This window comes from Glycine max, chromosome 19 (assembly GCF_000004515.6).
Source record: "Glycine max cultivar Williams 82 chromosome 19, Glycine_max_v4.0, whole genome shotgun sequence".
NCBI lineage: Eukaryota > Viridiplantae > Streptophyta > Magnoliopsida > Fabales > Fabaceae > Glycine > Glycine max.
The window spans coordinates 42,868,229-42,935,529 of NC_038255.2; the positions used below are offsets into that span (position 1 = coordinate 42,868,229).

General features: G+C 29.8%; 4 protein-coding genes, 1 long non-coding RNA gene and 2 pseudogenes across 5 annotated transcripts; 4 read left to right on the forward strand and 3 right to left on the reverse strand.

Moving 5' to 3' along the window:
* The first annotated feature begins 10,395 nt into the window (after positions 1-10,395).
* On the forward strand, positions 10,396-17,746 carry LOC732654 (autophagy-related protein 9). The gene is made up of 11 exons (XM_006604425.4): positions 10,396-10,784; positions 12,056-12,121; positions 12,331-12,978; positions 13,063-13,383; positions 13,823-14,045; positions 14,757-14,936; positions 15,023-15,229; positions 15,356-15,433; positions 15,515-15,585; positions 15,757-15,867; positions 16,631-17,746. The coding sequence occupies exons 3-11, from the start codon at positions 12,404-12,406 to the stop codon at positions 17,472-17,474; spliced, it is 2,610 nt and encodes an 869-aa protein (XP_006604488.1). The 5' UTR covers positions 10,396-10,784; positions 12,056-12,121; positions 12,331-12,403; the 3' UTR covers positions 17,475-17,746.
* A 1,009-nt stretch (positions 17,747-18,755) lies between these two features.
* On the reverse strand, positions 18,756-20,237 carry LOC100802567 (RING-H2 finger protein ATL1). The gene is given in 2 exon segments (XM_014771506.3): positions 18,756-19,267; positions 19,269-20,237. Coding segments are annotated over 2 exon segments (876 nt in total). The 5' UTR covers positions 20,007-20,237; the 3' UTR covers positions 18,756-19,129.
* Positions 20,238-24,841: 4,604 nt separating this feature from the next.
* Positions 24,842-25,747, forward strand: LOC100800069 (ethylene-responsive transcription factor ERF095). Its single transcript, XM_003553444.5, has one exon. It carries the CDS (start codon positions 25,136-25,138, stop codon positions 25,508-25,510), a length of 375 nt encoding a protein of 124 aa, XP_003553492.1. The 5' UTR covers positions 24,842-25,135; the 3' UTR covers positions 25,511-25,747.
* Positions 25,748-31,594: 5,847 nt separating this feature from the next.
* On the forward strand, positions 31,595-32,478 carry LOC100803091 (ethylene-response factor C3-like; annotated as a pseudogene).
* A 5,241-nt stretch (positions 32,479-37,719) lies between these two features.
* Positions 37,720-40,855, forward strand: LOC100800600 (ethylene-response factor C3). The gene has a single exon (XM_014771455.3). The coding sequence runs from the start codon at positions 38,006-38,008 to the stop codon at positions 38,642-38,644; it is 639 nt and encodes a 212-aa protein (XP_014626941.1). The 5' UTR covers positions 37,720-38,005; the 3' UTR covers positions 38,645-40,855.
* Positions 40,856-42,275: 1,420 nt separating this feature from the next.
* Positions 42,276-45,182, reverse strand: LOC121174112 (uncharacterized). Its single transcript, XR_005889915.1, has 4 exons — positions 44,979-45,182; positions 43,456-43,564; positions 43,004-43,109; positions 42,276-42,509 (listed from the first exon to the last, which is right to left on the reverse strand). It is a non-coding gene; the product is annotated as an uncharacterized lncRNA (long non-coding RNA).
* A 14,661-nt stretch (positions 45,183-59,843) lies between these two features.
* LOC121174113 (ethylene-responsive transcription factor ERF098-like) lies at positions 59,844-60,723 on the reverse strand (annotated as a pseudogene).
* Between the last annotated feature and the right edge of the window lie 6,578 nt (positions 60,724-67,301).

Sequence of the window (67,301 nt, forward strand, 5' to 3'; positions counted from 1 at the left end):
ATCTGCTCCATCTCACAACGTCGTCAATGTGTTTGTGTTCACTCTCCCTCAACATGTTGTTGCTTCATCTCCAATTGTTTTTTTTGGCACATCCAACAAAAGATAATAAATATAACAGGCATGCATTTGTCATAAGAAGTGCCAAATGACAGACAAAGAAGTTTACATGAAATATGATAATGAGAGAGCAAACTATTGCCAATAAAAAATGACAACTCTACCACCGAAAACAAATGAAGAACTAGCTAAAGTCACCCCTGTATGAAGCTCCCCTAACCAAACATAAATCAATAAACAAGATAAACCAAACTTGCACATAACAAGGCATAACCAAGATAAAGAAAACGACTTTGTTCCTATACCCTGCTAATTGTGGATCTAGTTTCCTTGTTGTTTGCGGTGAGTTTCACGGAGGTTTTGGGGCGGTTCGGGGTGCGTTCGCGATGGTGGGTTCACGCTGGTGGCTTGTGTTTGTTTGGGGTGGGCTTGTAGTGGTGGGTTTCGTGGTGGCTCACAGAGATTTTACGGATCGGAGTGGGCCTTGAAGTCTGAGGCTAGTTGAGAAGCAATCGCGGAGTGATACATGGTACCTTAAAAGGACTCAATTCCTATAGAGTTTAGAGAAATTAGGTTTTCCAATCTATTGCAATGTGTACGTAGCTTCCTAATATATACAAGTGATGAATGCTAGAATTAAGGATGTTGTTGCAAAAACTACTGTACAACCAATATATTTCCTATTATAGCTGAGAAGATAATGGTAAATCAATTATCAATATAAACAGATTAATTATATTTGAATTAGTGATAAAGTGCACTTGTCATGTGCTAATACGCCCCCTCAAGATCAAGTTGCCATCCACAACTTGCATCTTAGTTGTGAGATCATGGAACCGAGCGGTGGCAAGTGGCTTTGTGAGAGCACCAACTAGTTGATCCTTAGTGGAGACATGAGAGACATTGAGGTGGCTAGCTTGAACTTGCTCGTGAACAAAGTGATAGTCCAAGAAGATGTGCTACATCCTAGAGTGAAGAACAAGGTTCAAGCATAAGTATGTGGCACCAATGTTGTCACATAGGAGTGTTGGAGGTGTAGGCAGGCAAACTCGAAGTTCTGTAAGGAGATTCATGATCCACCTAAGCTCTGAGGTGGCCATGGCTACTGCACGATATTTAGCCTCATTGGAGGATCTTGCGACAGTACGTTGTTTCTTGGAAAACCAGGATATCGGGTTGCTGCCAAAGAAGATGATGAACGTGAAGGTGGAGGTTCTGTCGTAAACATTCCCTCCTCAATCTGCATCCGTGTAAGCTAGTAGAGTAAAGGAGGTGGTTTTCTGTAACTGAATGCCATGGTTGAGAGTGAACTTGAGGTATCGATCGAAGTAGGCATTTGAGGTGTTGGAGGTGAAGGGTGGTGGGTTGTGCATTAATTGGGAAATTTTATTGATGGAAAAGGATAGGTCAGGTCTAGTGATGGTGAAAGTGAGGTATTGTAAGGCACCAATGATGCTCCAATATAGGGTTGCACCAACGGTGGGTGTGCCATCATTTAAAATGAAGGTAGCAATTGGAGATAAAGGTGTGGGTGATGGTTTCGCTTCGGCCATATCAGATTTGTGGAGGACATCACATATGAATTTATGTTATCAAAAAGGAATAGGCCCGAGGTGTTGGGTATGAGTTAAATACCCAAGAAATAATGAGGGGTGCCCATATTTTTTTAGGGAGAACTGGTGGGATAGGGTAGCTATGAAGGTGTTCATGAGGTTAATGTTGATGCCGATGAGGAAAAGGTCATCAACATAGACTAGAAAGTATATAATGGTGTTGGCTTTGATGTAGATGAATAAGGAGGGGTCCCTTTTGTTGGTGGTGAAGCCAAAGGACATGATGAAAAATTTTAGGCCATCATGCCAAGCCTATGGCACCTGACGAAGGCCATAGATAGACTTATACAACTTACATTATGTAATCTGTTGTGAATCCTTGAGACACATCTTCCTTGAGGGAGCCTTGAAGGAAGGCATTGTTGACGTCAAGCTGATGCATGGGCTAGTTATGGTCAAAAGCAATGGTGAGGACAATTTTGATGGTATGGGGATGAACTAACAAAACAAATTTTTTCTAAAAATCAACACCAGGGCACTGCTTGCAGCCTTACGCTACTAGTCAGGCTTTGTAGCAAGCAACAGAGCCGTTGAGATGTCTTTTGATACGGAAGAGCCACTTGCAACCCGCAATGTTATGATTTTAGGGTGCAAGAACAAGTGATCAGGTACCATTTTTTATGAGAGCATCAAACTCACCTAAGATGGCCTGACGCCAATGAGCATGTTGCATTGCTTTCCTTACAGTGGATGGTTCAAGGTTCTCGTGTAGGGGGTATTTGGAGATATTGAGTTCTTCCTTGGGCTTGAAGATGTTTTTTTAGGAGCGAGTGGGCATGGGATGAGTGTGGATGGGGGGTGGGTTTGTTGCAATTGTGTTAGTGACACTAGAAGTAGTAAGAGGCAAAAGTGAGGGCGGATAATCATTACCTGGTGTCGAGTCTGTTGACAAGGGTGCCTCATTCGTGTCTAGTGAGTGACAATGGTGCATACAAAATGTGGTTGGGGTTGTGTTTGTAAGGGTAGTGAGAGGAATTATTGTGTGAGGTGGGGGACTTGGTGTGGTCGGGATGGCTAAATCAAGTTGTGGTTTGGGAAGTAGGGTGTGATATGGGAAGATGTTGTCATGGAAGGTAACATGGCGAGATGTGTATATTTTGTTGGTAACAGGGTTAAGACAACGATATGCATATTGAGTAGGTGAGTAACAAAGGAAGATGCTTGGTGTGGATCTTGGTTAGAGTTTGTTGTTGGTGTATGGGCGAATAAGCCATGGGAAATAAAGGCAACCAAAGGAGTGTAAGTGGTTGGGGTTGGGATTGGTTTTGTTAAGCTTTTGATATGGGGAGTGCATGTCAAGTATGGGTGTGGGTAGGCAATTTATAAGATAAGTGGTTGTTTGGAAAGCAAAGGACCAGAAACATAGGGATAAGTGTGCATGGTGTAGAAGGCCTCAACCAATTTCAATTATGTGGCGATGACATAGCTCAACTATTGCATTTAGTTCAGGTATGTGTGGTGGGGTGGTGAAGTGGGATATCCATAGGTCATGAGATATGTTTTGAGTTTAAGGAATTCATCTCCATTATCAAAGTACAATGAGATTACAAGGAGATTAAAGTATTTTTCAGCAATGTTTTTGAATTGAGGGGAAATAATGAAGACATCAGACTTATTTTTTTATTGGGTACAACCAAGTGTACTTTGAAAAATGATCAACTAACACTCAGTAATAAAGAAAATTATCTAATGATTTAATTGGAGTTAGTCCCCATACATCTGCATAGATCAGTTTTAATGGTTTGGTGGTGGTTATGCTTGAGGTGTTGAAAAGCTATTTGTGGCTTTTGGCTGTGCTACATGAAATGCATGGTTGGGTTGAGCTCGACCTTATTTGATAGGAAGACATGGTGGGTGAGATGATGATGAAGTGTGAAAGACATATGAATTGTTTCGCACTTTATTAAAATAACTCATGTTAAAAAGAATATAAAATCTTAAAATTATATTAGTATAAAAATATCTCATATAATAAATAAAATTAAATAAATAAGTCTTTACATAAATAAAAATATTATTTTTAAATATGGACATCTAAAAATAACTGATACTAAAAGTATCAAGTAATCAGCCACATATGACATATTGTTCTGAATATTAACAAAGTTAAAAATATATTTAAAGGTAATTAAGTTTTTAAGTCTCCTCAATTCCAATAATTATGCTTTGAAAATAAAATTTTTAATGAGATGATAATCTCAATGAATAAAACAAACTTAGAGTGTTTATAAATAGTGTTGTTCTCAGGCCGACGTACTAATCTGGAAAATCAAGCATGATATAAATGAGATTATATATATATATATATATATATATATATATATATATATATATATATATATTCCAATAAAAAATCAAATTAAAACACTCACAATTCATGACACTCTAAATAAATAAAATATTTAAATAAATAACAACAACTCAACGCACTCAAATAAATATAACAGATACAACTTAATGCAGATCTCAGATTCTTCAAAAGACCTATAAACTCATATTTTATGTAATGACGTTCTACTAATTTCTTTATCATAAATGAAAGTATTTAAAATTTTTCTCCATGGGAATATTTATAAATAAGTATTATCCACATTCCAGCTAGAATTATCTAACATTATATTATCATAATAAAATGTATATCATCATTCCTTTCTAAGAGGTGATGACCAACTCACAAAATTATAAAAATATCATTTTAAAAAACTACCAAATAAACTCCTTAATTTTATGCATCCATTGATAATTCACAAGATCATACCACAATAATATTGTACATCACAAAAATCATTTAATAATCAAAATTCTTAAAACCTTGTCATATCAGTTCCGTGTTCTTATACCCCTCACTCAAATCATGCATTATACATATACATAATTAAATAATTAAATAATATAAACAAATGCAAGGCACATACATGTAGAAGAAAATTCCCCAAGTAAATCAAATTTACAATCAATAGAATGTATATATTTTAACAAGTATATGCCAATCGAATGCGATTATTTCTTTAATTAGTGCCATATAAATTTGCCTTAACAGTAATACCACTACAACGATTTGTTATTTTTCCACTAGGATTTATAAAACACCGCCACTGAAATTTGTCATATGCCTTGAGAGAGAGTATTATCGCTAACATGTAGTGTTATATATACATTAAAAACTTCAACTAATTTTAAATTATATCCGATCACACTCGCGAATGTCCAATTATATATTCCTACGATTAGAACATCTAAAACATTATTAATTATGATTTCTTTACATCGAGAACACAGTAAAAGAAAAATACTCCTAAATGAATTATACCATAATGAATTATACCATAGAAGTTTTTAAAAGATGTGTTTTACTTACTTTTAAAACAAGTAATTTAAGTTTTTTGTTATTTTTAGTTCAACATAATTTCTTTGCTTTCTCCCTTTTTCTCAATTCTTGATCAACCTACTAATTTCAAGATATATTGTTTATTTGTGTGATTTTAAGAAAAAAACCGTTTATCCTTATATAATACTTAATTTAAAATTATATATTTTGAATTTTGTTTAACTAATCTTTTTTTATCTTTTATTTTTATTATCTTTATCCAATCTAATATATTATTATACTAATATATTTTCAAAAAATAATAATATAATATATTAAAATAATTTAATCAATTTATTTTTATAGTAAAAGATATATTTAGATAACTTTTATTTAAATAATTATTGGGTTATTTTTGGAATGTTGTTGGAGAGGTGTAACATATGGTAGAGGCCTTCCCTATATTCCCCCTTGACTACAGGCAATGTTGTTTTCAGATCCTTCACCAAAAAAGTGATAAAAAAAATTCAGCAGAGATAGGGTTAGTTTGGCATAAAGAAGAAACAAATAAAAGATTTTTAGATATAATAGGAACATGTAGAACTTTGGGAAGTGAAAGTTTGTGAGATGGTGTGTGAATGAAAGTTTTACTATTGTGGTTGATTGGGAGGGCAGTGCCATCACCTACAATGGGTTAATTAGTGTCTTGGTAGGGGTGAGTGAGATGCAGGCGATCTAGGTCATGGGTGATGTGGTGTGTGGCTCTTAAGTCCATAATCCAGTCAGTTGTGTCCTGCATGGGGGGTGGTGTTGCTGGCATGATGAGAAGATAGACCAGTGCATGTGACACCTAGGTGGATAGGGGTAACCATGAAGTTTGTAGCAGACCGTAGTAGCTTGCCCATGTTTCTCATAGTACTTGCATATGACCTTCTTGGTGGCACTGGGGGATGTGGGACGAGCATTGGACGTGGAGGAGTTGTACTTGGGTTTGAAGCCCCGATGTTTGTACTAGGTTGATCCTTTGTGGGCGGCGTGTGCAATGGTGACTGATGTAGATTCTTGATGATGTTCATCCTATTTGAGGTATGTCTCAAAGTCAGTGAGAAGGTCATGGAGTTCAGTAAAACCAATAGGGTTTTCGCGGGAGCAAAGCGCAACGGTGACCTCTTTGTATTTGGTGACAAGGCCATCACATCTAGGGAGAGGAAAGGAGAAAGAGCTCATCAGAGAGGGACTTGATGCCATGAAGGTACGCCGAGACTGATTGGGTACCCTTGGTTTAGCGTGAAAACGCTCCTTGAGATACATGGTGCGAGCTCTTGTTTTGCTCGCAAACATCTTTTTTAGGATATCCCATGCTTGCTTCAAGGTAGTCCACAAAGGAGATAATGGTGTGTCGGAGGAGTTGATCTTGATGACGCCAATAGTGATAGTTCGCATGGCTTGTGGTGGGGCACGTGGTGGTGCCATCAACGAACCTGAGAAGGTTATGGCCGGCGAAGAGAGCATTGAGTTGGACCTTCCACGCGGGGTAATTAGAACACTTGTCAAACTGGTGGCATATAAGCGATTGTCTTTCTCGTGATAAAAGAAAAATCCCTTAGGCCTGGACGATGCAAGAATTTTTTAGAATGATTCATCAAATTGCTACAACCATTTATACAAATAAAATAAAGAGTAAAATTAAATTCCATTAGGATAGATATTTAATTAAATGATATTCTGTTTCATTTTATTTCAAAACAAATTATGCTATTCTTTTTATTAAAAAACAAATTATGATATTGTTTCCTGAGGACTTAATATGTATTACATAGTTCATTAAAATCTTATTGTCATTTTTTCTCTTTCAACCATTCTCGGCATCACCATTAATAAGTTAGTTTTAAATGTTGATTATCGAGTTTTGTAACTTCTTAAGATGAAATAATGATTTTGAGCGAAATTCTAAAGTTGATAATACGTGTATATATTTAAAATATTATCCATCTTCTAAAATCAATAAAATTTTCAAAATTTGTTATTATCACAGATTCACAATAGAAGTTGTTGAGAGGAAAAAAAGTATCTTTAAATAGCTAGTTTATTTGCTTACAATTGTTTATGTTAAAATTACAACATAGTTTACTTCTCAAGAAAGAAGCATATAAATTTCAAAATATATAAAAAAAGGGGATAATGCAGTTTAATAATGTTTGTGGGGGAAGAAATAGAGTTTATAACAGGCATGCTGTTAGTATAAAATTCGTTTTTTACATAATTAACTAACTAGAAATCATTCTTAAACATGATTTTTAAGATAATTTATTAATAAAAATTAAGAATGTTACCATTCATCCTTGGATACATAAGACATGTTAGAATCTTGTGATATGATACATTCAGAAAAGAAATAAAAAAGACTGCATTTTCAAATCACAAGGCACTAGCCGCAAGTGACATCAACATATGGAATGCATGGAACAATGAGGCATCAACACCAACCTTGTGGCCACCTAGTCGTAGGATCCATTCTCGGTATCCATCTTCTCTTCCTTAAACGTGAACCCAATTTAACTGTGGTTTTGTTCTCTTTCCTCACAAATATTAACTTAAACAGAACTCCTCTACCTTTGTTCCATCTCTTGGCACTACTTACACTTGCACCTGACTCATTGGAAGGGTTCACAACATAGTAGTCATCATCAGCTGGAAAGATCTCATCTTTGGTCCGAACTGTGTTGAGTCTTGAATACTTTTGATCAAGTGATTCCTTGGGTACGTTCCTTGCTAGCAAAGGAGATGAACCACCCCAATTGTTTGTTCCCAAAGATGGGTGTTGTGGGGTTCTAAATTCCAACACTTCTCCCTCTCTATGCCTCATGTTTCTTTCTCTAGCACCATTGAAACCTTGATGAGCGCACTTTGTATTGGACCCTGTGGTATCTTCTTAAGTTCTTATTTATACATGTGCTGAAAATTTCTAGGATATACCTTGGATTCTTCTCAAACTTGTAAACTCCGATAAGCAAATAGATATGCTTATTCAACATATTGGATGATGTTAACGTCTATTTGTATTAGGTGAAGAAATAATATTACATCCCGACTTAGTGAAAACAAACAAAATTCTTGCCTTGTGTTTGACCCTTGTTTATTGACAAATTGACCCTTAGTACTTTTAATTAATATTATCACGTATGAAGGTTTTCTTTGAGCCGAAGAGTTCTTAATTTGTTTCATTTTATTTTATTTCCGACCGGAAATTGCTGAACAAAATTTCGGGTTCAAATCTGGCCTGGAAAAAACGAAACAATTTAAAAATATTGTTCAGATGACAATGATGTATTAAAGAAAGAATCTATTTCCATCATAGTTTTATCTGGCCAACATGTGTTTTTTAGCGGACGAAGGGAAATTATTCTTGTGAGAAAGAAATATCTGAGGCAAAAAATTCCAAAGGATAAGTTCACAAATAAATATTTGCATTGTTTGCTTCTGTAGGATGCTGACAAGATCATAGAAAAAACCATATATAGTATTACTTCCATGCATGTTTGCTAATAGTAATCGGGACAATACAGAGCTGCTTGAGCCCGCTCGTATTTTGCAGCAGTCAGTGTACAATGACAACTAATCTCATTCCACATATTATAATTATGGGCTCAACTAATTAAAAAAGTCATTTTAACAGACACCCTTGATTTTATGTCCACGTGTAGTTGGCTTCATATTATGGGAATAAGGTACATTATATGAGATTACACTAAATTAAACCTGTTTGGATAATTTTTTTTATATTTGTTGCAGAAAAAAAATAAGAAGATAAAATAAAGGCTAAATCAATCTACATGTCTCTAAATTATTTGACAATTTTTAATTAAGTTACACTAATCACTTCTAAGATTTAGTATAATTACATTAACAATGCTTATTTTTTTAACCATTACAATCACTTACCTCTCTTGTAGTGGGTGTTAGTATAATATATGAGAGAGTGTCACTGTATTATTTTCAATCACATGTTAGTGTAATATTTTTATAGTGTAGCTAGGAATAGAAAAAAAGAGTAGGATTATGTTCAATTTGAGAAAAATTAAGGGATGGAAGAATAATTTATTCTTTTGAATTAGGTGTTTATTTTTAAAAAATAAAATCCCTTAAATTTGTATTTATTTTTTAATTAGGCCATTCAAATTGTGTGGCAGAAGAGAAGAAAGAAAGAGTGAAGTGGGGAGTGGGCTGAACGGTTGGGGTTGTGGGAATTGTGGGGATGCATGGTTAGGGGATAAGGGTAAAAAGGTAATTTACTTATTTTTTGAAGCTGGGGAATGCATTTAGCAATAAAGGAAGTGCCAGTAACAATGACCTTCAAAGTTATACAGCCAACGTTGTGGGCCTTCAGATCTGTTGCCATTTTTACTATTTTGATAACCACTTACCACATTAACAAGCAAAGAAAACTTGTGCAACAGGTCAGACAACCCCATTAATTAAAATATACGCAGAAAGGAAAAATCGAATGATACAACTAACATCGTGCTCCTTCGTGGCATTGTGAGGCCATCTAATCCAAAATAATTGGAAAGCAATATTAATTTATTATTAGTAGAGAAAGAAACGCAAGAAGAAAAAAAATTCTAGGTATTTGTTTAGATGGATAAGCCATGCTATTGAAAAGTGATGATATAAAGTTTGTACCATCTTCTAATTAAGTTTAAGCTCTTCATTCAAAATTTGAGTTATATAAGAGTTATTTGTTTTAATTGCATGATAACGTATGATTTGATAAGAATGACAAAGCTATTAAATGTATAATTCATAACTCTTGCATGCATTTTTATTTTTTTTTATCAATATATGTAAGAGTGTATGAACTGTATTCTGCCAGGTCAGTAATATTGCTTGCAATTCCATCTCTCAATAGTCAATATAGAGATTCCCCAAAGGCAGAGGGGCAATTTTTAATTTTTTTTTTCTATATATTGAAATCGGGCAATTTTCAAGTAGATTTAGGAAAATCGTATAATTAGTTATGTATCTTTATCTATCATTTAAAATTTCTCATATAAATGAGTTAATGTTGATGGTGTCTCAAATCAAATTGCTTAAAAAAATACTTACAAGAAATTAAAAAAAAATCATATAGATGAGAATAAACTAGGTGATCATTATAAGCTCATTACCTAAATTATTTAAAGAAATAAACAAAAGTATATTTAATTAAATAAATAATCAATCATTGAAGAATAGAATTAATTTTTATGATCTTTTATGAAAATGAATTATTATTTAGTGAAAATAATTCATACAGATACTATGATAAAAAGAGAAATTAATTAATTTTACCTTGCATTGTAAATTGGAATACAGTAAAATAGAACACTAGTATTTTCAAATTCCAAGAAAGTCGAACATTTATTGAATTGAATACAACATTAAACTTATGGATGAAGGAAAAGAGTGACACGGCGTTCCTATTAGACAATCTTCCTGGGAAGGAGAAAGAAAACGGAAGAGATGAGAAGAAGAAGAGACACACAATCACTCTAAAACCAAAAAATCCTAACTCCTCCAAAACGCAAACTTTATAAACTTAAATCATTAATTAATCACTGTAATGTCATCTTCTTCCACGCAACTACAACGAAAACAAAGCAAAAACCCTCTTCTCTTTTTTCTTTGCGTTCTTCTCCCAACTTGTGACTCGTTCTTGAAATTCTTCATCCATCACTTTATTTTTTCCCGAATTCCATTGCTTCACCTCGATTCCTCTGTTACCGCTTCATTGTCTAACTGCTTCCACCTTCTCTGCTCAGTTCAAGGTGCGTACTTTATCTGTTTCTTTTCAATCCTTATTCGCTTCTTTTTTTCTTTTTCTTTGCTCAATAGTCCCATGTTTTTATTTTATCCTTCAATAGCTGTATATGGTTTGGATGATTTTGGTGTTTATGAGGAACAACGAACAACGAGTTTCTGTGGCTCCAATTTCTATTTATTTATATAATTTACGTTTCTTGGAATTATGTTTTGTTGCAAAGGTTAGTTTTTTACTTGTTTGGTTACAAGTGTCGATTGAGCAATCATGCTGTGGTGATCGATTTTTTTCGTACTGCAGTTGTTGTATTTTAATGCGAATTGGTCAGTTAAAGTTTTGTGTGGTATATTGCTTCCCGTTCCTGATTTTTGCATTATGTGCAAACAGAAAAAAAGCTCATTGCTTTTTCTTATCTGTTTTCCGAATGAAAACAAAAGGAAAAGTTTTTCTCTTTTCTTGAATGCTATATGGATATAGAACTTGTTGGTCACTGTCTCTGTGGTGGGGTTGGCTTGTGCATGGTCGAGTGAGTGCTGTCATATATATATGAAGTTTGGCTCGATGTGTTGAGTGAATACAAATTTGCTAGGTAATGACGAAATTGTGTGGTGTTTGCTTATCCTGTGACACTAGAATTGGAGTTATGCATATGTTTGAATGTGTTGTAGGAAAAAGGAGAGGTAAGACTAAACTTGTTTTGCGGGGTAGGCTATAATGAAATACGCATACAAAGTATGAAGTGAAAATTGTTTGCAAATGGTTGATTATGTCTGTGATAACTTGTTTGTACAACAGGTTATTCACTGCAATCAAGAATTCTCATACAGCTAGATGTACTTTTAGTGAAAGGAAATATTTCTTGCTGCAAGTAAATGCTGTTTGCATTGTTTAGCAAATGGGAAGAAAGTCATTTGCTAGTTGCAACTTGCAACCAATGAATTATAATCATCCTTTAGAGTTTGGCTGGTGCCTTGAGGTGGATAAATATATCAGTCTTGCAGTAGTAGTTGAAGTTGACATGCAATATCCAAGAAAGAAAAATGTTTAGAGGAAAAATATTGTTAAAAGTATGTCATGCCATCAAACTGACTCATATTGATGTTATCTAAGTTATGATTATTGGCATATTGGATTGTTCAAAACTGACATAAAACATTTGTGCAACTGATTTTGATTCTTGTTGAACACTGAGGACTACCTGTGGCTTTATTTCATGAACTTTTTTTTATATGCTTTTGGAAAATGTCGTGATGCTGATTTCTTAGGATGACTATTTAGGTGCTTCTCCCCCTTCAAATCTTTTTGGAATGTCAGTGTTGATGCTGTGAGATTGATCATGATCAGGTATGATGTTCATTCATTGGTAGCAATCTTGGTCTAATTACCATTGACAGTATTTTTTGTATTGTCAACTCCAAACACCTATTTGGCTGGTGTTTTGTATTTTTCCTTCTCTTTTATTTTTCTGTTGTTGAGGTGGGTTGGCATATAGGATGACAACTGCTTAGCTTATCCTTTGGAAGATTCTAATATTAATTTCAACGTGCTTGTAGGACCTTGTCATAACCATTTTGGTCTTTTGGGCATGGACTGGCTGTTTATGCTCACTGTTAGTGTCTGTGAACAATGTTTAGCAGGCAAAGGGGTGCCAGTGCTTTTAGTATATTCAAATGGAAACATCCAGGTGCATCATCTCTGACAACAGCTTTACTTCAGGAAGACCTGCCGGAGATTGAATTGTCTGATTATGGAAAGATCCCTAGTCCAGGCAGTGAGAGCCCTTCAGGGCTTCTGAATGGTGAGAGCCTAAATGTAGAGCCAATTAGTGATTTGGATCTCTTCTCTGAAAGGCTTTACAGCTACTATTGTGAGAAAGGGCTATGGTGCATCGTTATAAAGTGGATTGTTGAACTTCTTAGTCTGGGGTTCACCATATGTTTTTCAGGATTTTTTTTACTATATGTTGATTGGAATGGGCTCCGTAATGCTAAGTGTGGGATGGATGCAGTTGAATCTGGAATTAAGCCCTGTGATCTTGCTAAAGAAGCTCTTCATCAACACCCTTTAACCCCACTAACACTTACCAAATCTATTATTGTTGGATACTTGGGAATATTTTCCATCTATTTGATTTTTTGCTTCTTGAGATTCTTTGCTCAACTAAAGGATACTCTGGAAATCCGGCATTTTTACTACAACAAGTGAGTATGAATGATAAACGGTTGAAATGCATTGAAGCAAATGGTTAATTGTTTTTGCCATATCTTACCATGATTGTCTTGCAGTCTCCATGTTACCGACAATGAAATCCAAACCATGCCCTGGGCTACAATTCTTGAAAAAGTTGTTCTGGTACAAAGGTCTCGTCAACTTTGTGTGGTAAAAGATCTTTCTGCCCATGACATTGTCATGCGGTTGATGAGGAAGGAGAACTACTTAATTGGAATGCTCAACAAGGGTGTACTAGCTTTCCCTATTTCACAGTGGTTTCCAGGTGCTGGTCCTACAGTGAATTCTAGTTCTAATGGAACACAGAATCGTGTAATACTAACCAAGACCCTTGAGTGGACTTTGAATTGGTGCATCCTGCAGAGCATGTTTGATCGGTATGTTAATTATTATACAAATACCTTTAGCTTTACAATCAAAGTTCTATCACTTGATCTTGTAATTTGTTCATAATGTGTACGAGTTTAAATTTTCTGTTTAGACTATTTTCAGGAAATGATTTGTTGGTTGGAATGATGCAATGACCATTTAGATGTTAGATGGTGCCTTGTAGAAGGTTACAATTGATATCTAGATATTTGGTACTCTTAAGGCACACTTTTATTTGTGTTTGTTTATTCTTGACATTGTTCTTGCAATTTCATAATGGGATAGCATTTGGTTGTTTTTATCTTTTTTATATTTTGTGTTTCTATTTCACATTATTGTATTTAGATTGAGTTATGTGGTAATTAGTGAAGCAGTTCATTTGACAATGTAATTATATTAAACTCTTTCCAATATTTATATTTTCCTTTGACCTCAAATTTGCTGTAGAAACTTTTGTGTCAGAAGGGATTTTGTGTCAAATCCAAAGACATTACGAAAAAGGCTAATGGTAGTTGGGCTTGCAATGCTTTTAGTCTCTCCATTTCTAGTCATATTCATGCTGGTATATCTCTTTCTGAGGCATGCTGAGCAATTTTATAATCACCCTAGCACGGCATCATCTCAAAGATGGTCAAATTTGTCAAGGTGGATCTTTAGGGAATTCAATGAGGTATTGTTATTTTTTATCTTCCTTTTATTTTCTGCTCTTTTTGCTGCTTTCATGGTGTTACAAAGGACCACATACACTTTGATGCCATGCCATCAAGACCAATTTCCTAAACGATTATGCTGTTTCATGGAAGCCCTTGAAAGGTTGTATATCTAATGCATGTATTTCCTTTTAGTATCTGAAAAGATTTCATCATGGAAGACAAAAATTTAACTTATGAAAATCCTTATTGGAAGATAAGGGGAAATTACAAGAAAGGAATTCTTGATGAATATTTGTTGTTTGTGAACAATCAATTCTTTAATTGGTTAATGATGTTCAGATAATGGTTTATGAGTAATCACTTAATTGACTTAATTAAGCACACTAATGGTTTATTATTCCTACTTCTCAAACTTTAAATACTCTTCCCTTCTTTTCTATTCTTTTAACTCAATTATATTGCTTGTTTAACAAAAGTTGTTTGAAGAAATCTTATGTATTACTATATAGTAGTAATCTAAATTGTGAAAGTTACTAGGGATTGAATTTGATGTTGCATGTGTTTTCTTGTTCTTTGTCATAAAGGCATTGATTGCTCAAAGTAGTATTTATTATTTAGTGTTATCTATTAATAGTTTGAAAGTGATGCTACCTAGTTATCATTTTTAACATAATCACTTGTATCCTTTTACTTTTATGCTAGAGCTTATTGATAAACATGTGTTTTAGGTGGACCATCTCTTCAAGCACCGGATTAATTGTGGTGTATTGCATGCTTCTGATTATCTCAAGCAGTTTCCTTCACCTATCATATCTATCATTGCAAAATTCATATCTTTTGTATCGGGTGGCTTTGCTGCAATTCTGATCATCATTGCTTTTCTCGAGGAGTCTCTACTAGAGGGCCATGTAATGAATCTCTGTTAATTTTGCATAAGGTATGAATAATGTCATGACAGTCATTAAGGAATTTTTTAAAATGAAAAATATTGCAGGTATTTGGTCGGAACTTGTTTTGGTATGCTGCTGTTTTTGGAACTATAACTGCCATTAGCCGGGCTGCCATTACCAATGAGGTTCTAGTCTTAGACGCTGATGGAGCAATGTCTATGGTGGTCCAACATACACATTATATGCCAAAGAGATGGCGTGGCAAAGAAAGTACTGAAATGGTCCATGTTGAGTTTGAAACCTTATTCCAGGTATTCTACCTGAAGTGTTGGCTTAAAGCTTTCACATTATGATAAATCTACCCTTTATCTGTTCATTCGTTACATGATAACATAGGTTTGAATATAACTTTCCATGCTATTTTTTCTATGGTGCAGTATACTGGAATGATGTTACTTGAGGAGATGGCCTCAATTTTCCTCACTCCATACTTACTTTTGTGTATTGTCCCAAAGGTCATTTCTGTGCTGGGAGATAACTTTCTTTATATGTCATCTAGTATAATGAATTAACTATTTGGTGTTTCCATTTTGCAGCGGGTTGATGATATCTTGCAGTTCATTGCTGATTTCACTGTAAATGTTGAAGGTGTTGGCCATGTTTGCAGGTTAGGATGGAATTTTTCATTTTCATGTTTTTAAATTTGCATCCCTCACCTCTGGCCATTTTCTGGGGCTTCTATCATCTATGGTTTTATTTGTTTATTTTTGAGTTTGCAGTCTTCATGTCTTACTAGCAAAACATTAATTATAGTGTTATCTCCTTGATGTTTTAACAGTTTTAGTGCCTTTGATTTTCAAGAGCATGGAAACAGTCATTATGGTTCCCCTTGCAATGCACCTCGTAGCCGGAGGAGTTCCCAAGGGAAGATGGAGAAATCATTGCTGAGGTATGGTCTTGGCTTAGCATGCATAATCACCAGACTGGTCTAATAGAGTCATATATGTTTTATATTTATTGAAGTCGTTTCAAAGAATCTCAGTTTCTACCACTTCTCTTTTAATTGTTGTCCTTTATACTGCCTTCAAGCTTTTTTCTTGGTGGGGGACGGGGTGGAGGAAAAGGAATGAATTTTTTGGAAAACTGATAATTATTCAAGTTCTTTATCTACATGAAGGAAAAAGTTCCATGAGTTATTCATATATCTAATTTTGTCATTTAAAATATTTCCATTGTTTTTTCTTATGATTCCCATAAAAACTGATATACAGAGTCTCTCTTACATCCTGCTGTGAAAATCAGACTGTCTAACCTGCCAACAATTGGATAACACCTCAACTTCCTCAGTGTTTCAATCTTTTTCTTTTTTTGGGCGAATCTAATCTTAAATTTTCTATCTTCTTCATAAGCTTGAAATTAATAGCTCCATTCCTTTTAATCTCCAATTTGCCATGTTGTAATTCACTTGCTTATGTTGCCAAGGGGCTCTCTTGTGTGAAATCGCAAAAGAAATGAAAGGATGGAGATGACAATTTTAAGTAGAAAAAAGAAGGAAACTTTGTGCTCAATTGGAACCGAAGTAAATTGAAGTTTCTAGTTTGATTTTAGTCTATATAAATAATGTCTGGAAGACTATTTTGTTGTTTTGGAACACTGATGTGAACTGTGCCAATATGATTTTTTGTTGTGTTTAACTTCTGTTGTGATCACAGCTTTCAGAGTAGTTACCCATCATGGGAACCAAGTGCTCTGGGGAAGCGGTTTTTGCTAAATCTTAGAAGATTTAGAGAGGAAACGTTACCTGTACATGGAAACGTACATGCACCTTCCCCTCCTAGAATGTGGAGGGGTAGTCCCAATATTGGAGACAGATACAGGTTTATATCCAGGGAAATGCTATACAGTACTCGTGACAATCACTTGGGTTCTTTGTGGTTGGTTGAAGCTAACCAAAACAATCATCCTTATCTTCTTGATTGGTACTATACATCCCGATCTCATGACACAAATCCAGGAGACGTTCCTTTAGAAGAACCATTTGGATCTCATGATGTGAATCTGGGAGATGTGCATTTAGAACCATTTGGAGTAATAAAGCATAGTTCTAGAGAGTTTTTGATGGCCCCCTCCAACTTGACACAGAATGAAAGTGGGTATGAGGAATACTCAGACGAGTTTCATGATGGTTGGGCTGCATCACATCTTGGAACTTCCACTTCAGCTCCCATCTTCAGGAAAAGCGTGATCCACAATCAAAGTTATAATGAACTGTCCCATACTACCAGCAGTCATTGGTGGGCTAGAAGTGATCCACGGGGTGGACAGACTCAGACAAGCATTTTTGAGCCTCCAGCTTTCAACCACCAAACATATGATTATCATGATAAGTTTTCTGATAGAGAATCAGAGGATCAAGATCATGAACAAAGCATGTATTCTAGAGATGATCACAGATTATCTAGAACATACACAGATGACTTAGGGGCAGGGGAATTTAATCTTCATTTTGATGATATTTACAGCAGACCTCCAGAAACTCCACCTGCAAGCTTTTGAGTGATAGCTCTGTTCCTCATTATTTGTTTAGGAGGTTCTTGCTGTTGTCAGGAGCATGGAAAGCATGAATTTCCAAGTCTATTCTTTGCTGTATATAGATTCATTGGAATGAGGTTAGACGGTTAAATGATTCTCAGTTGATGTTTTGGAAGGTCTTGAGGTTACCTAAAAGGGGTCTGAGATGCCTTCCTTTCCAGGGGTAGGAATCAAAAAACGAAAAATGAAAAATCATTTAAAATTCTGTCCAATGCCATAATAATTCTTTGTTCCAATTTCTTGTTTTCCGAGAATTACTTTGGTTTTCTTTTGCTTGTTGTTTGGTTTGATGGACATGGAGAGGAGAGGAGAGGAGGGAAGGAAATTTTTGTAACTTTTGCTGAATTCAAAATTTAGAGGGAAGGAGACTAGAGTCTCTCCTTAATTAATTGGTTTAGATTATCCTTAATTCAATAGATTTATGTGATCATTTTTAAGGTATTTAATGGAAAATTTGTTTGTTTCTCCTTCCTTTTCCTCCTTGTGAACTAAATAAGGTGATTTTTTTCTTTTATTAAAATTTCCTTCCTTTTCCTCTCATTCTCCTTTATTTGAACTAAACGTGCCATAAGGCAAATGATAACAAAAGCTACATAAATTTTACCTTGAGTTGATTCCTAACTGATCATTGATCTTTGAAGATATATTAGGTTCCTACACTTTAGCATGGACGTGTTAGCTATTGTTAGAAGTAAATTTCTGCCTTCTAGAGAGAGAAGATATAGTTCTTTGCCTATTAAGTTTTAGTGTTGTACTATTATGCCAAACTGGATAAAACTGAATTAGACCCTTTAAATATTAGTTTCATACAAGGCACTGCCATTTCGTATAAAAGCGCTGGAGTTGGAAAAACATGTATAACACTTCAGAAAGCAGTCGGAGGAAAATAGTAAAACATAAGCTGTGAATGATAATTGTGCTGGTGTACTGAAATTGAGGCTGTGAATATGCAGTCTCTGTCAATACTCTGAAGAATGTTGCACATAAGAGTTTTTGTTTTTATGAGTGCACATAAGAGTTGAGACAGAGAGGGACAACGAGTCACTTTGGATATTTTTTTTAACAATATAGCAATGGAAAACCAAAAAGTAATATAAATCGAGTTAAAAATAATTTTATGTATTTCACCATTTTGAAAAATTAGATAAATTTTTTAGGTTTAATATGTTTTTGGTTCCTGCAATAAACTGCTCTGCCTTCAATTGAATGGAACGAAAGATCATAAACATGAAAAAAAAAGCTGTGTGCAAGTATTCATTTCCTTCCATTTGTGATTTAAGCAATGACATGCTTCTATTGTCTCAAGGGTGTTGTCAAACTCACTCTATAATTGCAAAAATCACCACACGTTTTCTTCTATTGTTTAATGTGTCACTCCTCACTGAAACTACTTAAATTTGAAGATCTTATCGACATAACCAAGAGAGAACAAGGGAAAGAAATAATTTAAAGAAACTAACTTATCTTAATTACATTACATTAAACTTGGTTCTCTAGAGGAAGGACTAGCGTTTTTTATCCCGACCGTAACGAAATGGAAAGAATGATCTTCGACTTCTGCTATTACAATCTTCACTGGTCACTAGCCTGATTTTGATGCCTATTCTGTTATATCATGGTTAGAAAATCCAAGTAAACTTGCCTATCATTAGCTTAATCCATTGAGAAAGCTCTTCGAATAGGCTGAATAGAAAACTGCCCATCTTTCTTCCTAGCATCAATGCACTCATCTCCCATGATAGAAACACGGTGACACTTCCTTGTAGAGTGACTTCTACTATACTCTACTATTCTAATTTCCCTTGTGTCACTTCTTTCTTGTTGCATCATCTGAGGCAGTGTTGCCACATTTTCTCCCCCAAGTTCAATGACCACAAAATCCTCATCACTTCCCATGTAAGAGAGCAATTGAGAATCCTGAGGAGAAGAGCTTGGAGCTATGACATGATCCATTGGACAATGTTTTTTGCCTGAAATAATGCTTGATCTACAAAGAGGGCAATTGGCATTTGTTTGAAGCCAAATATCAATGCAATGCAAGTGAAAGGCGTGTTTGCAAATGGGAAGCGCTTTTAGCATATCATGTTCTTGAAACTCAGTCAAACAAACCACACAGCTACATACACTTTGAATATTCTTCTCAGCTTCTTCTTTTTTGTATTCAAGTGTTGGGATTTCTTTGATGGCAGATTCATCAAGTCCATGGTTCCGCATCCTAGGAGAAAGAGAGAGTGCTATGAAGGGATCTTGATCTTCATTCTGTGGGGCTCGTAGTGTTGAAATCCATCTCAAAGGGTTAAGTTGGTGCCAGTTTGAGCAGCATTTGTTCACAAGGGTTAAGTAGGTGATGAGTATGAAAGCAGTGACAAAGATGCTGGGCACAATGATGGCAATAATGGGTAAATCTGAAGCAGGTTGTGGTGTGTGATGGATTATTGTGTTAGCATGAGGAGCTTGATACACAAGCTTGCCAGAGGGGTTGTGGTTCAGTGCCATTTTGAAAACTCTATCTCAATGGGATATATGTGAAGAGTTTGATTGTTCCTACTTTTCTAAGTAATGTAACGATCTTGTTTTGGATAGAAATTAAAGGTGTCATGTATGTAGAATATTTAATTTGGAGAAGCCGTGATGAAAGTGAAATGCCGGTAAAATTAATGCGTTTGGATTAATTCTAAGTTCTACGGAACAGGCACATGTAGGTCAGAAGGGTAAAGGAACAACACCATGAGAAGCACGTGGGGTCAGGTTTGACTGATATAATGAGGGGGGTATTTTCTTCTTCTTCTTCTTTCTATTAAAAAAAGAAGCTTTTCGGTTTCTCTAGGGATGAAATCTCACCGAAGATTATTAAGTGATATAAAAATTGTTTTTATTTTTCATACATAATAAAGAAATAAGATCTATCTATTTTTTTCATATACGAAGCAATTTAGCTTAGTTGTCATCATTAAATTTTACCATTCACTATTAAAAAAATATTGTTCTCTTGAACTGTATAAGTCAATACAAGATGAAGGTCGGAGGGCTGCAAGTTGTGAAGATGAGGTAAATTATATAGTAGATAGAGACTTTGGCACAACAATGATTGTTTGTAAGAGGGTCGGTTCTAACATATTTTAGAGGTTCCAGACAAAATAATAGAAAAGATCCCTTTTATATAATTTAAAAGTTTAAACTCATATTTTTATTAAAAATAATATGTTCTGTTTGTTAGATTTCATCTTAAAATCAATTGGCATTAAATGAAGTTGTCCAACAGATATATAAGTTGCACTCCAAAAAATAAGGTAACCGATGTGGGACTTGGATATTTTTCAACACTGTTACATTATTTGAATAATATAAAAGATGTAGTTTATGTGACAGAAAAATTAGGTCATAGACTATTTTAATTAGATATTTTTTATCACCAAAAATTTATCTAAATTGACCTAAAAATACTCAACACATAATTTTCTCAATAAATAAAATATCCAAAAGAGACCCCAAAAGCCCTAAGTACTATTGAACTAATGATTTATAAAAGAAGAAAATGCAATCATCCTATCAAGCAAGGCCTAATAAGAAACTTCTCTAGTGTTATTACTTTTGACTAGATTTACTTTTATGCATTTATATATAAAATATCTAGATTTTGCTAAAATAATAGTTTTTCTTTTATCTATATATATAAAAAAAAACCTAATTAGTTGAAGCCTGAAGGCTTTTTAAGCCTTATTCCCATTATATCAAGTTCACATGATTAGTGCTATATCATATGACAATGGACATTTGGAATGACCAAATGATGCAAAAGCACCAAATTCTAAATTTCACATTCGTCATAATCTGATTTGAAAAGAGTCACTCCACACTAATTTAACTATATCAGTTTCAGATTATCTATTCAGTCATTTAGTATACCGCTCTTCATCTCTTCTCCTTCTTTGACTAAGGTGGAAAAATTATTTTCGGTATCATGATCATAGAAAACAATAAAGGTTCTTTTACTATTTTGATAGAAATTGAATGTTCAAAGTGTTGGAAGGTTGGAATTTGAAATTAAAGAAAAAGGAATTAATTTGAGAAGTTGAAGACATTAAGGTCATTTTTTTTTGTATGCTGATAACATTTTTGGTCCCCCCTCCACTAAGGGCTCGGGGCGGCCGACCCTCAAGGTTGGGCCTAGTTTGCAATTATTATGGCGTTCAGGTTAGTTTCCTCTAAAAAAAGTTAGTGTAAGTTTTATCACGAGTTCGAGGTTTCTGAGTGGATTGTTTGCAAATATTATGACTGACTTGGTGAATGACCATCTTTTTCTTGGATAATCACATAATTTATTATCCTCATATAATTCATGAATAGAGTTGACAATTTGAGTTCGATCTGAACATCTTGTAATTAGAGTTGAGTTGGACTCTCTCACTCTCCAAATAAAGATAGGAAAAAAACCCAAATATGTTTAACTTGATCCAATTAATAATATTAACTTTATTTTTTCTTTTGTAAATCTATATATGTTTCTTAAAATTTTATATATTAAACATATTTAATTTTACTATTTTTTTTATTTTTAACTAAGATTGATTTAATCCAAATGTGACTAGACCTGAAGAAGATTCTAACTAACACTTTAGTCTAGTAAGCCCAGGTAAAATCAGACATTGGACAACCCGATTTGTTAATTCTATTGGTGGGATAATTAGATTTTCCATTCCATCACACGCTACACATTAGTGGTGTACTGGTTTATAGGTATTCTTCATGTTTTTTTTATCCGTAGAAATAAAAAAAATTAAAAAATTTATAATAACTCATGATTCTGCTCAAGCAATTGAGCTAGACATCCTTGCCAAGTATTCTTCATGCTTATAGTCTTTCTTAATTTTTCTTTTTTGGTGTGATTTTTATATACGATAACTCTTGATAATTCTAAAGCAGTTATCTACTTCATTTAGTTGTCACTTTAGACTTTGCTTTTTCGACCGCCTACCACACATAAGTTTCTAACATCCTTGTGTGGCTGCTGTGTTTATTGTATCACATTACTGAATTCTCTTGAAATGCACACTACCTTATACTGAATCCTTATGCTTGTCTTTTGGCCTTTTTTCTTTTGTCGATCTTGGCTTTTGTTTCCCTGTACTTTTGATTCCCAACATTGTTGAGTGCAACAACCCTTGTAGATTACCTTTGTGTCTATTGAATTTCATCCAAAAGGCTACCAAAAAGTGTCCGTCCTATTCAATATTCCTATCAGATTCAGAAACAAGACCTGCAAACACAAAATCACTTTCAGCAACAGCACTCCTGTGATTGATCTCAGTGATGCACATGAATGTGATTCAACTCTTAATTAGAGTTCAGAAAATTCTCAAGGCTAATCAGGGGTTTGGATTCTTTCAGGTTAACACCAATTGGTCTCTCTCTTATTTTGGTCAAACAATGAACTTTTTTTAAAGCTCAATAAAGTGGTTAGTTACAGATAATTAATGAAACAGTTACTTGAATTTTTAAGAATTTTTTCAACTGCCAGCTATGTAGTAGTGAGTACAAGAAGAAGTATAAATGCGTGTTTTTAAATTACTAGCAGTACAAATTATGCAACTGAAAAGGTTCATTTATGGTGGGACAGCTTGAGATACCTATGACATTATCCTTGGAAGCGGTGACAGCAATTTTGGCCTAAATTCCCCACTTGATATCGGCAGGGTATGGTTGGTAGGAAATTCTAATTGATCTTTGTTCTCAGAGTATGTTTGGCATGTTCTGTTGCAGTAATTACTAATTAAGAAGTTAGCATCAAGGGCTAAGATTATGTTGCAGTAATTAAGATTAAGAAGTTTGAATCAAGGATTTTGAGAAGATAATATTGAAGGGCTCGTGAGTTAAGCATTAAGTGTTAGATAAGTTTTTTTTATAATAAGTAAAAAATAAGAAAATAAAATAAATTAAGCTTTCTGCATAAGCAAAAATTAATTTACATACTTAATTTTTATAGAAACTCTTTTCATTCAATTTCTTCAAAAGTTAACATATATAAGTTGATTGTAACATACGAAGAAATTCAATATGTTTATCTTATTCTGTTTTATCAATACTTAACAGAAAAATTTATGTAAGCACATCCTTAACTGACATATGCTTAAGTGAAGGCCCACGGATGGTTTTTATATTTAACTAAATGAGTATTTTGACCATGACTTATGATTATGACAAAGAACCAAGTACTAATCACTATCTGCCAGCCCTGAACCAAGTTTGATTCATCCGAAGCTAATAATCGTTTTACTTTAAGGTTGTTATATACAGGCTACATGTCTTCAAGGATGCAGAGGGGACTGATTTGTGGGGAACATTGGTCATCAGTTGCAGGTAGATTTTTGCTATTTATATAGTGTCTTAGTCAAGTTATATGATTCTGATATACTTAATTGACGATTATATTTTAAAACCAAACCTCTGAATTCATTTGTGTCCCAACTTTATTTAATCTGCCAATCGGGACAAAGACTGGTTCCATCTAGCACTAAAGTAGACAGAGGATTTTTTTTTTTTTTGGTTTTTGATTGTTGTGTTGTGGCAAATCATTAGCAATGGAAAGCTAAAGAGTACTGAGCACCGAGTTGTGACAAAATCAGCTAATGCTCATAATTTCATCATATGAACAAATATGTGATAAAGTATTAAGAACCCAGTTGCATAATTATGTAGGCTATTGCAATTGCAAAATCTGCAAGTAATTAACAATTGCCACAATATTGAAACCAATGGTTAAGCAAAATACTTAAATTGGTTTTATATATTTTTTCTGCAAAAAGACGTCAGTGATGATTGTACAGAGTATTCACCACAAGGGACAAGGGAGAAATGAAGATGCAGATCGTCACGCTGCTACGTTTTCATGCATTTTTTTTTTAATTAGACTTGACTTATTACTATATGATAACCTTAGAAAAAGGTTTGAGTTGACATCCACAGAAATTAAACTAATGCAGATCTATAAGGCAGTAGGTTGTTTCAACCTAAAACGATGATGTAAGATGATGGCTATTGGAAATTCTATTGAAGTTCAATGTTTCACCTTAATTAGAATTCTATAAACCACGTGATGAAATTAATCTAATATTTTCACGTCTCAATCCCACCCTTAAATTAATACATATTCTTCTCACAAGAGCTTCCACTATAAAATTGAACTTGGGATTAGTTTAGGGAAACAAGTGGCTAGGGTTGTACAAATGGATATTTTTCTATATCCAAATTTCTATTATATATTGCTAATAATGATTCCATTAGCATTAGCACAAATTTGATATGCACGGTTCTTCTCACCATACCATCTGTCCTATTAGAACTAGGGCATAAAAAGGTTAACTTTCTTTATGAATAATCCAAAATTCCAAAAAAAATAAAATTGCATAGATGACAGGCCTTTAGCAGTGACTGATCACTATGTGATCCACATACGTTGAACTCTACAACCAATCTCCATCATGGGGTATCTTAAAGGTTAATTTTTCTCATCCATTGAATGTAATCAACCTGAGGTAAATTTCTACAAATGGCCAAGACTACATACATTGTTTTCTCAATATAAAAGGCCAAGACAAGTTAAAGATTCATTCATAAGTGTGACAAAAATGGAGGATTTAAAGGAAAAGGTCAATGAAGGGGAACCAACGCAAATTAAGTATAGAGGAGTACGTAGGAGACCATGGGGAAAATTTGCTGCAGAAATTAGAGATTCAGCTAGACATGGTGCTCGTGTGTGGCTCGGGACATTTAACACTGCTGAGGAGGCCGCAAGAGCTTATGATCGTGCTGCCTTTGAGATGAGAGGTGCTACGGCCATTCTCAACTTCCCAGATGAACACCCTCCTTGCAATGTGACTTCTCTTAGCAAGAAGTCCTCATCATCTAACACTGAGATTGGTAAACAAGTTGTGGTATTTGAGTGCTTGGATGACAAATTGTTAGAGGAACTCCTTGATTGTGATGGGGAAAACCATCAATGAAAACTTGGATTATTAGGAAGATAAGGTTCAACTTTTTAATCCTAAATTGGTATGTAGTGCTTGTGTACAATTAAATACAGTAAAGTTGCTTAGTGGTTATACAATTTTTATTCATGAATTACATGTATTTTTTTTAGGACTGTAAAATTTGAGTATTTTCACCTTGCGCTATTGTGAGAGGAAAAAACAGAGTTTAGTAATGTATGTTGAATGCAAGATGGAACTTGTAAGTTGTAACTGTATGTATCCTATTCCTAGATACCTGAGCATAGCTACAAGGTAAGGATCTTATTCCATTTGCATTACAAAACACAATAGGTCCCAATCAACCATTACCTAAGTAGGCCAACTAGCTAGGCTACAAAGTGCCTCTTTATTCTAAAACTAACTAGGTACCCGCGTACGGGTTATTCCGACTTTAAGGCATGTTCAAAATACATTTATTATAAAATTAAATATTTTTATTGAGATAAATATCATTAACTAATTAATTTCTAAAAAATGACAGAAAGAGTTATGTAAATAAAAATTTATTAGCTATATTAACTAATTATAGCAAAGTCCATTAGTTGTAATAAGTACTTAAAAATTTCGATCAAATTTCCAATAAAAATTTATAATGATATTATATGTCATAAGTATATTAAAAATAATAATATAAAATTAATTTAATTTAAAAATAAATATTTCAATTTATAGTAAAATTATATATTTTAAAGATATAATAAAAAATTATTTCAATTTTCATTTTGGATAGTTATATTTTAGATTTAACAATCATTGTATAATTCAAACAGGATTGTCTCCCATGAATAATATTTAAGGTCTTTATCATAAAAAAATTAAAACTATTTTATGATTTCTAAGTAAACATAATTTTATAAGATAACAAAGTGAAAAAAATATTGTTGGATTTTTTTATATGGAGTTGTATAAAATACTCGTAGAAAGAGCATTGTCACTAATAATGATTCTCCCATAATGGTGTTAAGCATAATTATTTCCCGTGATACTTGCAATCTATATCATACAAAAATAAAACTAATCTAATTTATAATATTATTGAACAAGCGATCTAAAACTATTTTGTAATCGAAATATATTTAATAAATTAGTTTTAATATATTTACTATATATATTTATGTAAAAAGTTAACATTATTTTATAATCATTAATCAACTAAATTTTCGTATATGAAGTAATTAAACATACAAGCCAAAATATTATTATGTAATAAATTAATTAATTATATTTAAATTCTTTTTTAGTATAAAATTTTTTAACCTCGTAATATGAATATTATTCAACTAAATTTTTTTATGAAATTGTTTAAAATTATTTATACAACTACTAAATAAAAATGATTTTATAGAATTTCAAAGTAAATAAAAATATTGTGTGGAACCTTTTTGTATATAATTGTGTTAAATATTCAAAGAAAAAACTTTATAGAGCATGATTGTCTCTTGTAAATGATAGTTGTAGCGCATACCATAAAAAAATTATTTTAATTTATAATATTATTGAGTACTTGGTATGCATTTGTGTGAAACACTCAAAAAGAAAATTTTGTCATCCATATTGATTTCAAGAATGATTATCTCCCATAAATAATATTTGTTGTATCTATCATAAAAAACTAAAACTAATTTAATTTATGACATTATTGATAAATTAATTTAAATTATTTTATAATAAAATATATTTAATATATTAATTTTAAATATATTTAATATGTTAATTTTAAATATATTCAAAATATTATTTTTAATATATTTACATTATACATATTAACTAATTAGTTATAAATTATTTTTTAATATAAAAATATTTATCCTATAATATAAAAATTAATCAAAAAAATTTATTGGTTAAATTATTCAAATTTAGTTTATACCATTTTTAAATAAAAATTATTTTCCCTTAAAAAAGGTAAAAATGATTTTGTAGAATTTTAATGTAAAAATAATTTAAGTTAATTGAATTGTAATTAGTTTTAATAAGTAATAAGTAACTATATAAATTTATAACTCAGTTAATATAACAATAACATGCTTTTATATAATATTGAACATAATTTTATATGTAACTTTTTTGTTAACTTTATAGTATTTTTTTAGTGTAACATGTACTATCTTATAAATATCAACATGATTCCTATAAATGATAAACAATAAAATGATTTGATCAATTCAAATAGTTTAAAATTTTACTATTTTAATTTAAATATGAAGATAAGTTAAAAATATATTGATAACATGGTTTCATCATTTAAAACAATGTCATTTGATAGTAAAAGAGTAATATAATTAAAGATGTTGTTGAATCAGTAAAAATATATTTAACCAATCATGATTCATATTATTTCAAAAATAATATATATATATATATATATATTAATATAATTAGTTTTAATAATTTTTTAATTGAATTAATTTTAATAAAAGGCACAAAATTAATATAATATAAATAAATGACACAATTAACTAAGTTCAATTAAATCAGGAAAAATAATATAATCATTTTTAATATAATATAAATTATTTTTTCATAAATAAAAGACATAAAAAGTAGTATATATATAAAACAAAAAAGAGTACTTATTAAAAAATATTATGTGTAAGTAAAAAAAATTGAAAAGGAAAAGAAAGGAAAAAAAGAAAGAAAGAGAAAGAAAAGAGAAAAGAGAAAAGGTAAAAGTTAAAAAGGAAGAGAGAAATTTGAGAGGATAAAGATTTCACCAAAAATAACACTTGTTATAGAAGAGATTTAATTTTCTCAAGATATATTAATTTGCTAGTACTATGTATTATTTTTCTAGCCCTTCTCTTTACCAAAATCACCTTTAAAATAATTGAAAGTGGTTATTTTTTTCTTTTCAGTTAATTACTTTTTTTATAATTAATTAATATGTGTTATTCTTTTTTTTTTTCAATCCATATATAAAAGAGAGAATACATTTTCTTAACATTTACTATAAAATAAGTAAGGATATTTTAGTAAAAAAATAATTCATACAAAAGATAATTTGAAAAATGTTATATAAAAAAGATAAAGAATATTGACAAAAAATTATATTTGGGGAAGAAGGGAGTATGTTTTTATGTAAAAAATAACATTATTATATAAATATTTATATACAAAATTTCAGTACATGAAGTTATTAAACATAAATTAAAATATTATTTTGTAATAAATATATTAATTAATTGAATTCAAATTAATATTTAGTTAAGAAATTTTAACTTTTTAGTATAAGTATTATTCTCGTAAAAATAAAAATAAAAAAATAAAAAGACCTAGAGATAAAAAGAAAAAAGAAAAATATATATATAAAAAAAAGACTAACAGACGGCAAAAAGAAGGAGAAGAAAAATATAGAAAAGGAAAAAAGAAAAAAAAGAAGAAGGAAACCGGAGGTGAGAGTGGGAGAACACAACACGTGGATGGAGGGTAAAATTTTCTCAGGATATGTAGACTCCAACATAAAAAAATAACTCGCACCACCTGCTTATACATCACCTCGTAACACTAATGACCCCTGTAAATAGTGCTAACCTCACCCACCCATTTTCAAGAAGAGTAATAATATTTACATTAAATTATTTATTTGGTATTTATAGTTTTACAATTCTTATTTTTTAGTTTCTATAGTTTTAAAAGTGATTTTTTTAGTTTTATATTTTAATTCTTTTTTAGTTCCTACAGTTTGAACGTGATTTTTTTAATCCTTGTAATTTACATTTTAATTTTATTTTAGTCCCTATAGTTTGAAAAGTGATCTTTTTAGTCCCTATATTTTATATTTTAATTTTCTTTTAGTCTTTGTCATCAAAATAATATTATCAATTATAATTAACTATAAAAATATTAGTAAGTAATTCGTAACTAATTTATTGTAAGATAATTTGTAATAAAAAAATAGTTGATAATTTATAACTAATTTGTAGTTAAATATTTTTATATTTTTTTTTAGTATGGACTAAAAGATAATTAAAATACAAATTATAGGGACTAAAAAGATCACTTTCAAACTATAGGGATTAAAAGAGAATTAAAATACAAACTATAAGAATTAAAAAGAATACTTTTAAACTATAGAAACTAAAAGAGTATTAAAATATAAACTATAAAAAATAAAAAAATCACTTTAAAACTATAGAAACTAAAAAAATAACAATCTTAAAATTATACGACCAATTGACTAATTTAATATAATTTTTATATATACTAATAGTCATTTAACTTTTAAGGTTATGATATTGTAATTAAAAAAAGTTTCAATTCATATAAATTTAGACAAAAATATTCTTAATTTTCAAATTATACTTGTGATAAATTATCCTACTATCTATAAATAACAAATATATTATACCAAGTACCAACCCATTTTTATGATTGACGTATGTTTTCAATACTTCATCCTCTTAATTATATTTAAAGATATTATTGTTTTTTGAAAGAAAAAAAACAAAAAGCTAAAAAACATATCAAAATCTTTCCTTCTCCCTCCAAGATATACATAAAATATTTCCATATAAGAGCTAAAATTGACACTAATACATTAATAAAATTGGACGGAAAGAGAACATATATTAATTTTTTTAAATTAGACATTTTAAAAATAGAGGGATCAAATTGAATAATAATTGACAAAATAATTTATAGGTATTTGTAATCTTTAACTAAGTGTTTAATTCATCTTAAAATTGTTTTAGATCAAATTAAAACAATATACTTTTTTAAAAATACCGTATTTCTTTTATCATCAGTTTTTGATTGGTAAATCCTATTCTTAGCAATTCGGGGACCAGTTGGGTTTTTAAAGTTAATGGAGTAATTCATTGGTTGGGATCAATTCCACTTATCTAATATTTAAATCCAACCAATTAAAATTGGTTTAGACTTATCTAATATCTAAACCGAATCAATTAAGATTGGTTTAGATTTTTTTTAACTGTTTGTTTCCTTTTTCAACTTTTATACTAGAAAATGTGGGATTAAGATTGATAATGAATCAAATTAACTTGAATATAATTTTAGACTTGATTTAATAATAGATTCAGTAGACTTGGTTAATGAATCAAATAAATTAAATTTGATCATTAAAAATTGATCTCGATAAATATACGTTTAACTTGGATTATGTATAGGTCGATTCAATTGGTTTATAAACTTGTTCAATATATATTTATATTAATCTCTCCCTATATATATGTGTTAAATAATATATTTTATATACTAAATGCATAAAATTCACTTTTTAATTAATTTCATATTATTTTTATTTTTTTATGTAATAAATAAATAAAATATTTAAAATAATTATAATTTAAAATCAAATCAAGCTAACAAGTTGAACTCAACAGTTTGAAAGCCTGAATGGATTAAGTTTGAACTAAAAAAAATGTTCATATTAAATTGACCTTCAAGCCGGACTTATTCTTATATGAGAGTTAAGTCAAACTGTTCACTCAACTCATTTCCAATCTTATTGTTTATCATAAGAAGGGTTGAGGTGCTTCGACGAAAGAAGGAAACTTGAACAATGACACATCATTGCATGCAACAAAATCTTGAAAAAACCCTACCCATGTCCTGCATGCAAAGATTCTCATGGCAATCATTCACACTGGACTGACAATTCTACGTGAAGAGCGAAGGGCGGCGCGGTTCACCTATTCGTCCAACCTTGGTCTACCATTGAATCAATTACTTCAATTCTTTGAAATTGCGTTATTTGACTCACGTGTGAAAAGCACTTTTATACTACTAAACCTACGAGCATTTAATGAGAACCAGGTCCAATCATTTATTTATGTCAATTACATCATCTTGTTATAATTAAAAATCAAAGACATCCTCCTTGTCCACTATTCTTGACCAAACACTTGTTTAATTAACTCCCTCCCATTTTGAACATCGTTATTTTATAAGCCATTTGTTAATTTACCTCCCAAATCCTACACGCTTTCTCTTTTCATCGGATATATAAAGTTCAAAGCACTCAAATATTCTACGTAGAAAGCGCAGTTAAACATACACACAAAGAAGTTATTATACTTACATATTTTTCATCTTTGAATGGATTTTAATTCATCTCTATTTTCATACCAAAGTTTAGAATCCCATCTCAATTCATGGGAAGAGTTGTTTTCGCTCAATAACATTCCCTTGAATGCAACGAATCGTCCTTGGACTCCGAATCTTCATCCTCCAATGAAGGAATAACTGAGTCACAAGAAATCACCTCCAATATTACATGTGAAGGCCACGTTGAAGAAAAATATTCACCACCACCGCCACTAGATGGTACTTTAAATCCAATATTAGCACCAGCATCATCTAAGCGAGAGAAGAGGCCCTATAGAGGAGTAGAAGAAGGCCATGGGGAAAATTCGTTGCAGAAAAAAGAGACCCCACAAGAAATGGTGTTCGAGTATGGACTGGAGCATTTGACACTGCTGAAGCAGCTGCTTTGGCTTATGACCAAGCAGCTTTCTTGACAAGGGGTGTTTTGGCTACCCTTAACTTTTCAGTGCAAGTGGTGATGGAGTCCCTTCAAAACATGGGTTTCAAGGCATCGAAAAATGACCTCTCACCCTTGTTGGCACTCAAGAGGATGCACGTGATGAGAACGAAATCTAGGGCTAACAGGAGTGGTAGTAAAAAGGTTAAAAGGGCTTGCAGCAACGGGAAATTGGACACTACTACTCAAAATGTGTTGGTGTTGGAGGGTTTAGGTCCTAATTAAATACCTAGAGCAACTTTTGAGCTTCACTTGCCCTTGTTCTTGGTGCTGAAATTGTGGGACCGGCTCCAGGAGAAGTTTACAACAACAAGGCCTTTATTCGTTTAAATTCATTCACAGCTTGTGTTTATTCTCAAGTTGTCTCCTTAATTAATTCATTTATTTTCTTCTCCTCACGCTGTACAAATTTTGAACAAAATAATAAGAATATAGCAAGGTTGACATTTTTCCTTAGTTCTTACACTTACCTTTTTTAACCGCTCTTTAGGCATATACTACCTTTTTCCTATTTATGACTCAAATTAGAAGTAGTGTTTATTTTTTTATAAGATTCAATCTATAATATTTTTTATATTAATTAATTTTAGATTAAAATATCTTTAATTAAAATAAGAGAGATTGTATTGATAAGCATTTAGAATAAGAAAAAAACATTAATGATAATGATAGTTTTAAAAAATATGTAAATTTAATTAGAAAAAATTTATTGCTATCAATTAAATTAGTTATTTTTTTAATTTTAATGAATTAAAAAATTAAATCTTATAAATAAAAACAAAAATATAATTTACGTCATAGACTTAGGCAGGAACGGAGGTAGTATGAGACCCATACCTATTCTTGTCGTCCAAGAACTACTAGGATAGAGTGGGTTATCGTCTGGTTACATGCATGATACGTCAATAATTAAGCTGTACATGTTATTGTAATGTTATCCCTTAAAGTTGTTATTAGACAACAAAAGACAAATAAAATTTACAAAAAATAAATTAAATAAATAAATTTTTTAAAGTACTAAAATTCAAACTTTCCTATTTTGTAGTAACCAAAAGTTATTTAAGCCAAATGTTATTTAACAAGTTTTTTTTAGAAATAATTAATCATAAATTGTCATAAAAGTTTTCGATAGCGGTTTTGTAAGAAATATTGCTAACAAAGTATCAATTTGCATGTCTAACATCACTGGTTATTTAATTCGCTAACGTTTTTCCTTTAAAATCACTAAGGTCTCTTTTGGTGACAATGAGTGTTACAGAAAGTGACGGTAACTAATTAAGCCAGCAAATTTGTACGGAAAAGAGTAAAATATACTTGGAATATCATCAAAAGAGTGATGTAACAAAAGTTAGCACAAACGGTATGATACTTAGATTCTTTAATTAAGTTTGATTCTCAACTAGAATATGAAATGACAACGGGAGATATTATTTTATTTAAAAAATGGGTCAATCTAATGGGAGGTGTAATTTGAGCTTCAAGTGATAACTAAATGTATCACTTTATTTTAAAATGAACCAAATTGATGGGAGGGAGATTACATCACTAAATTAAAGAAAGAAAAAAAAAAGAGGGATTCAAAATTTTTGATAAATTTTATCTCCAACAAATTAATTTGATGAATTTTTTTCATAACTTTGAAGAAACTGACAAATTTTATGTCCTAATTCTTTAATTTTTGACAAATTTATCTTCAATAAATTAATTTGACACATTTATTCTTAATTTTTAAGAAACTTATGAATTTTACTCCTTGTTAATTTACTCCTAACATAATTATACTTTTTACTCTAAATTTTTTTATTTGGTAAATTTTGCTTCCAACTTTTTTTTTTTTGTCAAATTTTAGCCCCAACTTTATATTTTTTAACAAAATTTACACAACTTTTGTGTTAAATAATAAATAAAAGATGGAAGGTAAAATTTACAAATTTCTTAAAAGTTTAAGATAAAATATATTAAATTAATTTGTTGAAGATAAAATTCGTCAAAAATTAAAAAGTTAAGAATAAAAAGTACAATTAAACCAAGAATAAAATATACATGGAATATGTGCATCAAGATGTTTAACTGATCACAGGATCAACTATGGAGTATAAAATATATGGTTAATTTTGTCTAACAATTGTATTTAAATGTAAATGAACATAATTATATATAATTATGAATATATAGTGATTACTCATATCATGAGGTTATTAAAATATTTAATAGTAATATTTAACTTTGTTTCATAAATAATTAATAGTGCCATGAGGTTATTGAAAGACCATTAACGGTGGGTTATTGACCGTCACACGTGTTTATTTATGTGTATAAATATAGTTAGTTTTATCTTGCAAGTAATTAATATAGTAAATAAATGTTTTTATGGAATTAGAAGGTTGATTTGATGATAAAACAAGAAAGAATGAAAAAAAATATTATGGGTTCCAATCATTTCATGAAAAAACTAATAATTAACATAATCTAATTTAATAGTCTCATTTTTAAAAAATTGTCCTTTATTAAAATTTGATATCAAAAATAAAAAAAGTCATATAATCTCAATTAAATAAATAATATTTTGGTGATAACATCATTAAACATGAGTTAACTGAGATTTTTTTATATTTTACTACACCCATATAAGTTTTTTTTACAATTTTTTATATGTAGTTGATTGCGTCATGAAATTATTGAAACATTTAATGGTGGTTAATTTTACTTCTCAATTAGTTAACAATGTCCCAAAATTATTGAAATATCTAATAGTAGTTAACTAAGCTTATAATTAAGTAGTTATTTGCGGTGGAAATTTGTTATAGTAATTGAAAATAAATATATTATGTTTATAATTAAAAAAATTGTGTAGAAGTAAAAGTATAATTGTTTGTATAATTGAAATGCAGTATGAAATGAAGAAAAATAAAAGAATAAGAGTATGGAGAAGAAATATAGATTTAAAAAGTTTGGAATTTGGAGAAGAAATATAGAAGAAGAGAATATAATAAAGTAAATTGATCAAAAGAAAATAAATGTTAAAAAAAATAAACTACGTCAAAATATGAGTTTGAACATATACATTGGTCCTAGAATGATAGTCCTTTCTCGTGAGCGTGATGATATAAATGAAACTTGTGCAAATATTCTTCCAAGAAAAAAATGACTATCAACATGTCTATTTATAGTTTTTTTGACTCGGCGGTCAAATTATAAGATTTATACATGTGTAAAACTTATTCAAATAGATTATTTAAGATGTTGACAACTATCTTCATTTCCTTAGTTGAAAAAATCATTGATAATTGTTTTCTTTGTTTCTTCTGTCAAAAAATCATTGATAATTGTCTTTATTTCTTTTATTGGAAGACCATTGATAACTATCTTCAAATGCACAATCAAAGTCATGTGTCTTTGATAAATTTTCATTTGTGTCTTCAAATGATTTGCTTTCAAAAACTCTTTTCACAAATCAAAATCACAAAACACTTAAAAACTTTTTAAATGTTTCATCAGACAAATCTCTATATAACTTTCATATTTTGATTGTCCATTGAAATGAGCATTACATTTTTTATAAGCTTCTTTTTCTTTATTAACTTTTAAATTTTGATTGTCCATCAAAATGAGCATTACATCTCAAACAAACTTCTTTTCGATTGTTCAATCGAAAAGAACATTACACCTCTAATAAATAATAGTCTTTCAAAATTGGTAATCAAATCTCCATTCACTCATGCATTCAAATGACTTCCAAATCTTATTACATTATATATGCAATTAATTCTTATGTCAATACTTAATCATAATATCAACTAACAGAAATTTGTTTTCGATTCAATCAAAATATACTCATATTCGAACCACCAGTTGAAATCAAAGTTTTCACAACAAATTGAATTAGTCATTTTTAAACATGACATAAAATACTTATATTTATAAAATTTTACTCACAATCCCAACAGTAATTAATATTAACTACATTGATTTTTTTAGAAGGTATATTAACTACATTGACAATTTATTCTTAATCAGTTGTTAAATAAAATTAATTATATTTACACGCAAAATTACTGTATATTCGAGTAGATACTAGGTAGACACTTTTCAAATGTCCTATAATATTCCGTGCGTATATTCTCAAGGAATAGTCGCTGCCTGTTATAACAAGTTGCATACTTTGGGCCGGGCTCAAGTGCTGAATCAATTGATCTCGTGTGCATTATGTTGAAACTAATTCCGTTTTGCAGCTGATCGATGAAGCTAGTTGGGTGGTACTGGATAATTGGGGTACATGTATCTGCCTGTTGATATTGGACGTTTATACTTGCATCTTCTTTGATGCACTTATGCTGATTTTTATACTTACAACTACGGGGTGTTTAAAACCGAACCAACCAAAATGAAAAATTGCAAACCACAAAAAAAAAGACTGAAATCCAAACCAAACTGCGAGTTTTCGGATTAGTTTGATTTTTTTTATAGAAACCAAACGGTTTGGTTCGGTTTAGATTTCTAGCTGAAAATTCAAACCAAACCGCATATTTACATATTATATATTTTTTTAATTTTTATTTTAGTACTTGTGACATTACCCATTAAGTGTGGATTGCGTTTCAGTTTCACTTATTTTTGTATTGCGTTTCATTTATACACTACTGATTACACAATTCACGTTTCACTTATCATTACCCTAAAAATTTATTGTAGGGGAGATTTGCAAAAATTTGTTTGATTAGTATGTGAAGGTGTTTGTATGACATGATTTGTCGTTTTAGTCAGAGTTATTTTAGGAAACATGAATAGATTTGGATTTGGATGACACATCTCTTTTACATTTTCAATTCAAAGATAATATTACTTGTACTGATTGAGTATTAAAAGAAATATTAATTTTTTGAGTGTTTTAATTTCTGCAAAATGAAGAATGAAGCCTTGGATTGTTTGACATGCAATTATTGGAGACTAAGGATGAAGAATTGGAAGATTGGAATCATTATTCATATGTTTTACTTGAATTATTGTTGTAAAATTTTTTTATAAATTATTTGGATTTATTGACTATTTTATGTTTTTATGTTTTACTTGAATTATTGTTGTAGCAGATTTTTATAAGTTATTTGAATTATTTAACTGTTTTATGTTTTTATATTTTATTTTCTTAAGAAATATTTAGACCTACGTCAGGTTAATTTTTATTATGATTATAAATAAGATTTTATAATTTAAAAAAAATCCAAAAAAACCCATCCACACTGCATAAATTGGTTTGGTTTAGTTTGAATTTTATTTTTAAAAAAATTCAAACCTACCACATGTTAATTTATTGTTTAGTTTGAACATAATTTTGAAAAAAAAACTGCCTAAATCGCACTATGAACACACCCCTAGTTATGACAAGAAGTATTCGTTTGAAGGGAAATTTGTTGGTCTTTGGCTCCTAACAATAGCTGTATCGGGATACGCAGTGGATGATGATACTGCTTTTGTAATTTAACTTTCATTCACTCCTTGTGCTGTCTTTATCAAGGCTAAGATATATATTTTTATTTTTTTAACATGAATATATTAGTAAATTATATTATCTATATTCTCTAATTATAATTTATTAACGTATTTATATTAAAAAAATAAAAATATGTATGCCAACAAAATCATATATTTAATATTTGTTGATTAAAATAATCCTATAGTCATTTTTCACTTTGGAATTCAACCATCTCCTTTTCAAATCTTTCCAACGTTGTTCGATTCCTCTTACATATTCAACTTCAAAAACAAGTTCTATGAAATCAGCAACAAGATAACGTTATATATATAAAGACAGAGGGACCCGAAAATATTGTAATAAGAAAATTGTCGTCGGAACGACGTTTCTAGAAGGTGAACCGGTGAGGCCATAAATCATACATAGTAGTGATGATGAGCATAGAAGATGATCTTATTATTTCACAGCAATATACTAATCAAAGCAACTAACCAATATGAGTTCCCCTTTCTTTCAGCATGCAGATTGGGGCATGTTGAAGGAGCCTAATTCGGATATTTTGTTTGAATCATTTTCAAGCAAAGGAGTTGATCATGACCCTTTCCATGATTGTCTTTCCTTTGATATGATTGATAACTCAAGGGATCCACAGGAAGAAAGTCATCATCAAGTGATTGAAGAAGCTATGAAAACAAAGAAGAAGTCTTATATTGGGGTAAGAAGAAGGCCATGGGGAAGATTTGCAGCGGAGATCAGAGACACAACAAGGAAGGGTATAAGGGTTTGGCTTGGAACGTTTGATAGTGCTGAGGAAGCTGCATTGGCTTATGACCAGGCTGCATTTTCCATGAGAGGCTCTAGTGCAGTGCTGAATTTTCCGGTCAAAAGGGTCAAAGAGTCTTTACAAGAGATGAACTATTCTGGTTGCAGCCGAGGGTGCTCTCCTGCATTAGAACTCAAAGAGAGGCACAACATAAGAAGAAAATTGTCGTCATCATCAAAGGCTAAGACAAGTAAAAGGAAACAGGACTTGGAGGAATCCAGTGTTGTGGTGCTGGAGGACTTAGGAGCTGATTATCTGGAGGCACTTCTTAGCACATCGGCGGATCAAAGTGCAACAAGCTCTACCTGCTAAATAAACAGAAATTCTATGGTATCTTAATCTTAAAAAATTACAGGATTTTAATCCTGTTATTTGGAAACTCTTTTCTTTTGTATCTTTTTCTTCTTATTCGTCAAAATCAATAACAAGTATCAGACATTTACAATCGCTTAATCAACTGAGTTAAACTTTCTTGATCTTTTGTCTCTTTTCTTTTCCAAGACATATATACAAATTTATTTAACTTTACCTAAGAAATATACAACTATATTAAAAACCTTTAGATTTCTCAGAATGTCTTAGCAACTTTTTTTTTTATCAACAAAGTAAACATATATATAAAAGGTTACAAGATAGCCCAACCCATATACATAAAACAAAATTATAGGGTTTTAATGCAAAAGAAAGGACCATTTCTAAAAAGAAAAAGTATAACCCTTGACCTTGGCGCATAGTTGTGACCAAGATCTAAATTTTACAAAGTTCATCATATACATAGCATTTAATTTACCTCCTCACCATTGAAGATAATGTGGTTTCTGTTCTTCCATATAGACTACATGGCTGCAAACCACTAAGCATTTTTCGCTTTTTTCCCTGTCACAGTAACATAACGGTGTTGCAGAAAATGATTCCTAATATCATTGAGCAACTCTCAAATAAATTCGTTCTTGTGAGATTTACCCTTCTTATGTTGAATCTTCTCTCATGCTTCCTATTCCTCTTTTCTTTGTTTTCTTTACAACACCATTTCATGGCCTTTGATCCCTTTAAAGTTCATTTTGCAAATACCTTTAAAGGGAAAACCCAAGGTACAAATGGAAAGGCTTTCAAAATTGATCGTTTATATACTGTGGAGTTTCAAAAATTTAAAGATAATTGTCTGTTTTGTGAGTCCTAGAGAATTAATCTCTTAAACTCATGCACTCAAAGGCCTAGCGAAATGGAGTACTCCAACAAGGCATTTCGGTGTATCATCTACCCTCCTAGGACCTAGGCTTGATATATTTTATAGAGTAATGAGTCCGGATATCACAAACACCTATTTGATATTCTTGTTTTCTTTTTATCTTTCTTTTCTATTTTACATTACCTATCATACCTAGAATTTCTCTTCTTTTTTTTTTTTGTTTCTTTCTCAAGGTGTTAGAATTAGCATGTATATGTATCTTTATCCATTTTATAAAGAGCAAAGATTACCTATTCAATAGCCAACAGTTAGAAATGGTAAAAGAAATTAATTCTCATTAACAATATGGTAAATACTAATAGTAAACCACTTTGATTGTTTTATATAGCAGAACGAATGGTACTTAAATGGCACTATTCAAACAACTATAATAAAACCATCTTACAGAAGTTTCACCCCGATAAAGAGATATTTGGAATTTATAAAGGAAAAAAATGATTTAGGGTTGCAGATTCACATCAATATACCCTATAATTGAATATGCAACTAAACTATATAAATCTTATAGGTGTCGCCCAAAACTAAAGGCGAGGAAAGAAACTTTTCTCAGCTCCGGGGGAAAAAAAACTAGAGATCGACTTTTCAACTCACAACATTAGTTTGTAATAGCTGTGCAGTTACAAAATTGACCTAGTGGTATTGATTTAGTGATTAAAAGGAGAATGAGAAAAAAAAAGATCGTAAATTCAAATCTTTTTCAATAATAAAATGCTAATAAGTTAAGACTTATTAATATTGACCGATAAGAACAAAAACTAAAGCTGGGCTGATCAAATGCATTTATTCACTACCCATTTCGGTGACCTGTGAAGGCTTGGACTAACATAACAGTAAGATTACCCTATTAATTATACGACTTAAAGTCACATGTTGAAATCCTAAAAACAACATTCTTGTTTATTGGAATAAGGCTAGATATATATACCTATTTTTAGCTTCCCTAAATCTTACAATTACAAAGTGAAAATATGCATAAATTGCCATTAATTTTATTAATTTTTTGTATTCTAAGTCACAGGTTCAAATCATATAAATATTAAATAGTCTCGTTATTTACAGAAATAAAGTTACATACATCTGTGTAATAATAAAAGAAAAGTTGCATACATGTACTTCTATTAACTGAGTCTCAGGAATTTAACTGTCCTTATTTTACTTAATGCACTTTGGCAACCAGAGGAAGCATAAAACTAGCTGGCATGTAACTAACGAAAAAAAAGAAGAAAACAGAAGCTAATTAATGGCAACAGTATCAAAGACCAACCCTTAATCAAAAGAACAGTTATGCACGATGCAAAAGTGCAATTACCTCATTATCTTGTAGCAGCTCCTCCATTTCTCCAGCAAAACAATGTATTTTGAATCAAAATCATCATACTCTCTAATTAATCATAAAATAATTAATGAAGTAATAACAACATGAGTAGTTAAGCACCATATAAAAGTAGCAGCAGATCGATCAAAGAACGATTTGACTAAACAGAGACATGAAAACTAACAAACGTGTGTGCAGATTTCCGATCCCTACCAGTATATGCTGCCGTATTTTGCATACTTATTTTTCTGACAAAAAGAAATTTTAATTTGACGAATTATAAATCGAATATAGAATTTTTGAAACAATTCTCAATTCCCAATCTAAACAATATGATAATACATAGTAACATCAAATAAATGCGTTGTTTGCCTTTAATTCCATTTGATCCTTCTTTGGAAACATAAGAAAAGACAGCGCATATGAAAGCAAATTAAATTAACGAACTTTTAACATTGAAAATTTATACTGCTCCTCAAAGTCTCCTTTTCAATTCTCCTACTTCTCACGAAATATTTGAAATAGTGTACGTGCTTGTTTTGGGAAAGCATGAATTGTTTTTAGAGGTGAAGTTGAAAACTTTTGCAAATCAAATATTCAGAGTCAGGACACAATCAACAGTATGAGCAACTCTTATACCAAAAATGTGATTTTATAGTATATATACGCCAGAAACAATTGTGTCTGCCTAAATACAAAATAAAGGGTGGGGATTTTAGATGAATGCTTATTATATGGCCGCACATGAAATCCTAAAATTAGTGGTAAATTAACATAAGTTTTGCTGTAAAATGAAAAGAGCTATATAATTCTTTTGGTATAACAAAACAAACTGTTATATGTATATAATTTCAAGCTGATGGTTTGAGAAATTCCTTTAAGTTGATTCTCCAAACTTGCAATCATATTAGTTTTTATTTATTTAAGGTAATTAAAAAATATCATAGTTAATCTTCCAAACCTGTTTTAATTTTATTAAATTAGTCCACAAAAAAATTAAAATATCATTATATTCATATCCTTATGAAAAAATAAAGTGGTATATAGGACCTAAAAGAATATTTGAAAGACTAATTTGATGACAAATAAAATCTTTTGGCGAAACAAATTTTAGTGATAAAATTTTAAAAGATTAACATATATAATAATGGTTTTAAATTATTGATGTAATAATTTGAAGCCAAAGTTTTTCTACAAAACTTTAATGTCATAATTAATGTATGTAACAAACTTTATACGACAAATATGAAGATTTACTGGTACTTCTATTCTAAATCTGCTGCCTCAAAGAGATAAGATAACATCGAATCACATGTTCGGTTATACAACTAGCTAGTTGAAGATAGTATATATAAAGCTATTTACGAACAGTTTGCTACCTTGTTTGCATTTATCTCACTTTGCTCCCCCACTTTCTTTAAATTCCATTTGTGATCAGACAAAGCCAAGAAAATATCTTAATTTAGTGAGCAAGAACATAAGAAACGTATAGGAGTATTAAAAAACAATATATCCTTAACCTCATTGAGATCACACCAAGCTTAATATATAGGAAAGTCTTCAACTGCTGCTATAAATTAAATGTGTCACAAAAACTTACATTGTGCAATTACCTGGATATAGAAACCAGAAATACCATAAGAAAAATATATAAATAAAATAAAAGCTCAAACTACAAATAAGTGCATGCCAAATGTCCAAAACTATGCAACAACATTAGCTTTTTGTTAAACTATAACAATTAGAGAAATTGAAATCCATAATTAAAGTTAAGTTCCTCAACTTCACATCTATGATCTATGTATGGCAAAGGCATATGATTCTCCCAACCCTTCTCCAAAATTTTCTTTTGATAATAAATTTGATGGCAACACTATGTAAAATCAAATCTGACTTATCTGTTGTCTTTTTTTATGCTGTCTATGTGTTACCTATTAAAATTATAATACATAATAGTTGTGTTAATATTTAATGGTGATATTTAATTTTAAAAATTATAAAAACGATATAATTTTAAAGGATAATATAAGAACAGCATAGAATCCTAATCAACCAAAACTATGTACTCAAAAGGACAATTAATAGAGCTCAAACTTATTGATCATACCCTGTCAGTCTATCCTCCTCGATCTTACGGATTCCTCTGAAAAACTAAGAACGAGGTGATGGCGTCGAGCCCAGATCTACAATAATCACACTTCATAATCCTCTAGCTAAATAATATAAACTATATCAGAAGAGCTTACCACTAGCTGCATATTGTGAATTCAAATTTCAGAAAATAAAAACTTAAACCATATACAGTTGATACATATATAGACTCTTATTTCCTGTGGCCAAAAAGAAATTTAACTGCACACATAAATCCAATAAATATTGTAGGTATATAGACCTATCCACCAGCCGATACAGCTTCTCATATCAATATTGCAAATTGCAATTCACTTCCTTTATTAGCAATAATAATAAGAATAAGAATAAGAATAATGCAACCATCAATACCTAATAATAAATTTTCTAATTAAGACAAACAATTAAATACACATATTTTATATATACCTATATCCACTCCAGTATAAGTTGTATCCGTTGTGCACCATCTTTCTTTTCCTCAAAATCTTCCTTCTGCTGAAAAAACTGCTAAAACTGCAATCTAGTAACTTCGAAACTGTATAAAGTGGCCAAAAATTAGTACGGCATTGACAAGTAAAGGGGAAAAGACATAGGAGGGGGGTTTCTATGCGCAGAAGATAGGGTTACAGACACAAAGGGGCAATTAGAGAGATGCGAGTACGTGTCCGATCGGAAGAATTGGTATAATATTATTCAATGTTAACTGTGTCTGTGAGAGTTACTGGTTAGCATAATATGGTTATTTATAAGTTACAGTACAACTTGACATGTTGGTTTGTTATTTTCAATGCTACTCATAGCTGTTGTACGGAAATTCAAGAAGATCTCAAATTCTCAAATCTCTATGATGAAGTAAGATCAACATGGAAGTAAAGAAAAAGTTTAGAACATATTAATATTTCATGAATAAATTACAAAAATGTAACCAGTAATATTAGGGGAACCTATAATTGAAAAAACGAATACAATTAATTATAAATTAAAAATGATTTTAAGTTTTTGGTTGAAATGACGAGTAAAAGTGAAGAAGCCCCACATTATATATATGATGTGGTAGAAAAGATTTACACACTTAGAGAATGTTTGGATACATTAGAATCACATTGAATGAAAAAATCATATTTTCTAAAGAAAAAATGTTAAAGTAATTCTGTTATAACTTTTATTTAAAAATTTGTTGGTGTTAGATTCAACTATTTCTTAAACAAACATTTAATGTATGTCTAAATTTTAAGTTAGATGTAAGTAACAAATTTGTTTGGATTGTGATCTCCACAATATTATACTCTCGTATTTCTCAATATCTTCAAGTAAATTAATTAATTAAATGTGATTAGTTATCAAATCTTTTACGGCAACTTGTATGATAGTCAATTTTGCGTGAGATATATTCTCTCAATATTTCCTATATCGACCTCTCCATCACTTATTTATTTTTTATTTTTAATAATTAGTGATACAATATTTTCCAATTTTATCCTTTATATTTCTGAAAATGTTGTTATACATAAATAAACTGAGGAAAATCGTATAATACAACCGTATGAATACTTTAGGATCTACAATTTAATTTGGTTTAAATAAGTAATTGTTAATCCTTAAAATATGTCATTTTTTTGTTTTAATCTCTATAAAAAGTTTATTCAGTTTTAAATTGAAATTAAGATTAAATCAAATCTAATCAAAATCAAGTAGTGGATTCCTATCCTGTTTTCTACTCGGAAGAATTTGGGCTGTATAGACGCGTCACGTACGTATTCAACATGTACAATAGATATATAGTACTAGTAGCAGAAAGGGTCAACGAGGTGGAAGGGAATTTTAGGAAAACGTTAAAATTAATCATGGGAGCTAAACAATAAACCAAACAATGCAAAACAAAAATAGACAAGATGATGTGAGAAACTGAAACAACCAAGAAAAAAAAGCCAAATAAATTAAATACTTACATGCATGTATGCCCTGTTCTTAGTGAAGCCACTCCTGGTTTTAGATACAGAGCATGGTCAATATTCACTAACTAAGAAGGCAGAGATGGTAGAGACTAGAGAGTTTGTAGCATGATCGAGGATCTCTCATATACTTAATTGGTGCGTCAAAGTGAATTGATTAAGGTAGCTATAGCAGCCTTAATTTTGTGAGTTAGCTAGAGACAGAACACTATGGTACGTTTGTATGAATTTGAAATTGGCAAGAGGGAGATGGATGCATGAATGCATCTAGCTATTGAGTGAAAAGTGAACAAAATGCATGGAATGATAGAGTGGCACTATTGCAGGACTTTTGTGTGTCCAGGTACATTTTTTGGCTCATGGTTCGGTACGCCAGCGCTGACGTCTTAAGCAACTTGCTTTCTAAATTTATATCTATGAGAAAGAACAAAGGAAAAAGAAATCCCAAATTGAGTAATGTTAATGAAACTTTGTGATTAAATCAAAATATAATTTTTTTTTACATTATTATCGTATAATTAGTAAATATTTGTTTTTTCAAAGGGGATTGGTTCATATTTGAACGTTTATAGACTGTTTTTTAATTATTATTAATTCAACCCATTTAAATTACTCAAAAAATAAATTTAAATTAATATGTAAGGCCCTAAATTATTTGATAATTTTTTTATTAAATTCCTAAACTATTATTTTTTCAATTGAATCATTGAATTTGTATTTATTTTTTTAATTGAATCATTTCATCTAATTATCTAATCAGGTGTGTGAATATACATCAAAGTTGTTTTAGGATGAAACTTTGAAGAAAATTTATAGTAATAAAATCTTCAATGGTTTAGATGAGTATAATTATGAATATATAATTACATTATTATTTTAGTTTAATATTTTATAATATTTGTATATATCAATAATGTTTATTATAAGTTTTTATGTTACCATAGATAATTTGTTCTTATTATTTATCATTATTAAAAATGTTATATTTGAGTGAAAATTTACACCATGTTTATAGAATTAAACGTGCATAGTATCATGGGTTCGAATTAATATTAGTATAAGTCTTCAAATAAATTAATCAAGAACCGCATTATTGAATGGGGTATTTCATATTGTTACTTGTTACAAATTTAAAATAATTTATTAAAATTACAGTTTTGTTATTGATGTAAAAAAATGTGTCGTTGATGTATTATTAATTTTTTAATATCATTAAATGTTAGAACATTTAACTCATTATATTTTATTAAGTCTATTAATATAGTTCAACGGAAATTAGCTTTATTTTTTATTAAATGCATTGATATAATAATATTTATTTTATCAGTATGAATGGAAGATAATTTCAAAAAAATTATAATAATTTATGTGTCTTATTTAACCAATTAAGTTATTGACATATAACCATCGATGATGATAACATTTTATTAGTTTTCTTTACTATTATAGTATTATTGTATTTCGATTAAATTTTAAATTTTAAATTAAATCCTTTGATATTACTACTTTCGGTGTATTCATGAATATTGACGACCGAATAGACAAATACCGTAAAGTTGCTCCCCGCGACTTATCTTAACGTAAGTCTTCGAGCTTGTGGCTCAATACCGCAACCTTTCCAGGTTTTTTATTCGTGTCATTTTCTTTTATTTTTTAATAGGCAAATGAAACTTATATATTAAGATAGCAGCAGAAGAAGTGCGAAGATATCAGGTACTTAGAATATCGCATATACATGCTCTGCAAATAGACAAATAACCCCAACAAAATATGATCCAAAAAAAATGTTCAAAAGCCTAGTATAAAATAAACAAACTCCTGTAGCTTACTATACCCAGGAACAATTGCATACATTAAGCTTCAGACTTTGCTACCCGACCCACTTCCATTTTAAATTTCCAAATTTATGGAACCAACCCCGAATTTGTGGATCATTTGGTTGAGTATATTATAAATTTTTATTTCTATAAGTTGATATTTTTTAAATTTTTGTCTTTACAAGTTTTTTATTTTTTAAATTTTGGTTCAAGTTGTTTTTTTAATTCTAGTCCTTTCAGATTTTAATTTTTTTATTTTTAATCATTGTAAGTTCACGCTCACAAGGATGAAAATTTTAAAAACATAAATTTAGAGGACCAAAATTTAAAAAAAAAACATAAACTTAAAAAGACTAAAAATAAACAAAATAATTTACAAAAATAAAAATTTAAAAATATAAACTTATAAAGACTTAAAAAAAACTTACCGTGATCAAAATCAAAAGAATATCAACTTAATAAAAAAAGAAACATATTTAAATCTAAATTTTTATGCTTCTTACAAATAAATAAATAAAAAATGATATGTCGTAAGAGAGATCACCGTAACCAAACATCGAAAGGAAGCAAATCGTCAAAAGCGTGGACCCAACACGACAGGCCTCGTCGATGTCATTAAGGTTTCCTGCCTCCATCAACGATTCTCACAACTTCAACTCCCACCGCATTGTTGGGATGGTATCATACTTTCTTTTCTTCTCACGTGAAAATAGGTTAAAATATGTAACTAATAATTCTATGTATCACTTGTGTTAAGTGAACAAAGGTTAAATTAAAACAGTTGAAAGAGAAGCCATTCTTAAGAAAGAATTGAAGTCAACAATTTTTTTTATAAAAAAAAAGTAAAAAAGAGATAGATGGAGGAAAAGTCAAGTCAATTACACACTTGGTAGTCATTTAATTCTTCAATGAAAATTTATGGCCGGAAATTTTTCACAGCTGGACCAAGCTGAAATATTAATAGCAGGTTCAAATCATTTAATTCTTCAATTTCCACAGTCAGACTAGTAATTTGTGGCTTATATTAGCATGAGTTATTCTCTTTAAACACTAGCTCTCAAATTGTAAGTATTAATTAAGATGTTTAGTTGAATGGATTAGACAGGATGTGAGAATTATTATAAACTGTCATTTTTTTATTATTCTTATGAATAAAAAAGTTTAAATATTAACACTAAAGTTGCATTGTCTCGGTAAAAAAAAAATAAGATTGTCTAATTTATTTCTAATAAAAATAAAGTTAAACAACCTCATCAAACTTTATTAGTATAATTCTCTTACATACTTTTAAGATGATTAATGGTAGGTATTAATTTATTAAGTGTGGTGGGGTTGATTAACCCATTTTTTACTTTTAGGATAAATAAACAGCCCCATTGCCAGTTTAATTGATGGTTAGCAATATATATATATATATATATATATATATATATATATATATATATATATATATATATATATATATATATATATATATATATATATATATATATATATATATATATATATATATAACAAAATGTTTAGATAATTTGGATTTTAGGAATTCATTAGAATTATGATAGACCTCAAGGCTCAAAGAACGTAAATGAAAGTACTTATCAATTATTCATCAATAAAATTATCACATCTACTACAAGAATCGAACTCAGATTCTTTTTGGGATATGAGTTTATTTTTTACCAACAAAATCAACCTTTATTGGTCAATTTGTATTATTAGTTTGAACTTATTTGTATTCCTTTTAATCATGAGATAATTTGGATTTTAGGAACTCACTAGAGTTAGGATAGACCTCAAGTCTTTAAAAATGCAAACGGAGGTATTTATTGATTACTCTTCGATAAAATTCTCACATCGACGGAAAGAGTCGAACTCACGTCCTTTATAGGATATGAGTTTATTTTTTACCAACAAAACCAACCTTTATTGATCAATTTGTATTATTAGTTTGGACTTATTTGTATTCCTTTTAATCACCGGTAGATCCAACAAAACTAACAAATTAAAACTTGTCAATAAAAAATAGTTTTAATTTATTGATATAAAGGATTCATGATTTTTACCTCTCATTTTTTACATTAAAATTTTAACATTTCTTGTTAATTTTTAAAGGATCTCCTTAACCAATGCTCTCTTAAGGAACTAAAAAGGAAAAACATTTACTCTAAAAGCCATAGGAGAGCGCAAAAATGATCATAGACAGTAATGTGAGTCCCAGGGTAAAGCAACTAAAGTCCTTGCTTTAGGCCTCCAAAAAAAATTAGGCCTAAAAAAATATATATTAATAATTATAAGACTCATATTTTCTTATAATACCTATAAAAAATAATACATAAAAAATATAGTTTTAATTTTCAGTAAGATCCATAATTTCATTATTTAGTTTCCACTTAAAATTAATTACTCATTGATTCTAATTAATTATTTTGTCTCTTGATTGACTAGGTCTCTCAATATGAAATATCAATTTTTATTAAAATTAATTTAAAATCGATCTCTTTTCTTATTTTCTCTAATTACCTAAATTAATCCAAAAAGTCGGTCTTTATTCTCTCCCAAATTAGTTGATATATCACTCTCATTCTCATTTATACTCTATGTAATTCTATGTTCGTGCAGATTATTTCTTTCTTTATTCTCATTTGATTAAGTACGCTTATTGATTTTTTTTCTCAATATTCCTTGTTTTGCTTTTGATTTGTGGCTTAACTTTGCTGCTCCTGTTATTCACACTTTAGGTATTACACATGTTATTTTAATAATTCTTTTATTCATTTGGCTAAATTATTTGAATCATTTATGCTCTTTTTTACCTTTTGAAATACGATTGTAATTTTTATAATTTTTTATAATTCATTTCTGGTATTATTTTTTATTAATTTCATGAAATTCTAAAATATTTTTGTTTTACATTTACTAGTTTTGGAGTTCAGGGAACATTGGGGTAAAATATCTCAACTCAAAGAAGTATATAAAGCAATCCATTTGTAAGTTGGCAATCAGGTTTTATTGTTCTAACATTTTTTCATCATCTTGATTTATAATTTTTATTTTTTTTATATTAGTTACTTTATTTCAAAATGTCAACTCAAAAATTTGAATTTTGTTATTCAAAACTTAAAAAAAAAAAAGAATTGATGCTTTAATTGAATCACAAAAAGGGGTTCATTGAATGATTTATCAAAACAGATAAAAATAAATTTAAAAATATAGGAAATTGCTGGTTGAATGAACAAGTTAACAATATAAAAATTGATGAAAATGAAAATAAAGAAAAAGTATTAGCTAATGAACAAGTTAACAATGTAGTAATTAATGAAAATGAAGATAGCGAATAAGTATTATTAGTTAACGAACAAGATTATATTGATTTCCAAACTCAAAATAAAAGGAAGAAGAAATTAATAAATTAAAAGAAACAACTATTAAAAATATATATGATCCAAGTCAATGGATAAATATTAGTAAAAGTTTGAGAGATATATTAGTAGAAAAAGGTCCTATTAAAATTACTAATATAGATTTTCCTAAGGATGAATTCTCAAGGTACCTTTTTCATCATTTTACATTCATAAGTTATCTAATGATGAACAAGATGAAAAAAAATGGTTAATTTATTCTCAAGATTTGGATAAAGTCTTTTGTTAAAATTGAGTAAAATTAATGATGATCTTAAAATAAAAAATGAAGCTGATAATAAAAAGTTACAATCAAAAGATATGGGTATAGATATTGCTATAGAACAATTGAAAGATCTTATTTCTTTTTTTGAAACATATAGAGAAGATGGATTTGAAAATGTTATAATTTTTCCCAAAGACATTGCTACTGAAATGGATATAGAACCTAAGTTTCATGAAAAACGTGTTATTTGTAAAAAAAAAAAAAAACAATTTGATGAGAATATTGATAATGAAGTTGTAAAATTGCCTAAAGAATCATTTAAAATTGATTACTTCTTGTATATAATAGATCAAACAATTACCACATTAGAAAATAGATTTGAACAATTTAAAATATATGAAGATATTTTGATTTTTTATTTAGCATTAAGAAATCGAAGTTTTTCGATAGTAATAATTTAAAAGAATATTGTTTTAACCTTAAACGTTCATTAAAACATAATAATTACTCGAATATTGATGAATTATATTTATTTATAGAACTAAAAATTGTAAGAAAGATTATGCAAGTAGAAAATGATATACCGATTGACATACTTAATTATATAAAAAGAATTGATTCTTTTCGAAATGCTTTTATTGTTTATAGAATAATGTTAACAATTATTGTATTGCTTTGGTGAAAAAAAATTTCAAAATTAAAATTAATTAAATCTTATTTAAGATCAATAATGTCTCAAGAGAGATTGAATGAATTAGTTTTTATATCGATTGAAAAAAAATATTAAAGAAAATCAATTATAATAAATTAATAAAAAAATTTGCATCCTTAAAAACTGGAAAAATAAATTTTCAATAAAAATATACATATTTTAAAAAATATTAATTTTTTTTTCAAAAAACAATATTAGACTAAAAAATACCTTATTTTAAAATTCGTTTTAGACCTCTATATATGTTAGGCCAACTCTGATAGATAGTGTAATTTTTCGCATCCTAACAAAAGTATTTCTACTTTAAAGTCCTTAACCAGTGTTTTAAAACCATTGGTTAATATTTATAATTTTTAAAATATACTATTTTTTTATTGCTCCTCACTAATTGTTGTGATTGGACAATTATGTAAATACTGTATCCATTCCAGGACTATTTGCCATATTGAACGTTGAGTTAGGAAAGTTATGACCAGAAATCACGACTTTAATTATGGCAAGTCGTTCTATAAAAAATAGCGTACAATAAATTTATCTCAACTCATTTACCAAAATGAGACATAGTAAAATTAATATTAAAAAACTATTACAAAGTCGATCGTCATTATGGTTCATATTACTATTGTAAGTTACATCATTTATAAAAACAAGTACTATCTCATTCTCATATTTTTTTTATATTTTAGATTATTGTATGTGTATTAAGAAATATTTAATGAAATTAAAAATTATTATATTTAAATTAAAATGTTCTTATTTAATATTTTAATATTTGATATTTGCATCATTAATAATGAATATTAAATAAGGATATATATTTAAAAAATACATTAATTAGACATTAAAATCTTAAAACATCAATTATTTTTTATAAACATAAAAACTAAAACATTAAAAAATATGGGAATCAAGTAATGTAAAATCACATTGAATTGATGATATTACAATATAATTGTAAGAATATCGTTAAAAATTAAAGCCGCCATTAGTCCATGAAAGACTTGTGTTGTCTTTCACCAGCAGGTTTCACTTGTCTTGTCTTCAACCATAAATTTGTAAGCAGCAGCAACAACAAATAGATATCAGACAAGGGAAACGGTGACAAATATTAACAAATAGTGATTCCATGTATCTGCTCTCGTCTATTCAACGGTAAGATTAGGGGGTGCATTAAAATACGAAAAAAACTTCCCTGTAAGCAAAAAGGACATTTATACTTATTAAAATAGGGAGCAAAGTTATTTAAGTACTACATTGTACAATAGATGCATGTTCGTTTCACTATATTTAAACCCTCCCGTGTGCATTCCCTTTATCATATTTAGTTGTAATTATATGCTAGATTCATGGATGCTTTTGCATCATCCCTGATGCATTTATATGTAAAACGACACAATTGGACATAATATAAAATGTTCAGTTACTAGGAATTAACGGAAAGCGGTGCTCCACAGTGGAACAACGGCAAAGTTGCTATTTTATTTTAAAATAAATTTAATAGGATTACTTGTTTTCTCCCTACAAGAATTTTTCTTTAAAAATATTGATTGAAGTCAGTAGGACACTAACTATGTGTGTTTAGAACAATAGCTTTAATTAAGTAAATGTGAGATTAAAGTAAGCATTTTGTTTTGTAGAATAAACATTAGTGTGTGCTTAATTCTGCTCAATATAGAAAACTAAATTCACCTCCAATCAACAATTTACGCAGAAACTTATATTTGTTGCTTCAAGTTTTCACATAATTGATGTGTGTATGGTCTCTACCGATGCGGAAACAAACAGACAATCAAAATTGATTTCACCAAGCGACCAAGTAAAAGTGAACAATGCAAATCTTCTAAAGAGCATGGGCAATTGAACCACTTTTTGAATGATATTTTGTGTTATTTATATTTTTTTAAAATTACATTTATACACTAGTTTTGTATCGTATAAGTATAGCTCTTTAATGGAGTAAAAAAATTAGAAATGACATGATTTTATAAAGATCTAAGGATTCTAAACTTAATAATGGTCGTAATATATTATTACACTTGTTGCACAACCATGATAAGACTATCCTCTATAATAGTGTCAACCATCCAACAACAATCATGGTAAACCATGAGGGTTATATATGGTCATTCTACAATGTCCCAAAACTTCAATGTCATTCTTTTCCGTCCACGTCCATGGTTGGTGAATTTTACCTCGGTGGTAGTGCATCTTTTCGGACTGATATTTTTTAGGAAGCTATAAATAGGGTTTGAATTTTGTAAAAGATAATCTTTTGATCACATTTATCCTTTACGAATTTTGAGAGAACCTTGAGGATATTTAAGAGTTTTGAAGAATGAGAAACACCGTGAGGATAGATCATGATCATCATTCCTACTTTATTAGTATGTTTATGTTTATTTAATATAGAATTCCTAAGTAGGTTTTGACCATGAGCGACTAATTCTCTTAGTCTGAATTTATGATGGGACTGTCCAATTGTATCCATTTCTCTGTTAATAGAATTCTTCAATGTTTATCTTAATTAATATTCTACTATTTTTCTTATTGTTTATTTTGGAATTGCTCAATCATATGCTTAATTGAATATATTGTGGTAATCATTTTGCGAATGCTGGGTAGACTTAGGTAGAAAGTTTTTTATACCAAATTGCATGATAAATCTTTTGGATAATATCCGATAGATTAATTAATCTTTAATTAATCATCCCTATAATAGTTTATATCCTTTGACTTAAATTGATATATTCATTATCATTGAAATATGGATTTAAAGCAAAGAGCATCTTCTGACCCTAATCATAAATTTTAGTTGATTTTGGGAATCGGTAATTAGCTGTGATAGAAATTTCATAGGAACTTGGATTAAGAAAAAATTGGTACCGATGAATCATAATCCTTAATCACTTTTAATATCATTCAAATCTCTCTTGTGTATTTTTTTTTAAACCAAAACCATGAAAATATTTCAATTCTTCTTTTGATTAATATAATTATATAGTTTAATAATTTTAACTAATTGAGAACACAATTAGTCCTTAAAATTTGATATCTGAACTTTTAATCCATTATTATTACTGTGTATGATACATTTATCCTTCTGTGAGTATTATTTTTACACATCACCAATGTAAAAAAAAATGAAGTAAACAATAATATCTATAGTGATAGAAAATAAATGAATTTACATGTGGAGACATTAAATCAAGATGAGAAATTGAGGAAACATAGAGAATGTATGGATTTTTTATTTGTGCATTAATGTTTTTTGTTGTAAGTATGAATGAGCTAATGACAATTGTAAACATGAAGTTTCTTAAGCAATGATACATTTTTTTCAGGCAAGATGAAATTAAAAAGGAGACCAACGTGTCTCAACACTTCTTTTTTGTCGGCAAAAAAGGTGCAAATTAAATAAGGTACCAGAAGTACCAATGTATCAAATCATATCACAACTGAAGCCAGAACTCGCATCTAGTTACCAAGCATTAACACCAATAAGGAGTAACTACAAGATAACCAAAAGATACCCGTGGCCAAAAGCAAAAGCCACCCCACTCCAGCAAATGACATATACTCGAGCCTGTTTCTCCTAAATGGGATAATATACAAATGATGAGATCGAGTAGGCCAAAACCAACTGGCTAGGATACAAATAAAATACCAACAAGCACCATAGAATTTGACAAAATCAATAACCCCAACACAGAACCACGTGCACACTTCATCATTGTATCTATCCACCTCGAATGCAAGCAGACGGGTTGTAGGTCCATTGAACAAAAGAGAAATCAAAACCTGACAGCTTGCCATTAAGCCAACTCCATGAGAACAATTTAACCTCCTCCAACAATGATTTTGAGTTTACGACAGTGTGATTGAACATACTGTTGTTTCTCTGCTTCCATATGCAATATATCACTGCACACCAAATTACTTGCCAAAAGAGTCCTTCTATATTTCCATGTAGTACAACCGCAAGAGTAGGTGAAGTCCAAGAATAACAATGTAACCAAACCTGCCTAGCCACTTCGCATGAGGTAAAAAGATGATCCGCAGATTCATTGCAAGAATGGCATAAGCTACAGAGAAAGTCTGAATTTTCCTCTAAGACACTGCGGCTCCTCAAGTTGTCTTTTGTTGGCGGTCAGTTCCTCAAAGCTCTCCAAATTACAAAAGCAATTTTATTTGGAATCTTGATTTGCCACAACCGAGAAAAAACGTCCCTTGAGACTTCTTCACCTTCAATTTGAACTAACATCTTATATGTATAATTTGTTGTGTAGAGACCGGTGTTGCACCCTTAATTTCCAAACCCAAGAATCCCTTCCCTCCCTGCTAATCTGAACATTGTTTAAAGAAGCAAGTTTTGAATAAGATCATTTCCCATTCAAAAGTACCTCTTCTCCCCTTTAAATCTCAACACCACCTATTCTCCCTCCAATACCCCATACCACCAACAACTTCCTCCTTTTGTTCTGAGATTAAAAACAATCTAGGATACAAAGAGGCCAAACTATTGTCATTCACTCACTCATCTTTCCAAAATTTACATTTATCCCCCACTCCAACCTTCCACTCAAAACCCTCATCAAAACATTTCTTCTCACTCCTTCCCCTACAAACCTTCTTTATGTCCCTCCACCACAAAGACTCCCAAGAACACTCTCCTCCCCTCTCAAGACCTTGCCGACCCTCATATTTTGAAATTGATACTTCTTTCCACAAACCACCCCTTTGATGGAAGAGATTCCATCTCCATTTCCCCAAGAAAACATCATTAAAAGAGATCAAATTTTTCACTTCTAATCCTCCCTCGTCATTACCCTTACAAATATCACTCCAACTCACCTAAGTTATTTTACTATTCTCATATAAAAAATCTCCTTTGGATCCCAACAAGTTTCTTCCATACTTCCTTAAGCATTTTAAAAAAATAAAGATAAGTAGAAAATAAGAAGGAATGACAAAACAGAATTGATTAGACAAACTCTCCCCCAAATGAAATGTGCTTGTGTTTCCAAAGAGATAATTTCTTAGAGAATTTTTGAATTATGGGTCGCCATGTCTCTGTCCTCCTATGATTTGCCCCAATAGATAGCCCAAGATAATAAAAGACAAAGAAAAGACCCTACAATTCAACATACAAGCAAATATCTCAATTACCCTCCTCTGCACCCCCAATGGCCCCAAAACTATTTTTTTGAAAGTTAACTCTCAACCCGGACATCAACTCAAACATTCTCAAAATGATTTTGATAGTAAAAGCATTCCTCTCATTAGCTTCCCCAAAGAACAAAGTCTTAACACGTAATTAGGTAGAAAGATCGATGGAAAGATATTTGATCGATGGTTTACAGACCAGCTTAAGGCCCAAGCAATCCTAGCAAAGGCTTTAGGCCCCAAAAAAAAAAGTCTCAAATTTTTTTTAGTACTAATATACCTCAAAAAATATTATTGTAAAATTATATTTAAAAATAAATTTTAATTAAAATATTATAAGTAACTGTTAATCTTTTTATTGGTATCGTAAGTAACAATTAATAAACAATATCATAGTTTTATTTTTAAAAAAAATTTAATAATTAATAATTAAAGAAATGTAAAAAAAATTCTTTTATTTTTATTCTCTTTATTCTCTTCCTATCTAATTTTAATTGTGTCTTATTTTTTATTATCTCTCATATTTTTTTGTTTTCTCAGTCTTTTTTTCTTTTATAAGTAAATAAAAGATATTATTCTTAAATTTGTTTTAAATCTTTCATATGCTTGAGCCGCTTTTTAAAAAAAAAACACACAAAAGAATGTGCAATACATTGCTAGATATATGGCTTTGTTTTAATCAGACGTCAATCATCTGCTTTCTCTCTTCTTTTTTTCTTGAGGAAAAGTAGGCATTACAAAGGTCTCATATACTGCTTGCCTTTCCACCTCTCTCTGCATTGCATTCATCCCTATTTATAGATTCAGTCTTTCTATATCTCATTTTCTATTTTAGTTCTTATAAAAAAAAATTGAAATGTTTCTTATTATATATTTTTCCATTTTGGTCCCTAACATTAGTACACTACTGGTAAGCGTTGAGGTGGCATTCCAAGAGTCACATTAGCATTTAACGAAAGCAAATTAACATCAAGGGCAAAAGGAAAAAACATCATATAACGAAGACGATTTCCAAAAAAAAAAGTTATAAGGACGAAATCTTAAAACGACTATATTATAAAAGGATTAAAAACATATCTAAATCAAAAACGAAAAACCAAAATTTCAAATCAAATACTAGTTGTGACATCAATTTGGCTTGGTTTTTATATTTTAAAGGTTAAAGTTTTTTTTTTACAGAATATTTTAAAAGTTAAAGTTAAAATTGAAAATTATACCTTAAAAATAGAATTAAATATATCGCTATTAAAAAAATGATTTTAATAACACCTTAATAATAATGGTTTTTCGGTAACCTACCAATATAAAAGGGTGAGGAGGCAAATAAAATAAAGTAAATAAGAGCTATAAAAGAAAGGGCCTGAAAAAACAGCTATAAAAAAAGTGTTACTAAAGTATGGTCATTTTTTTTGTGAGAAGTATAACGTACCATTTAATAGTAGTTCCTTGTCAGCTACTACTAAAAGTATATGGAAATCCTTTAATAGTGATTATATGATTTATATTAAGAATTGCTATTATAAAAAGGTTTGGCCTTATTTAACAGTGATTCTATCTTATTATCTTAATATACTATTGCAGATTAATTTCAATAAATAAAATAAAATCCTTCTCCCATAACAAAATACATCAATTTGTTCATCCAATTCAAGTTCAATCTTCCATCACTACGTCAAATAATCATAATCGTGACATTATATACTATATGCCTTTGCTCATAATTCTCTCATTTTATTTTCTTCAAAATTCCAACCCTTAGATGTAAAGTCTCCACCTCCGTGCCTAAACTACCTTGCACCACCCTCTATTAATTTTCATCACTTTAAGTCACATATAGACTAAAGAATGCAACAACACTAAAATTTCACCCTCACCCAATAGCATATATATATATATATTGCACTATATATTACTACATCACTTTGTCTTTTTTTGAGTTGTTTTTTATCGATAAATATTAATAGTTAATTTATTAGTTTTTAAATTCAAATCCACATTATCTTTTTCTTTTCTTTCTTTTTAACCATCCAAGTCAACATTATAAGTCACAAAAAAATTCTCAGTTGTGATCGCGGTCATCATCATGACTTTGTTCTTGGTCCAATAGTGGTTCTCAATCCATTCATTAATTACCTCAGGAAGCACGAGGATTCAGTCCACTAATTAGTTCATAACAAGTGGTAGAATTTTTATGATAATTAAATTGTGGAAGTTGCACTGGATTGCAGCATAGAAGGCTACGAAACATTTCTTCTTATACCACAGCCCTATCTCTACCAACATTTCACATATGATTGGGAGAGTATAATTGGATTCTTTTGTTTTGTTTTATTGAGTAAGAGCGATGCTATTTAGTGCGAAAACTGATAGCACAAATTAAAACACACGAATTTCAAATAGGACCAATGATCTTTTTGCAGATAAATATTAATTAAAATATCAAACAAATATATAAATTGATTTGGATGGACAACGCATTACTTCTAAAATATGAGAAACCGTTCGTACCAGATAGTATATTCCTTCCAATAATATTTGACAAAAGGTTGGACATATATAAGACTAAAACACATACTTTAAAAGGGTAGAGAAAAATCACATTGCATATTTTTTTATAAAAAAAATGAAAGTGATGGATTGGAGTCTGCTTAAGAAAAAACAATATAAACTAAATAAAAACCTCCAAAGCACAAGATGAAGTGAAAAGGGGTCACTTTTATTTTCTGAATTTTTTTTTCTCTACCTGGAATATTAATTTAACCAAAAATATTCCCTGACAACAGGAATAAATTAACCAACCAAGGAAATAGCCTTAAGTATGGATTCGATTATAACCACACACGTGCGCACACATATATATATCCTGAAAATCCATGCCTCCCTATGGCACTACTGAAAGAAATCAATTTCCAGCTTATCTACCATGTACATTGCTTTTTGTCTAGCCATCTCATATCCATCTATCTCCCTTCGATCTGTATAAATTGAAGGAAGCAAGAGATAAAAAGAAAAGAAAAAAGAATGAAAAAAAAAAATTATAGATATGATCGATGTTAAGAAAAATAAAAGAGATAAAAAAATGAAATTGAAATAAGATGAAAAATAAAGTAAATATATGATAATCTCTATTATTTACACGCGCATCGGTCCATAAGCTACAATAACATAATCTGAATTTAAACTACCTTTAATTAGTAGTTGGAACATACTATCTAGGGGTAAGATCTAAGGTGGGTGAAATCATGGAATGAAAGATGGCTTTAAATACACCTTAGCAATTAATTTGGCCTCTAGCCCACAAACTCGAAGCCAGAAAACAATCCTCGTAGCTGAATACTGACCAGTGACCACCACATTATCATCGTCGAGCAAGCTAGAGTCATAGCCAGGAACCCTAATTAAGGGGCTACAATGTTGGATTGCTTCAGTAGCTCAAAGCATATATGTAAGGTTTTGATTTAAATAACCTATTAATTAAACCATAACTCAATTCCAAAAAAAGTTATATTCTATATACGCCCTAAATATACTAACTAATAATCCCAAGTTTGGTTGGATTATAATGCTAAGAATGATGCATTGCTCAAGAGTAATGAAATTTTGGACCAAATTCCCGCTAATTAGCCTTCATTCAATTGAAAAAGAAAAAAATTAAGAGGCTGATAATCATAGTTATTTATACATACCCTCCTATCGGTACCGCGGCAAATAGGTGTAGTGCATCAGAAATCAGTAACGTATATATCATACTACTAGGATAGGCCAGTACTTTCCACAACATTAAAGATACTCTTTATTTGTGTGACCTAAATTCTACAATTATGATAATAACCAATCTGCAGGTTTGAAATAGCTTTAACTTTGAGAAACATTAACAAAAACAAAAGATAGAAACCACACGGATCGTTTGAATTTGTTGCGTGTGAATTTAATACACATAATTCAAGCAGGACCACTCTCTCCAGCAGCTAGCTAGTAGTTAATTTGATCGGTTGCCTGAACGATCAGGCGCCTGCTGAAGGAGTTCTTCCAAAAACTTATTGTCCAAGCATTCCAATTCAAAAGTGTCATCATCATTTCCTTGTTGTTGTTGTTGAGGGTAGTAAGGGGAAGAAGAAGAAGAGGACAAAGGAAGAGGCAATGAAGTGGAAGAATTTTGATCAGGAGTCACGTGACCATACTCATTTGGGAAATTGAGTATGGCCTTGTGACCCCTAAAATGAAAAGCAGCAGTATCATAAGCACGTGCTGCTTGTTCAGCAGTGTCAAAGGTTCCAAGCCATATTCGAGTGCCTTTTATCGTGGGGGTCACGGATCTCTGCTGCAACTTCCCCATGGCTCCTACGATACTCTGTACGGACTCTGCGTTTGAAGGGTTTCCATTCACAACTCCTCTCCCTCCCTCCATTCAAATTAGTTAATTTAGAGTGTTAGAAACAAAAACAAACTCAATTAGTTCAAACCTGTTTTGCTTCTTGCTCTAGAGTACTACGCACTAAAGGTAGCTTAATTGAGATTGTAAAGTGGTAACTGGTTTAGGCTTAAGATCGAGATAAGTAGTATTTATATGCATGATCGAGTCCGTTCTAAAGCTTGACCATGCATGTGGTCCTAAGAGACGGTTTGAATTTCCACCTCTTTTAAATTCTGAAATTAATTAAATGATAAGTAAAGTTTGGCACTAGATGAATATATATTATAAAACAATATTTATAACTAAGTTTTAAGACTATTTTTAAGTTTAGTAAAAAAAAAATAATAGTATGTGTTGTAGTCAAAACAAATACTGCAACATTAAGTTATTAAAATTGTGTATGGGGTTGAGTTGTGATTGACTTGACTAAGAATGCCACCCAATAAACAAATAAGAAAGATAGATTCATGCATGACGAAAGCGCGATGCACGTACATGAGGCCCTCGAAATTAATTGTCCTGTTATGCCACCACACATCACGATGATGTGACTGGATCATGATTCATGGCTGAAATTTATGGCCCAATACTGGGTCTTCGGCCCACGCCGTAATCCAACTGCATACCCATATCTGACAAGATGCACCTGGCTCAATGGGACTCTTGCTATTTACACCCCTGTCACTAAGTACACCCCATACCCTCTCAATTACTCATTATATCCCTTTTCTTAAAGAAGTACACCCCTTTCGCTTTTCAAAAATGTATTTCTAGAATTACATATACCTATTCCAGAAATGTATCTTCAGAACTATGATTCATAGTTCTAGAGATGTACTTTTGGAATATGTATATATTTTTCAATAAGATGTCACTTAAGGATTAAGATGGTTGACGAGAAATATAAAAAATGATAAGCATTAATCTCATATCTATGTTTGTTAATTTTATTTTCATCTTATCATTAGTGTTCCTTAAATCCTATCTAAAATATTATTTTCATCTTATCTTTATCATTCTTTAAACCCTAAATTTCAAAATATCTTCACCATATATTCATTATATAATATTTAATTTTCATCATTGTTATACAATATTTGTGTTTTCCTTCATGTGACAATGCATTTCAAGATATGTTCATCACTAACTTCATGTGGCATTAAATCGTTGATGCAGACTTGGATTAGAAAATGAATGAACACACTTAAAGAAAAGAAACCGTTGTCAAAAGCTTTATTTTGTAATTAAGGTGTATAATATATGAAGTTAGTGATGAATGTACCTTAAAACATAATGTCACGTGAAGGAAACCACAAAATATTATATAATAATGATGATGAAAATTCAATATTATATAACAAATATATGGTGAAGATATTTTAAAATTAGGGTTTAAAGAATAATAAAGATAAGATAAAAATAAGATTTTAGATAGGATTTAAAAAGCATTAATGATAGGATGAAAATAAGACTAACAAACATTGGTATAAGATAAATATTTTTTTTATTTCTCGCCAACTATCTTAATTCTTTAGTGATATTTTATTAAAAAATATATACCTATCTTAATTCTTTAGTGATATTTTATTAAAAAAATATATACCTATTTTAGAAGTATATCTCCAGAACTATGGGTAATCGTGAGATAAAAAGGAGTGTACATCTTAAAATATATATATAAAATGGGTAATTGAGAGGTAAAAAGGAGGATAGATTTGTCTTTCAAAATATGAAGCCGGATAAATTTATTTATGAAAGATAAAAAAATTAAATTTAATTCTTAAATATATAAAAAAAATATGACAAATTAATCTGAGAAATAATTTAATAATAAATTAATCACTAAAATTTGTAATTTAATATCAAATTGATCATCAAAAAGTATAACTTGTTATTAAATTAACCATTGAACATTATAACTTAATAATAAAATGATTTAACAAATTTAACAATTGGATTAATTTATTACACTTTTTCATATTTAAAAATTAAATTTATATTTTTCATCATTTAAAAATTAATTTATCATTACATCACACTTTCATGAACAAATTTAAGTATTTATCTATTTTCATAAAATAAAGTGAAGGTGACTAGAATTGTTACAAACAATATTGAACTCTGGGCATGACACCATAATGATATTGAGCGAGATATGCATTAGACTCCTTGGCAACTTATGCTTTATAATAACAATGTTTAATATCGAATTAAACCATTGTAAACTGAATATCGATCAAACTAAAACCCCCCAAAAAAAACTACATTTTTTTTGTGATTTGGTTCAATTTTCAGTTTTTGGTATGAAAATCAAAACAAACTAATTGAAGCACATGCTTATATTGATTTTACTTCATGGACGTTTAATATTATTATGTAGTCTTGTTTTAAACTTTTAAAAGTTATATTGAACCACATGCTTATATTGATTTTACTTCATGGATTTTTTACCATATCATTGTTGCTTATAGTGTTAACTAATACTCTCTTCAATTTTAAATATAAGCAAAACAAAAAAATATATGACATCTTAGTTTTAAATATAAATAAATTTAACTAATTTTAATTATTTTTTATCTCTAAAATGTTTTTTGTTTAATTGATGTTTTATTTTTAATAAATTTTTTCTATTCTTGATATCAAATTTCAAAGAAGTGTTATATATGAAAAATACTTATTTTTTAAATTAGAATAGTACATTTAAATATTACTAGTATTATCTAACTTTCTTAATCAACGTAAAATAATTTATTTATTTATTTTTTATATTTGATACGCAATAGTACTAATTAAGGTAATTATTTCTAAAATTTCCGCAAAAAAAACTAACACAATATGTAATTATTTTTAAAATAACTTAAAGTATACTTACTTATAATGAAACTAAAATATCTCACCTTTTCATTTTATCCCTGGTTCTATTCTATATTTGCAAAAGAAAAGAAAGAAAAAAGAAAAGATGAATATGATAGAAAAAACAAACATTTATATAGTTTCTGTAACAGTAATAGTAAGTTTTCTTTTTTTTTATTAAAATGATTTTTTATTTTTATAAATTTTATTCTTCTAAAATTATCTATTAGGTTAATAACTACTCTAAAGTAACATGTAACACTATATATTTAGATGCATGTTATTAAAATATTTTCTTTCAATTTTTTAAAAATTTATAAGAATCAAAATTAAAAAAAATATTAGAATTATATGTAAAATTGATCAAATTTGCAAACATATATAAAACAAAAACAAAAACAATGTCTTTTATATATGTAGTGTGTACATCATTCAAGTTTTCCAAATTCGCGGGTACAGTAACTACACCTGTCGGCTCATCAGTGGCATCATCAATCATCGTCAGTCACGCTCAGCTTTCGGCTTAACCCACTTGCCATTATCATGGCCTCCACTAATTTATCATTTACTAGAAAATACTAATAATCTTCATACATTCTTCAGGTAACAACACAATGTCATTCAAGCTAAATTAATTTGTAAAAAAAGAATGACCTAATTAATTTTGTCTCCTCATTCAAGGTTACAAACTGGGTGACTACTAGTATTCATCTATGTCTATTTTAAATTTTAAATAAAATTTAAACAATAACTGAAACTAAAATGCAGTAAGAATAAACTGAAACTACAAAAATTACCATATATAATTTTAAAAACACGTGTTAAAATAAAAATATTCCAAATTATAAATGATATATAAAATTAATTTAAAAAATCTTTTAAAAATACAAACAACACAGTTAAGTCATTTTTTAAAATATATTTTATATTTTAATAATTTTTACTATTTATTAACATTATTTTAAACGCTCAAAAATTTTGTTTTGTCAAAATTATAGAAATTTAATTTTTAAATGAATTTGGTTAAATCAAAGTGCTCAAAATGCAATTTTCCATTCAAGGATTAAAAATTATTCATGTGTTTTTCATTAGTACCTAATTATACAAAACATAATTTTCATCGTTTGAATTCCAGGCTATTCCAATTTCCATAAAAGATACTTTCTCTTGCAGAAGCTTCCAAAACTGAGATATTCACATGTGCCATCAGCCCATCAACTATTTAGCATTTTCCTTAGGACATATTTACTCTTTACTTTTCTCAGACTGCATGTAAGTGTTTTTTATGGGTTTATTGTTAGTTTATTTGGATGTATTTTTATCGCAATAAACATGTATGAAGTAATGCATCTAGTCCTGTTTTAAAACAGATAGCTATATTAGAATAATTTTATAAACTCATAAATTATTTTAACCTTATTTTTGCTAGCTGGATATCAAATTATGAAAATAAGTTGTTAAAACTAAAATAAGAGAAAAAATAACCATATATCCTTTAACATACTCTTTATTATTGACTAAATTTTATTAAAAATCATAATTTTTTGTAAATCTAACTTCTTATTTGATTACTCTTTTCTTAATTTTATATTTTTTAATAAATATTAATCAATAATAGAGTACTATGTGTTAGGAAATATGGTGCTAACACTCTTCCTAAAATAATTGAAGCAGTGGCTATTCTATTTATCAATTAATTTTTATAATAAAAGTTCAGAGGAACAATGGGTTCATTTGTTTTCATTTTTTATAATGATAGCAACGAGGATTAAACTTAAGTTCTTAGTATGTATCTAATTTCCATTATTAGGTCGACTCTAGTGAGTTAAATTGGTTAATTTCAATGTCAGTATTAATGATATTTCAAAGCCTCAGACTGTTTTTGAAAGATAAAAAGGTGTACTAAATCTAATTTTTGTCGATGTTGTTCAATTCTAATTTGAACAAGGTAAAATTTGTTAATTTTATTAAAACTAAGTGTGTTTAGTTAAGTATTTATAAATTTAAATTTAGATTAACTTGATTTTATAAATTTAATTTTGACTTAAGATAAATTGAAAATTTGTACATTTAAACATACTCTCTATATATGTCTATCCAGATACATGCTTGTCGGTTATTATTATTTAGGAGTGTAAGCAAGTTGAGCTAACCCAAACACTTAAAATTTAAGTTTGGCTGGTAATAAAAATAAATGTTCAAACTTGAATTATTTAAACGATTTTAACTGAAAATTGGAGGTTGGCTTGTTTGAAATTAAAATAAAACACTGATTTGTTTAGTTTATTTAATAACTTAAGTATTTTTGTTTTTATAAAAATGCTTTTTAAATATTATCAACATATTTTTTAATAAACTTGTTAATACTAGATTATAACCTACATGTAGAAATAGGTGCTTAGTGTGCATTATGTAAAATCCAACATTTTAGATCGATATATCATTATACATAATACAGTAAATATAAAAAATCATAATTTCTTAACAACTATAAAAAAAAAACTTTAAAAATTTTAATATTCACAACAAAGTTCTACGTATGTCCATAATGAATATTTTTTTTTTTATAATGGTAACAGTGAAGATAACACCTAAAAACTTTATACAAATTATCCCAACCTCCCACCACTCTATGAGATTTTATAATTAATGAATATATAAATCAGAATAATTAGTAAAATCCTCATCATTAATTTAAATAAACAAGTTGTTCACAAGTAGTTAATGTGAAGCTTATAAAGCTTGATCTAAACTCTTTTGAATAATCAGGCTCACTATCAAGGTTGAATTTCATTATATATTTAACCTAGCGCATACCATTTAAGGATTAATTATAATGATTCAAAATATGTATTTTTTTTTAATAGGTAACAGGTATCTTGTGAAGGTAATTTAATTTGGATCTGATAAAATTATTATAAGTGATAAATTTTTTTTTCAAATATTTAAAGTAATTATTTATCTAGAACTCAAACTTAATATTACTGATTAAACTGAAATAATCTTGCTCTAGTTTATAATTTATAAATGACTGAAACTTTAAGAAATTAATAATAACTTTTTAAATTTTTGCAACTTTTTTTAAATATATTCTAAATATCTTTGTAATAATTTATTAATGATAGAAGCAGAAAATGTTGATGATAGATACATAAAATAATGTTTTTTTTCCTACAATGCATAGTTTAATATACATTTTATAACTAAATATTTTTTCCTACATATATAAGTATCCTTTATCAAAGCATTTTTATTTGAGCAAATAAGACTATTATAGAATGCAAAGATATCTTTAGGTATTTATCGTAACTATATACCTATACAGCTATACTTAAATTTGAAATTACTTTAGAACAATCCGTACCAAGTATTAATCTACAGACGTTAGTAGTTTTATCCAATTTTAAAATAAGCGAACCTATTCAGTGTCATTCAAACACAATATTCTTATGTATTCTCAAACTATGGTATTCAACAATGGCTTCTGGGTTCTTCCTCTTGACTTTTAATTTTGAAAAGAAGTCCAGGCGATCTCATAGACCAACAAATACAAATGACGAAGATGTTAAATCAGTGCTGATCATGAAAAGAAAGTGGAGTAATAAATAAGCATTTTTAATATGTAAATTATATTATAATTAAAACTTAGAATAAATAAATATTTTTAAATATATAAATTATCACTACAAGATAACAATATTTAGCTACAAGAAACTAGTATTTGCTAGTAGTGT

Coding starts and splice junctions, on each gene's coding strand:
- LOC732654 (XM_006604425.4), top strand. CDS start 12,404: ATGTTTAGCAGGCAAAGGGGTGCCAGTGCTTTTAGTATATTCAAATGG. Junction 15,230..15,355: donor AGTTTGAAACCTTATTCCAG/GTATTCTACCTG, acceptor TCTATGGTGCAG/TATACTGGAATGATGTTACT. Junction 15,586..15,756: donor GGTGTTGGCCATGTTTGCAG/GTTAGGATGGAA, acceptor ATGTTTTAACAG/TTTTAGTGCCTTTGATTTTC.
- LOC100800069 (XM_003553444.5), top strand. CDS start 25,136: ATGGAGGATTTAAAGGAAAAGGTCAATGAAGGGGAACCAACGCAAATT.
- LOC100800600 (XM_014771455.3), top strand. CDS start 38,006: ATGAGTTCCCCTTTCTTTCAGCATGCAGATTGGGGCATGTTGAAGGAG.